At 32.3% G+C, this 72089-nt stretch overlaps 2 protein-coding genes and 2 long non-coding RNA genes across 5 annotated transcripts in view; 1 reads left to right on the forward strand and 3 right to left on the reverse strand.

Moving 5' to 3' along the window:
* Positions 1 to 13874: 13874 nt before the first annotated feature.
* LOC127720190 (uncharacterized) lies at positions 13875 to 24359 on the forward strand. The gene is made up of 5 exons (XM_052226666.1): positions 13875 to 14119; positions 16966 to 17079; positions 17634 to 17724; positions 21242 to 21501; positions 24149 to 24359. The coding sequence occupies exons 1-5, from the start codon at positions 13982 to 13984 to the stop codon at positions 24182 to 24184; spliced, it is 639 nt and encodes a 212-aa protein (XP_052082626.1). The 5' UTR covers positions 13875 to 13981; the 3' UTR covers positions 24185 to 24359.
* A 5333-nt stretch (positions 24360 to 29692) lies between these two features.
* Positions 29693 to 42309, reverse strand: LOC127720183 (tumor necrosis factor receptor superfamily member 5-like). Of its 2 annotated transcripts, none has more exons than XM_052226656.1 (7): positions 42070 to 42309; positions 40487 to 40760; positions 34544 to 34708; positions 34014 to 34200; positions 33611 to 33675; positions 33315 to 33407; positions 29693 to 31403 (listed from the first exon to the last, which is right to left on the reverse strand). In XM_052226656.1, the coding sequence occupies exons 1-7, from the start codon at positions 42223 to 42225 to the stop codon at positions 31198 to 31200; spliced, it is 1146 nt and encodes a 381-aa protein (XP_052082616.1). In that variant the 5' UTR covers positions 42226 to 42309; the 3' UTR covers positions 29693 to 31197. The 2 variants fall into 2 exon arrangements, with proteins under 2 accessions (XP_052082616.1, XP_052082617.1); XM_052226657.1 differs by lacking the exon at positions 42070 to 42309 and adding an exon at positions 41066 to 41143.
* Positions 42310 to 45730: 3421 nt separating this feature from the next.
* On the reverse strand, positions 45731 to 52838 carry LOC127720196 (uncharacterized). Its single transcript, XR_007990661.1, has 4 exons — positions 51283 to 52838; positions 50760 to 50809; positions 49835 to 49930; positions 45731 to 49205 (listed from the first exon to the last, which is right to left on the reverse strand). It is a non-coding gene; the product is annotated as an uncharacterized LOC127720196 (long non-coding RNA).
* Positions 52839 to 69627: 16789 nt separating this feature from the next.
* The window catches only part of LOC127720194 (uncharacterized), a 9037-nt gene continuing 6575 nt past the window's right edge, over positions 69628 to 72089 (reverse strand). Inside the window, exon 4 of the long non-coding RNA XR_007990659.1 lies at positions 69628 to 72089. This exon is cut by the window's right edge and continues 3102 nt beyond it. This is a non-coding gene — a long non-coding RNA (uncharacterized LOC127720194).

Consider the following 72089-nt stretch of genomic DNA (forward strand, 5'->3'; position numbering starts at 1 on the left):
GTCGGGTTGTTGTCTCTTTGACACATTCCCCATTTCCATTCTCAATTTTATTCTACTTAGATGCAGTGAAATCTGAAAAAGGATCAAATCGTAGGCCGCAGCTTAATATTGTTTACAAAGATTCTACCGAGAAAAGGATAAACCAAGATCAACATATTCCGGGTAAGGGACAGGGGCATAGCATATACAGCGGAGATTTTACTGACCAAAACCTCCCACGATGTTTAGTCATAGGCGAAATTAACTAGAGAATCTCAAGAGCCTGTGTCGCTCACCTGATTCAACTTTGGTTTTGGAAATCATGTGAAAATAGATTAAAATCATAACAGATACCCTAATAATGATTGAGTCCAAATTTGGTGTAATATTGGCCTCATAAGGAATATTCATGCCATGTTTGGTTTCATTCCATTCAGTGGTTCTCTAAAAGAAGACATTTGCATGTATTGTCCATAGAGTCCTATGTTAAACGAAGTCCCCGGTTTGCGGCTATCTTGGATGTTGGATCAGCTACAAAGTAACAACACTTGGTCAGCAACTCATAAGGAATATTCATGCAATGTTTGGTTTCATTCCATTTAACGGTTCTCTAGAAGAAGACATGTGTATGTTTTTCTCATAGGGTCCTATGTTAAACTAAGTCCCCTGCTGGAGGCCATCTTCGATATTGGATCGGCTACAATGTAACAACAATTGATAAACATCTCATAAGGAACATTCCTGCTATAGATATAAGAAGATGTGGTATGAGTGCCAATGAGACAACTCTCCATCCAAGTCAAAATTTATAAAAGTAAACCATTATGCTATGTTTGGTTTCATTCCATTCAGTGGTTCTCTAGAAGAAGACATTTGTATGCATTTCCCATAGGGTCCTATGTTAAACTAAGTCCCCTGCTTGCTGCCATCTTGGATGAGAGATTGACTACAAAGTAACAACACTTAGTCACCACCTCATAAGGAACATTCCTGCTATGTTTCGTTTTATTCCATTTAGTGGTTCTCTAGCAGAAAACATTTGTATGAGTTTCCAATAGGGTCTCAGTTAAACTACTAGTAAATCCGGCACTGGTGGCCATCTTGGATGATGGATCGGCTACAAAGTAACAACACTTGGTCAACACATCATTAGAAACATTCATGCCATCTTTGGTTTCATTCCATTCAGTGGATCTCTAGAAGATGACATGTGTATGTATTTCTATAGGGTCCTTTGTTAAACTAAGTTCCCCGCTGGCTGCCATCTTGGATAAGGGATTGACTACAAAGTAACAACACTTAGTCAGCACTTCATAAGGAACATTCCTGCTATGTTTGGTTTCATTCCATTCAGTGGTTCTCTGAGAAGAAGACATTTGTATGTATTTCCCTTTGGGTCCTATGTTAAACTAATTCCCCGTCTGGCTGCCATCTTGGATGAGGGATCGGCTACAAAATAACAACACTTGGTCAGCACCTCATCAGGAGCATTCATGCAATTTTTTGTTTTATTCCATTCAGTAGTTCTCTAGAAGAGTTAAAAGTTAACGACGACAACGGACGACGACGGACGACAGACGCCAAGTGATGAGAAAAGCTCACTTGGCCTTTTAGGACCTGTGAGCTAAAAAGCACATAGTGACACACAGTTAAACTAGATACGAGTAGAAAACTGATACATAGATGAACAGAAAGAAACTCAAGAAACAAAAACAAATCCGGGGACAAGAGAAAAAGAAAATATTTCTAATAGAAAACCAAAGCTATATGAGAAAAAGCTTGATAATTTTAAAACATATGTTTGTCAATGATGACGTCGATATTTTGAAGTCATATTGTCACAATGTAATATCATATACATATTCATTATCTTACTCCTTAAGTTAAGATCTTATTCTAGATAGTGAGCACATTTTTTTTTCAGTTACTACTAGAACACACTCTCGATATCGCGGGACCGGGACTAAATTAAAGTACCTACGCCTTATTTTTAGTATTCGTATTGTCATCTGATAAAGTTATGCTGATTATAAGGTGCACAGTTTTCTCTGCTTTCAAAATCTTTCTGTTTGAACCCGTCGACCCGGAACTTGTTAATTATTGGTAATATAAATTATGTGGAAAACAAAAGGGCTTGGAATGGTGTAATTTTTAATCAACACGACTGTCCTATATAAGTTACAATATATAAAGTTAAATTCTTTAATTTGTCATTTTTACGTCATGCCGGCTAACAAATTGGACCTCGTTATCTTAGTAGTATAGATAGATATATCGCCGTATTTATATTCAATATTTTATGAAGGAGTGTATGTAACCCTTTTTGTTTTTTTAAATAAGTATGGTAAAATTTCAGTATACCCGTTTATTAGGTGAACAAAAAACGGTCTTTAGATTTAGTAGTATAAAGAGTACATGTACAGTGTATAAATATCGGGGCCGGCAGTAGTTTGTTTCAAGTTCGGTACAGGATGATTGGTGTATAATAAGGCAAGTACTTTGTTTCATTATGAATGATGTTATCTATACTATTTGTTCTTTAACATGTTAAACTGCTTACCTTAGACCGGAAATATAATGACATAACTAAAAGGAAATCGCATCGGATAGTTCCGGAACTTATTAATTTGTCTAATTGCTTATTGTTTCAAACAGTAATCGATGTAAAAGGGTAAAATTTTCAGTATACCCTATCAAGTATATATACCCTTATATAAGTTTGACTTGTAGCTTTCTTCGGTTATACGTTTATTAGATGAACAAAAAACGGTCTTTAGATTTAGTAGTATAGATTTGTATTTAATAGGTTATAATTATCTTAATACGTGTTTCAACAGTATTTACTACTTTATGTTTTATATCTTTCAACGTGTTTCGTAGCCCTTTTTCTTTACTACATGCACTTAATAAATAAAGGCGACAGTATCTCATCGATGTTCAAATCTCTTTAATAGGTAGTGACAGATCAGGGTAAAAAACAAAAACTTACGAAATCTCCTGAACTCCAAAAGTAGCAAGCGCTCCGACAGGGTAAATTCTAGCTTATGGTATGACAGTCTACTTGTTTCTCGTAAAGGTGATGCCTGGAAACGGCGAATTCGAAAATGTATGAACAAGTTCTAGGGTCATTCGGGGCGAAGACAACTTGTAACAGTTAATTATATTTATTATGTACAAAAAGTAAAGTGAAGATCTGTCGACAACTGTACATGTGTGTTGAACGTGTTACAGACGGCAGATAATCCCGTTACAATGTTCTCTTCGTAACTTTGTTACTATTAAGAGTCATAAAAAGGCATTCCAAAAGTCCATTCATCAATACTTCTTCTTCCAATTGTTTAGCTTGCAAACTGGATCTTTCGGGTCTCTGGCTGACAACTCTATAAGCTTATCATCGTTTATGATGCCTACGTCTACTGTTATACCTTTACCAGAGTTAGTGCGACTACATTTTAAAATTTTAAGAAGAATATAGACAAGAGCAACCGGGAAGTTTAGAATTTACATCCCTTGGTGTAAATATCTCTAATACCTTTATATTTGGAACCAATGGGTTTGGTGCAGGTATATTAAATTGGTAGGTGTTGTTCTATCTTCTAGATCTCTATCCGACCGTTTGACCAACCAAAATGCAACGACCTATTATTCAAGTGCACGTGTGACTTCGATCGGATCCCGCATTGTAATAATATAACAATACGGATGCAGATACAAAACACATGAATTGTTACCAGTAGACTTTTATGCAGTTTGCGAGTTAATCGTCTAGAGAAAATATGTTTAATCCTATACTGGCCGCTGCTGCAATCAGATCAAGATTTGATGGAGAGCTAACAGAAACCAATCATATATATATATATATTTAATGTTAACCCTCGATACTAGAATAAATGTCATTTTCTTCACGCAGATCGCATCACAGTCACGTATCACTCACTTTTATGATATTATTACGTGCGTATTTCTGAATTGGCCTTGTTATTGGTCCGAGGCTTAAGGCGAAGCCAAAGGCAAATACAGCTGGCCGAGGACCAATAACAAGGCCAATACTGAAATACTCACGTAATGATATTATTAATTAACTACAGCAGCAAGAAATGTTTGGACTCGATGGTATCTAATATCCGGAATGGTGACGGAACATTAATAGACAGAGAAAAGGTAGGTTTCTGTTTATTTATTTGTTATATTAATGATATCGAAGAATATATATACATATATAACTATTTTCTATTGTGAGATGTAATATTTTCTACAACCGTTCTAGATTAACGGAGAAATAAGTAAAAATGCATGTCAAAATGACGAATTGAGTGAACCTTGCCTCGGTTTTGTTTAATATCTCGTTAAATTGTACGGAAAGAAAGGTACGGAAAGAAAGATATTAACATGGAGATTGCAAAACTAGCCACTTTGAGCATCTCAATACGAGTATTTCTGTGTATGGAACGAAAGAAATGGGTCATGTCAAAATGGAAGGAGCCGGTTTTGTCAATGTGTACAACCCGGTTTTGTCCTAGATTTCACAAGGCAGAGCCCGGTTTTGTCAATTTAAAAAAATGCATAATCGCATAACATAATTGAACTTCGGAGTTTAAAATGAGTCTGGTGTCTCGTTGGAAAACGAGTTCTTTCAGAGGACAACTTATTATTTATTTGAATCTGTAAGCACTTGAATTCCTACTTTATTTGAAAAAAAAAAATTATAATTTTGTTTTGCATTTAAAAAAATACTTTAACTGCGAAATAGATAGAAATGAAGGTTGTAACGCAAATTGAGATTTAAGTTCTCTATACGTTTTTTGTAAGAAATGTGTAAATATAAGTGATCAAACTTGAAATTAGAGTTTACGGTCTTAAAAATTGAAACACGCACATTTGATATGTGATTTTCTTGCACAACAAGATGATTATCTTTATAAGTAATCCAATCTACCAAGGGGTGTTATCTTTCCTATGATCGTTTAAAATAAAGCTTTTAAAGCTAAGTGTTTATTATAAGACATGATAAGAAGACAAATGTATATGCATGCAGAATCGCCATAGAAAATGAATGTTTATGGGGAGAAAAGGATTATACTAAGTATAAATTTGTATAATAGTCTCAGGCCATCAAGACAATGCAATAATGGTTATTTTATTAATAGTTCCATAAATAAACGGTTCTGTTATCTCTCCATTGTGTTATGATTAATGTACATTGACGTTGGTCAATATATAATTATTGACAATATATAGGGACAGATTTAGGTTTTTTCAAAGTGGGCATAATTCAAACAACTTACATAACGCCGACCGTAGCGAGGCGAATAATTTTTTGGACGATTTTAAGCTTAAAAAAATTAGTAAAAAACATGAATTAATTTTTTTGGGGCCATCAAAGGTGGGGTGGGGGCGTGCGACCTTTACGCCGCCTGGATTCGTCACTAATGTTATATAACTAAATCGTATACCAACTTAGAATTTTATAAGAAATAAGAAACAGGGACACCCCCGAAATTGGATGTATGTGAGTAGGATTATCATGTTTATTCTAAAAATTCACATTGATATTTTAGAATCGTCGAAATGCGAGACCAAGGGATGCAAATTCGTGGCGGCTTGTACTATTTGTATGAAGCTTCATATGTCAGAAGTTAGAAGGCCTGACTGCAACATACCTCGAACACAGATATTTTATCTTACAATGTTTCTATCTGTAATATGGTCATTGCCCTTGACCTCATTTTCATAGTTCAACAAAATGAATTGCTGTGAATGTCACACTGATAATGGTTGATATCATTGATCAAGGTTAACATTTCGTGTTCAATATAAAAAAAGAAGATGTGGTATGATTGTCAATGAGACAACTCTCCACAACAGACCAAATGACACAGAAATTAACAGCAACAGGTCACCATACGGCCTTCCACAAAGAGCAAATTCCATACCGTATAGTCAGCTATAAATAGCCCCGAAATCACAAATGTAAAACAATTCAAACGAGAAAAATAACAACCTAATTAATGTACAAAAAAAAAAAACGAAAAACAAATTTGTAACATAAGTCAGTATCTCTAATACCATAAGTAATATGTCAACTACATTTGCCCATATGGCCACATGACTATTTATGTGACCTTTAACTTATTTTCTTGAGTAATTGGCAAATGTTAAGTTTTTATTTTTTTGGTCGGTTTTAATGATTGTAATGTGTTCATGTCCGTCTGGCAGGCTTCATTAGACCTTGACACATTATGGTTCCATGAACAATGTTAAGTTTATGTGATACTTTTATTAAATTATTTATCTTACAGATCTTCAAAATAGATTCAATAACGATCATTCAAGCAGTCGCTACATGTCAGTGCGTACACTCTTGTATAAATAATATGTAGTATTTATTTTGTTGAAAAAACGCAAGTGAAGTTGTTTTACAATAACATATATGTTGAATTACTTTCGATGGACAGTGTATTGATCCGTGTTAGCGTTGCTTTTCATAAATTTGTGGTTTCAAAACAAAACAAAATCGGGTGATATACTTAGACAAAACCGGGTGATTGTGTAGTAAACTACATTTTTGTACATTGACAAAACCGGCTCCTTCCATTTTGAAATGACACGTTTCTTTCGTTCCATACACAGAAATACAAGTATTCAGGTGCTCAAAGTGGCTAGTTTTGCAATCTCCATGTCAATATATTTCTTTTCGTACCTTTCTTTCTGTACAATGTGAACAATTTAACGAGATATTAAACAAAACCGAGGCAAGGTTCACTCAATTCGTCATTTTGACGTGCATTTTTACTTATTTCTCCGTTAATCTAGAACGGTTGTTGTAAATATTACATCTCACAATAGAAAATAGTTATATATGTATATATATTCTTCGATATCATAAATATAACAAATAAATAAACAGAAACCTACCTTTTCTCTGTCTATTAATGTTCCGTCACCATTTCGGATATTAGATACCTTCGAGTCCAAAATTTTTTTGCCGGTGTAGTTTAGACACAGTGTACAGTGTTAACATATTTCTAATTTCATTTCATAAGAGATTAATATTTTTTACCTTGTAGTGGAACTATCCAAATCTGAGTACCCTTTTATGAGCTGCAATATCAAATGATATGGTGCTGTTTCCAGGTGTCTTCTAAATTTTCTGATGATTTTCGTTTCCCTTTCCAGTCACTATAAAGTGTTACAACTCATATTTAGAAGCACCACATAAATAGTAATTGGAAAGGTACTGTCATTGCAAGAGTAATGCAGAAACAAAAGGATTATTTGAAAAAAATAAGAGTAGTTGAATATGATAGAAAATAATACAACTATCCATAAATCAAATGACCGAAGAATAAAGACTTGAACAATTGAAGGTCATATGCCTGGTTCAGGTTGAAAAATAAAAGACACTTACTAAACAGGTGAAGCGAAAGTAAACAGTATCGATTTGTACCTGACATCGACAAGAAATGAACTATATGATAATCTACTCGTTGTCCAAACCTGAAATAATTCAATTGTCTGCTTTTTTAAATGAATGTGACCGTCTTCAGCTTGAAATATATGCCACACTGTACGGTTCGGCATGTTTATGGTGAGTAAATAAAACTGCGTCTTCCAATCAACTGTTTACTTTAAGTTTACTAGAAGATGCCCGCCAAATCACGGTATAATTGGACAAGTGTTGAAACAAAGAATGTCAAGGGTGCCTGTGTTTACACATAAAAAGTAGAGGGGTCCGGACGTCGGGTGCCTGTGTTTACACATAAAAAAGGGGGAGGATCACTTCGACACGTTCAACGCCCATTTCATTTTTGGACAGTTCTGCACCTGAGTAAAAAGGGTGGATGTCGTTTAATTTAGCCAAATGATGCACTTACAATACAATACAGGATCCTTATAGGCCTAACTGTCCTATTTTCTATCCTTTTTGGATTTCGCGGGCAGTACGTCGACTGAACATGTGCGAAAGCGTATAAGACACGGATCGATAACGGTCTCCGAATTTGGATATTTTCTCAAAAATTGGCGTTTTCTGTGGAAAAAAGATTGTTTCATAGACAAATTTATGAAGTACAAAACACTAAATTTATACGTCATATCACAAATATTTCCGACTTTGTATGGTTTCAGAGGAATTGCGGCGCAATGAAATCGGTTTCTTAATTTAGTAGTATAGATGTTTATCATGACTTTCGATCTAAAAACTAGAAACGTTCCGAAATCCTGTATTTGTCGGATCAGAACTCGGCCAATACGAAAAAAAATCAATATTGACCGAGTTATTCTGTATTGGCCGAGTTCACACTTTTATATAGGCAGTTCTCATCATATTAAGTCCCATTACTAAGCAGTTAATTAATAATTATAATACTTAGGGCCGACGCCCATAATTTCTTAGGAATGGACATTTTTTTGGACTTTCTCTAAGTCTAGGTTAGTCTATGAAAATTATGCAATATTTATGTAACTTTTTTTTTTCATTGGCTAAAATTTACCATCAAATCCACAATTGACATGTACTGAGCTGACATATCGAATTGTTGGAATCCATAAATGCTCGATTGATATAATATAATCAAAAATAAAACAGCAACTACCTAAAATGCCGCTTTAATGAGTTATTATCCATTTTTGAATCGGACAAGTAAAGAATAAGTAAAGAATAACCTTCGGTTTGAGAGCTTCCATTTGTAGGACGTCATGTTTTCGTCATTTTTTTTTAAAAGCTTTAATGAAATATTTTTTTTGGTGATGTATTAGAATAGGAATAACAGTACTGTCTTTGAAATGTTGCCATGTGATTTGACGGTTGCTTATATCCGTTTCATTGTCTCCGATAAGCGTCGACAGTAAAACATGCATGAACTATTTGTCACTGGACGGTAAGCAACCACCAAGCAATAAAAAACTGCATTTGCGAACGTCAAATCGCCTATTGAAAAATCCATGTTTTGGGAAGGCAAACTCCAGAAATCAGTCAGATCAAAAAAATAAATAGGAGGTGTACAATAGTATGTCATACGAATCCATGAAAGTTTGATTCAAATACATTCCCTAGTTTATATTGTATTAATCTAAGGGGTGTTGCGGATTGGAGATGTTTAACTCTATAATATGAAACGGCAAAATTCATGTTTTTGTATGGGAAACCCTAGCATTCATTTTCAACAAGAGGTAAAATAGGAGGTGCACAATATATTTATTTCATGCGAGATGGGTTATACATTCGTAACAAACTATTGCATCATATATATAAAAAAAGAAGATGTGGTATGATTGCCAATGAGACAACTCTCCACAATAGACCAAATGACACAGAAATTAACAGATATAGGTCACCGTACGGCCTTAAACAATGAGAAAAGCCCATACCGCATAGTCAGCTATAAAAGGCCCCGAAATCACAAATGTAAAACAATTCAAACGAGAAAACTAACGGCCTAACTAATGTACAAACAAATCAACGGAAAACAAAAAAGTAACACAGCAACAAACGGCAACCACTGAACTACAGGCCCCTGACTTGGGACAGGTACATACATTCAGAATGTGGCGAGGTTAAACATGCTAGCGGGATCCCAACCCTCCCCTAACCTGGGACAGTGGTGTAACAGTACAACATAAGAACGAACTATAACAATCAGTTGAAAAAAGCTTAACTCATCAGATGGATACAAATAGAAATACATATAACAAAATTACAGAGTGGACGTGAACGGGTACTTGTACATCCAAATAATAAAAAGACATTAAGACTAAAAGTAGTCTGCTTTTAAGAACAGCGTTAAAGGACGACCTTCTTAAGAAAAAGTAGAATATTGACATATAATATTATATATAGTAATATACTATATCAGGTCAAAACTATAAATTACAGATCTTATACTTCCGATAACTCTCAAGTACTGAGATCAGTATGCAATATTTGATGATAAATTACTTAATTTAACTGGTGTAAGTTGATCATTGTGCATTAGGTACGCTCGATTAAATAATTGGAGAGCCAACATATTGATAACCTTCGTGAATATCCAAACCAAACAGAACTTAACTAACATCATATAAGCAAAATTAGGCTTAATTCAATTATATAGGTTTGGCATTTGTAATTTACAGTGTTTATATATGGATGAGAAATGTAGCTTTATGAGGCTATGTGTAAACATGCGGTAAAAACAATAGCCATAGACATGGGGGTTTGTATATGTGTTTCTCTAATTCTTCGTCAATTTATCCCTTTCTGCACCCATTGTATAAAAAAAAATTTAATCAACGTGTGGTTCGTTTGATCTCAGTTCTTCATTGGTTAAAATCCGATTATGACGTCGAATTTTCTTGCTTTCCTCTGAATCTCCTATTGTGACGGCATGAAAAAAGGCGACCTTGCCTGATGACGTCACATAGAAAGAACACATCTTTTTGCAGATCATTCGAAAAGAAGGAATTAATTTGCCTGCGTATTGTTTGAAAATCATTAGAGAAACAGATTCCACCACCAAATCTCGTGTAATACGATATTTATCCACTCTCTACAGTTAAATTTTAAATATTTAAAACGCTCGGCGAGCCTCGCGTTTTTAAATTTGAAAATTTAACTGTCTCGAGTGGATAAATATCGTATCACACTCGATGCAGCGGTAGAATCTATATATATACAATTCCACCTTCTTTCAACTGAGGAATAGTACAATTTACTTCTCCCTATATTTCGACTTCCACTATAAAGATTTTGTCCTCTAATTAAATATTTCAATGTTTGGTGACTATGTTGAAAGTATCTTTCCCATCAAACTTAAAAATTAGGATTACTACACCAAGACCAAAAAAATTTCATGACCTATATGAAAACTTGAAAAAAGATGATTTCCAATCCCAATTGTGAACTTTTCATTTCTATGTTGCAACACAGCAGCAGCGCCCTCCTATGGAGTATATTTATCAAGTTGATACGAAATGTCAGTGATTGCTTTTCTTTGATTTTGATATGAACGAAGGAAACTTAACATCGAATTCGTACTAACCATGATCAACAAGACATGTTCCACGTGTGAAGCAGGGTAAACTTACCTTGCAGTAGCACCAGCTGATATCACTCCTGGCTTTTGTTGGGGTTCGAGTTGTTCAGTCATTATCTTTTATGTAGTTTTGTGTATACTGCTGTATGTCTTTACGTCGTTTTTCGTTATTTTGTAATGAAATTTTGGCTTTCTCTTTGACCTCTATGTTTAGATTCTTCCTTCGATATGTCCATGCTCTTTTTTAAACAGATATGAGTTCAATGTTAATTAAGCTTCACAGAATTTTTAATAGTTAATAATAAAAATAACAAATAATTAATCTATAAATTTTACATATGGTACTACCAAAGCACTGGGTACATGGCGTACGTCATCCTCTAGGACTAACTTTTATCAAAATATTCGTTCTGTTGATAAATGATAGAAATTTCTTGAAGTCAATTATTAAATGCGAACCGTTGTATGCACAATAAACTTATATATTTACAAGTAGTTATTGCAGTCAATTTTTCAGAGGCCGCATTTCAGTTTTCCATGTTTTGTTTCTATTCCTTTTTCAAGCCCGTACATATATTTTACCGTTTATGTTCCTTAATGTCGTTACATACAAATATATAGCTTGACGTGTTTTTATACCATTTTTCTATCTGTTTCCTGACTTATGACCATAGTAATTATCCTTACTCATAGTTGGAAGAAATAACAGCAAAAGTGCGCACTAACCTTAAAACTAAATAGCCAAGGGCAATTGACGGTCGCGTGTAAATTTTTAGCTCACCTGGCCCAAAGGGCCAAGTGAGCTTTTCTCATCACTTGGCGTCCGTCGTCTGTCGTCCGTCGTCCGTCGTCGTCCGTCGTCGTCGTCCGATAACTTTTACAAAAATCTTCTCCTCTGAAACTACGGGGCCAAATTTAACCGAACTTGGCCACAATCATCACTAGGGTATCTAGTTTAAAAAATGTGTCCGATGACCCCGCTTGCCAACCAAGATGGCCGACATAGCTAAACATAGAACATAAGGGTAAAATGCAGTTTTTGGCTTATATCTCTAAAACTAAAGCATTTAGAGCAAATCTGACATAGATAAAAATGTTCATCAGATTAAGATCTATCTGCCCTGAAATTTTCAGACGAATCAGACAAGCTGTTGTTGGGTTGCTGCCCCTGAATTAGTAATTTTAAGGAAATTTTGCAGTTTTTGTTTATTATCTTGAATATTACTATAAATAGAGATAAACTGTAAACAGCAATAATGTTCAGCAAAGTAAGATCTACAAATAAGTCAAACCATGACCAATATGGTCAATTGACCCCATAAGTAGTTATTGCCCTTTATAGTCAATTTTTAACAATTTTTCGTAAATTTTTGTAATCTTTTACAAAAATCTTCTCTTCTGAAACTACTCGGCCAAATTTAACCAAACTTAGCCACAATCATCACTAGGGTATCTAATTTGAAAAAGGTGTCCGATGACCCCGCCCATCAATCAAGATGGCCGACATGGCTAAAATAGTACATAGGGGTAAAATGCAGTTTTTGGCTTATATCTCTGAAACTAAACCATTTAGATCATATTTGACAATGGGGTAAAAATGTTCATTAGGTTAAAATCTATCAGTCCTGAAATTTTCAGACGAATCAGACAAGCCGTTGTTGGGTTGCTGCCCCTGAATTAGTAATTTTAAGGAAATTTTGCAGTTTTTGGTTATTATCTTGAATATTATTATAGACAGAGATGAACTGTAAACAGCAATTATGTTCAGCAAAGTAGGATCTAAAAATAAGTCAAACCATGACCAATATGGTCAATTGACCCCAGAAGGAGTTATTGCCCTTTAAAGTCAAATTTAACAATTATTCGTAAATTTTTGTAATCTTTTACAAAAATCTTCTCTCCTGAAACAACTGAGACAAATTTAACCAAACTTGGCCACAATCATCACTAGGGTATATGTCCGATGACCCTGCATGCCAACCAACATGTCAGACATGGCTAAAAATAGAACTTAGGGGTAAAATACAGCTTTTGCCTTATATCTCTGAAACTAAAGCAAATGTATAACGGTTGCATTATTTCATGCATCAATTGTAAATAAAAATAGCAGGTGAGCGACACAGGCTCCTTGGAGCCTCTAGTTTAAAATGTCATAGTAGCACGCAGACCATTTCAAGCTAATAAAGGGGCCTGTGCTGAAAGTTTATCTATTGTGATCAAAAGCATTTCAACACTGAGGTTGTGAGTTTGGAAGGCGCTATTCAATGAAAACTGACTGCCAAGATAAAGTCAAGTAATCTGAAAGTGGCGTTAAACGCCAACAACTTATTAGTGGATAAGGAAAGTTTTTAAACCTATTATAACCTATTGTAATCCCCCCCCCCCCCCCCCCCGTTTTCAAAATCCTGAATATGCATCCGAATGTTACCCTGTGCCTGTTAGTATTGCTCTGTTGACAGTGTTTAGATTCCGTCTTTTACCATGTAATTTGAATAAAGTCATTTACATAGTTATAGATGAATGATTAGGACATTTCAATTTCACCATTAAAAGCATTTCATATGTAATTCACATTGAATTCGTATAAATGAAGCTAACACTTGATAAATTTGGTGCGTTCGAAGCGCTTTTCTGGATTAAAAAACGCTAAAATTTAAACGGACAGAATATGCCAAACTGAATACCAGTGAACACTACTGGTGTTTGACTATTGGAATATGTTTCAAATGAACTTTATGTATTATTGCTGTTCTTCACAACATTATTTTAGTACAACGTAAATCATATATATTTCTTTCAAAATGACAATAGTCTCAACCTTGTAAATTACATGATATATCCTTTATCCGTCAACATGTCCGGTTTTTTAATAAAACGCAGTTCAATACATGCACATGTCTATAACCAATGTAATAAGAGCCTGTATCATTACATCACTGTTGGTATATAAGCGTTTGTAGTATTTGGAAGAAATAGCCTCAACACGAAATATGGAGACATATTTACTTGTTTTAAGTCTTGCAATATTTGTTGGGCAAGCCTATTCATGTTGTATGCCACAAAAACTGGAGGGAAAAGTGGGGATGTCAATTGGTTTAAAAAATAATGGAGATCCGTTGGGCATCACGGTAAGTGTTAATTTTCAAATCTTTAAAGTGAATTTCTAGATAATACTTAAATCTTGTTTCTTTTTTAAACTTTTTTCTGTATAGTTTTTTAAAGGCATTACACAAGGTAGTATATCCCTGTACTGTTTATATGAATAAGAAGATGTGGTATGATTGCCAATGAGACAACTCTCCATCCAAGTTACAATGTATAAAAAGTTAACAATTATAGGTAAAGTACGGCCTTCAACACGGAGCCTTGCATTGGCTCACACCGAACAGCAAGCTATAAAAGGCCCCAAAATGACTAGTGTAAAACAATTCAAACAGGAAAACCAACGGTCTAATCTATATAAAAAACGGGAAACACCTATGAACCACGTGCACACCAACAAACCACAACCACTGAACAACAGGCTCCTGACTTAGGACATATGCATAAAAATTCAGCGAGTTTAAACGTTTTAACAGGAGTCAACCTTCACCCTAACCTGAGACAGTAGTGTAACATTACAACATAAAAAGACGCACTATAAAATATCAATTGAAATGGCTTTTCTCGATATCTGAATTACTGCAAACGATCTTGAGTATAAGCGGTATAACTACTTACCAATAGGTTTAAGTGCTTTGAACTTACTTTTAGTAACTGCGTGCATTCTTTGATGCGGTTTAAGATGTAATATTTTTGTTTTGTTTTAATATCTATTTTACACGTTTTTTAAAGTCAATTGATTTTCCTGCACTGCTCTTTTATTGTTTGTTTTGTTATGTTCGTATTGTAACTGTACCAATTTAGATTAAAAAAGGGGGAAGTTTGAAATCTTAATCAAGTGTAACCCCGCCACATTGTCTTGTGTCTGTCTACAGTCAGGAACCTCTTTTAGTAGTTTTCGTATGAAATATCTTAATGGTTTGTTTGGTTTTTTTTTATTTGGAGAATTTACTTTGAACGGCAAGCAGGTCTTCGATTGTTATTGCTAAATTTATTTACAAATTTTATATACTCGGGATGATTAAGTCGTAGCTTGACATAATGTATTGCATACAATAGGAAGACTGTGTGTTTACCTCTAGATGTATTTTGCTTATTTTTTCTTTGGGTTGCTGTCTCATCGACCCGTTATCTCCCTGTATTCTATTTTTAATGTTAATCCTCATGCATCTACAAGACAGTACACTGAAGATAAAATTGAATATAATACAAAATAGACACAATAAGTGAAATCGTTACTGTAGTGTTTCCGAAATAGACTAAGTAAGTAGTTAGTCTGATCAAATATGCATCACTGCCAGTTGCTGGCATGACACGGGTTATGTTCTTCTCATATATTTTATGACGGTATAATACTAAACCCCTAACAGGAGGGAATGTGCCTGATATTCATATGATGAAGACATAATCTTTCAATCAGTTTAATTGAGGTCTGGAGCTGGCATGTCAGTAACTGCTAGTAGTCTGTTGTTATTTATGTATTATTGTCATTTTGTTTATTTTCTTTTGTTTAATTCCTATTCTGACATCGGACTCGGACTTCTCTTATACTGAGTTTTACTGTGCGTACTGTTGTGCGTTTGTTTTTTCTACATTGGCTAGAGGTATAGGGGGAGGGTTGAGATCTCAAAAAACATGTTTAACCCCGCCGCATTTTTGCGCCTGTCCCAAGTCAGGAGCCTCTGGCCTTTGTTAGTTTTGTATCATTTTTAATTTTAGTTTCCTGTGTATAATTTGGAGTTTAGTATGACGTCCATTATCACTGAACTAGTATACATATTTGTTTAGGGGCCAGCTGAAGGACGCCTCCGGGTGCGGGAGTTTCTCGCTGCATTGAAGACCCATTGGTGGCCTTCGGCTGTTGTCTGCTCTATGGTCGAGTTGTTGTCTCTTTGACACATTCCCCATTTCCATTCTCAATTTTATACTAGTGTTTTATTTGTCAAACATAAACATTTTACTTGCATGATCAACTAGACGGTAACCAATAGAGGAACTGAAAATGCTAACCCTTCCGGATCACCTGAGTTCATCCAGATTGTTTGTGTAGTTCTTGTTACTCAATCTTTCATCTACTGTTTCATGTTCATGTTTTATTGTTACTGGTATTTTCGTTGTTTTTTTTTTGTCATGATACTGTCTGCTTAATGTGACTTTTGATTTTTTATTGCCCTTGGTTCGTCTGTCTTTTTCTTTTCAAAATTCAGATAGAAGGCTTACAATGAACTGCGCAAAATGTTTCGGGTTTAATCCCCTGTTAGTACAGTGTAGTAATTTACTAAAACATAAAAAATGATTTCATAAATTATGTATGGCCAATCGTAATGTATCGTATAATAAATGTTGCGGCGCTGATTTCGTGTTTTGCGGAGTCAGTTTTTCTGAGAAAAAGACATATTGAGAAAATATATCAGTAAAAGCCATGTAAATACTGGACATCGTATATACATGTATTTGTACAATGTGAATTCATAAAATCTCAAAGATCTTGTCATAACTTCACATTGTTTCATGACGAATTCCAATCGCCGCTTTCTAGTATAGATGCAATTTCCCACAAATTTCTTGAACACAACAGTCAATTTCTCGCATTGCCCCGGGTTTTTAGCACCAAATATTCTTGTATTGGATCACGATGTGTGCATTCGCATTCATTTTTTATTATTAGTTATTAGGTCGTTTTTCAAAATGTTTTAATGTAAGGCATACACCATTTACTCTAAGAAAAAAAAAACTCGAAATTTAAGGGAGATATGGTGCTTATTGTCTGGGAACACTTAGCAAACATTTCACTTTTCCGTCCACATTCTATCGGAACGCGTTAAAGACGGTAATGAACATAAAACTAATTATTATTTTTTTTTATTTCCAGGCAATGTATGACAAGTGGGCAATGGATACTACTATAGCAAAAGGCTACCTTTCTGGAACACTCTACGTCATGGGTTATGAAGTTCACCAAGAGGTTTTTCAGGATTACAGTCAAGTAAGTCAGTGTGACATTTTCATTTTTCCATGCAACGTGTTCAAGACGGTTTAAGAACATTTTGGATCATTCAAACACTAGAGACAACTGAAATTAGCCGATATTCAAATTTCGTAAATTAATTTAGTATTATATTCAAATCAAAACAAACGCTTATGCAATCGCATAACCTCCATGATTCCTTTGCAGGGAAAGCGTCTGAATAGGAGGATTGTTTATTTCAGAAAAGGAATCTGGTACAAAGATTTTACAAGGTAAACGACCACGATAACCAAATAGTTCACAATGCATGGTAGCAGCTAACCTAGTTCATCAACTATCTAATCCTTACAAACGGCTGAAAGCTACATAACAGTGTTTCTTAGATTTGTTTGGGCTGGATGAAAAATAAAAGTGAGATATGAGTTTTGCTTTGTGCTAAGGGTCTCCCTGTGACTTTGAGACGAAACACAGCAATTTCTGTTCTGAATCCTGGCATTTGGTATTAATAAACTGTACCTGCATTTTTTTATTTTTTTTTTGTCGTGAACCAATCTATGCCTTTTCCATTTCAGGGAATACAATACGAGCTTACAATGGGAAATTGCACTGCAAAATCATTACCATTGGCCTTTAAACCCGTAGGAGGAAAGTTTTGTATGCCACGTAAGTACTACATATAAATATAAATACTCTGACAGAATCCATAAAGATTTGATCATTGGTGAATTACTTATCAATTTTCTTTTTTAATTCCAATTATTACCATCGTAGACTCATGGAAATTTGTCTCGTATATATATCACCTTTCTAAATCATTTTTATATGGTAAAATGTGAGGCTAGGTCAAACATTTCTATTCAGTTTCGAACAGACTACAAATTAAATAAAGGTTTTGTACGGAAGCCCATTTAGGACCTTCCAAAAATATAATTTGAATTCGAAATCACGAATTGTATAATTTGTTATAACAGATTAAATTTGTGATAACGAATTGGTGGAAATCGTTATAACAGATTTTATAATTCGTAATTACGAATTAAATTCGTTATCACCATTTTTTGTAATTTGTGATAACGAATTAAAATCGTTATAACGAATTGTATAATTTGTTATAACGGATTACATTCGTGATAACGAATTTGTGGAATTAGTTATCACAGTTTTTTTGGTAATTTGTGATTTCGGATTAAAATTCATTATCACAGATTTTTAGCTCACCTGACCCGTTTTTAAACTTTTTGGCCAAAGTGAAACAAACTTGGCCACAATCAATTTAGTTTTAACGAATTTTATTTGCAAATTTATAAACAGGCATTGGACACTTAATTAGGGATTTTGTTTGTTTTTTGTTTTTGTAAAGGGCATAACTCAAGAACGGTAAAAATGATGCCACCCAATTTCAAACTTGATCTGTGTTTTGAAGTAATAAACATTGTGTAGTAGATTAATAACATTTGGTTGAGGCAAACTAAATTTAGAGAACGGAAACGACAGATTTATCACTTTGTCTATTTATAAAGGGGCATAACTCAAGAACGGTAGAAGTGACGCCATTCAATTTCAAATTTATCTGCGTTTTGTGGTAATAAGCATAGTGTATAAGTTTTATAACATTTGGTTGAGGCAAACTAATTTAAAGTTAGAGGACGGGAACCAATTTGGGAATGTACGCGACGGACGGACTGGACTGACAGACAAGGACTAGAATTAATGCCCCCATCGCCTAGCGGCGGGGGCATACAAAACGTGTTTAATACTCATAATTCGTAACCGATGCATTTTTATTCATTATTTTTTATTTAAAGTCTTTTTAGACCGGCGATTTCCTTCGTGTGTATCGCCCATGAATATATTTTACACAGAGGCAACAGAAGTAGTTTTGGCAACATGGTTTATCGTAGAGTAAAACCCAGGAAAGAAAATCGAACAGACTAACCATATTCAAGTTTTTGTTGATATGCTAATAATTTAAGAATTATTTGATAATGACGAAAACATTTTAGGAGAGCATGCAATTCAAAAACAAACAACAGATATAAGGAAGAAGAAAATGGAATATAATGTGCAAAAGTATTTATAAGATAAGGTTAGCCTGGAGTGTAGTGAAGTGAGAGAAATAAATAAGGATATCTACTACATGTATAAAGAATGTGTGCGATGAGCCCGCCTGCGGAACAACATGGCCAACATGGCCAAAAATAGAACATAAGGGTAAAAAAGGGTCAATTGCAGCTTTCAATCATGTGGAATTATTTGTAGATCTTTGCTTTCTCAGTGATCATTTTCGCTATAATAATTGATTAAAAGATTCTCTCTATCTATTATAATTTTCAAAATAATAGTCAAAACACAAAATAAAAAAAAAACGTCAATAAAGGAAAATTATTCCTATAAAAAGTAATCTTACAATTTTGATGTAAATAGACAGTACTGAAATCTTGTGATTCCAAACAATTCTCTTTCTATAGCGGTTTTCAAGATAAAAGAAAAAAACTTGCATTTTACCCTTGTGTTCTATTTTTGGTCATGTCGTCCATTTTGTTACGCTTGCGGGCTCATTGCACACATTCTTCAAACTAGAAACCATGATTTATTGCTCTCACTTCACTTCACTCCAGGCTAGCCTTATCTACTTGTGCACTTATATTCTATTTTCTTCCTCTTTATATCTTGTGTTTGTTTTTGAATTACATGCACTCCTATTATGTTTTCGTCATTATTAAATAATTGTTATATTATTATAGCATATCAATAAATGTGATTGGTCTGTTAGATTTTCTTTCCTAGGTTTACACTTCGATAAACCATGTTGGCAAAACTACTTTCGTTGCCTTTGTGTAAAATTTATCCATGCGCGATACACACTAATGATACATGTATTCGCCGGTCTAAAAAGACTTTAAATGAAAAAGAAGAAATAAAACTATATCGGTCAAGAAATATGAGGATTAGACACATTATTTTTCTGGAGATTTTTGGTGTGTAAACTGGGTCGCTGACTAATAAACTTATATATCAGTTTGTAAGTTAACCCGCCCATTTTACACGTGTACAGTGTTTTTGTGTTTATATTTTTACATGGAGAACACGTCATTAATGTTGTTTCAGTTTGTGTCCAATCCCTTTTTCTAATTTTGCAAATAAAATGCGTTAAAACTAAATCGCCCCGGATTGGGGTCAAGTTTGTTTCAGTGAGGAAGATTTTTGTAAAAGTAATGTACAGCGACGGGCGTAAAGTGAGGAGAAAAGCTCGCTTAACCCTGTGGGTCAGGTGAGCTAAAAATCTGTGTTAATCATTTTTAATCCGAAATAACAAATTACTAAAAAAAACTGTGATAACGAATTCCACAAATTCGTTATCACGAATGTAATCTGTTATAACAAATTATACAATTCGTTATAACGATTTCAATTCGTTATCACAAATTACAAAAAATGGTGATAACGAATTTAATTCGGAATTACGAATTATAAAATCTGTTATAATGATTTCCAATAATTCGTTATCACAAATTTAATCTGTTATAACAAATTATACAATTCGTGATATCGATTTAAATTCGTGATTTCGAATTCAAATTATATTTTTGGAAGGTCCTAAATCGGCTTCCGTAGTTTTGTGAGACAATGTATGAATATTTTCTATATACTGCAACTCTTAAAATTGTTCAAAATTCAATATTTTGCAATATCAATACAAATTACTCCACAAAGTTATGTGACACCGCTAGCCATTTATCGGGGTCATTGTACACACTTCGCCACGAATTGGGTTCTATTGCATAATATCGGGCTATTGGAATATGAACTATTTGGCTTCCATCCACGTTCCCCTCCCCGTGACCATATAAGTTGAAACAATAAAGATACCAAAGGATACACTAAAGTTATCAGTTAAAGAAAAGGGCTGGAAATACCATGAACGAAAGAAAAGAGGATGAAAAGGAAACATAATGATGATCATAAGATACTCTATCATAAACTAAATTAAAAGTCAAATGTGCTCCGGATGAGTAAACATTTCCTGTTGTTGTATTTTTGCTACCGTAGTTGTTTTCTGTTTTCACGTTATTTGTTTATTTTTTATTCATGCAATCATGGTGTCTTTCTTTACCCAGTAATTGATAAAGATTTTCAAAATATTTTAAATGGATATATTAATATTATTTCTATTTTTCAGCTTCCTCAAAAATAATGACGAGCTATAACGGTTTAGCTGATGACACACTTGATTTTGACATGTATCTGATTCATGTCCGTGGTTGCCAAATTACCATGTCAATGACGACAAAAGAATGCGCACCATTATCCGAAAGTTTCCTAACACAAGAAGGTATCTTCAATATCGGTTTCATGGGCCTAACCGAAGGCATTACAGACCCTTCTGTTTTCGAAATGCCCGAGATCTGTAAGGTTCTCCAGCGATCGATGAGAAAGAGAGTACGTATTATTTAAACAACAATCTGGATTGGTTTATGTTAAAATAAGAAGAAGTGGTATGATTGCAAATGAGACCATGAACATATCGCGTTATAAATTATAATTTCGTGCGGCCGCAGCGCTTTTCTGGATTTACCTTCATCGGACAACTATATCCGCCAGAGACCAAGACTTATATAAGATGTAAGGCAACTATAGGTCACCGTAAGGCCTTCAAACATGAGAAAAGCTCATAACTTTTTTGGTTTGCATTTTGAATTTTTCATTATTCTCCTTGCATGAATACTCATTTGCACGAACTTTTGAAGTTCGGCCATTTTTTGGTAATATCCGAACTCCTCATAGTGATCATGATCTACAGAATGTATACTCACACCAAGTTTGTCACATTACATTGTCGGATCAAGAATGAGATGAGGGGGATTGGTTATAAATCATGTAAATAAAATTTAGCTAGAAAACTATAGGCAACAGAAACTCGCTTTAAAATCTATCCAATTAAATAACATCTTTTATTTCGCTTTGCATAGAACTTCGACGAGAAAACGAGTCAATATAGATCTGCCTTTAAATCAGATTGAATCAGTGATGTCGTCATGAATTGGTTGGTGGTGGATAGAGCAAGAGAATATAATGATGTTAATGGACGAATAACAATTGAATGTTTTTCGTTTGCGTGACATCTAGATTGCAAACATTTCATGCCTATTAAGGCGAAGTATACGTAATTGCACGCTTCTAGCGGAATTTGGGATAAAAAAACGTGCGTCGTTAGTTACGCGAGTTATCTTCCCTACTCCAAGAAAGGAAAAATGGGCACATTAAAGAGAAATTACTTCGTAGGGCCTAATATCACGAATCCAAACAAGTTTTCCTGTGCTATCTTAAAACTTCAAAGAAATTATAAGAATGACTCCAATCAGAAATCTGAGTATCCTATTGTGAGTTAGTCTGACTCTATTACCACTGTTTTTGTTTTAGACACGCAAAAGCACTGAGGTACACAATACATAAAATTGAGAATGGAAATGGGGAATGTGTCAAAGAGACAACAACCCGACCAAAGAGTAAAAACCCACCAATGAGTCTTCAACACAGCGAGAAAATCCCGAACCCGAAGGCGTGCTTCAGCTGGCCCCTAAAAAAAAATGTGTATTAGTTCAGTGATAATGGAGACCATACTAAACTACAAAACATATAGATGAACTAAAATTAAAAATCATACAAGACTAACAAAGGCCAGAGGCTCTTGACTTGGGACAGGCGCAAAAAATGCGGCGGGGTTTAACATGTTTTATGAGATCTCAACCCTCCCCTATACCTCTATGCCAATGTAGAAAAAACAAACACACAGCAATACGCACAGTAAAACTCAGTTTAAAAGAAGTCCGAGTCCGATGTCAGAATAGGTAACAAATGAAACTAAGCAAAATAACAATGATACATAAATTAACAAAGGACTACTAGCAGTTACTGACATGCCAGCTCCGGACCTCAATTAAACTGATTGAAAGATTATGTCTTCATCATATGAAAATCAAGCACAATCCCTCCCGTTAGGGGTTTAGCTTAAATTAAATGATAGAATTGGCTAAAATTCGATGAGAGAATTGCTTTTCATTAATACTTTTGAAATATCAAATAAAAATAGGGGGTCACGGGCCTTATTTTCATAAAAAAAAATCCCCAAAATTTTTAAATAGTATTATACGTTACGACACTTATTTTTTTGATGACTAAGTTCAATCTTTTAATTTCAAGTTTTAGGTATTTTGTTGTATAATGAATGATACGTGGTAAATATTTAAAAAAAAAAAAAAGTATTTTTGCAACATGACGCTCAGAAAAAGACACCCGATCTACCTTAAACTGTGGCAGATAGTTGTCTCATTTTTAAACACACCACATCTCCTTATTTTTATATCATATTAACAAAACAGCAATTCATTTGCATTATATACAGGCACAACCTGTATGGCACTACACTAGGTAAACTCGTATAGCATAACATTTATCTATGAACAGTCTCCTTGCATTACACTAGGTTCTGCAATGTGGATCTACGGCGTTAAAGTACAAGAATTTTTTACTGCCATTAAAATACATGTATAAAGGTATCTTGGATAGGGGACATACACTTTACCTTGTTATGGGTTCAATGGGTTGAATCCCGGGTTCTCTTTACGTGCCGGTAGCGTGGAATCGGGTTGAGTTTTATGTTACCATATGGACATAGGTTCTTCTGTCTGCTGTAAGAAATCCAAGGAATGATAATATTTCTATAGCCAAGTCAACCCTGGGAGGAAATATATTAGAAGATTGGTACAAATGTTATACAATAATAATAAAAAAAAAGATTAAAACCCTTGTAGATGTAGTTTATCATTAGACAGATGGACATCAAGACCAATTTGGGGTACCATACTAAGATGCCTTACCGAAGGTTGAAGCAAACGTGAAACAACAATTCATGTTTCGATTGTGGAAACACAATCTCTTGTTGATCTTGTAAAACACCTAGCATGTTTTACAAGTAACCCCTAGCGCTTTAGACAACTACACTAATGCAAGGTATAGACTATTAAACACATACACAGTAAGTTTATAATGCGCCTCAACTGAAATGTAACTGTGCTTTCTTTTTCAGGATGTAAGAGAGTCACCATTCATTCCTTCTATCTAATGTCAAAAGAAGAGGACTGATAATACTTCTCGGAAATCTTGCATCTGTTCAAGTGTACCAAACAAACTCTCTATCCTTTCAAGTATAATCAAAATGAAAACTAGACTCTTTACGAGTACCAAATACACTTTTTACCGTTGTTCTTTACTGTAATTAATAGTAACCAATACAAGAAGTAGTAGTTAATATACTTTAATATTAAAATAGACTCATGAAGGTATCGAACATTCAATAGACCCCCCCCCCCCCCCCAAAAAAAAAAAAAAACAACAAAAAACAAAGACAAAAATAATAATTATAATAAAAATAAAAATACATGCATGAAACATTCGTGTTGATTTGTAATGATTTCAAATTACTAAAAAAAAAACACATCATATATGCACCAAATAAGAAGGAAGAGAAAGGTACCAGTCTTGTATTACAACTCCAGTTTTCAAAACATGGAGTTAAATAAAATAGTCCATTTTTTTTCTCAATTTTTTTCTGGACTCATTTTTTTCTGTTTGATGAAAAGTTTATGCTGTATCAAAACATCTATTTTGATTAAAACAAATATTAAATCTTTTTGGGGATATCAAACCAGGAAAGTGGAAGGATATCGTGTTTACTGAAAATGGTGCGGCCTAGTAAAAACAGCTAACAGAAAGTAGAAAAAAAGTAGTTTTGACTTCAGGGTTTCGTAACTTTTCATTCTTCGTGGCATGGCCCACTTTTTTCCCATTAAATCACAATTTCACATTACAACATACATGATATGTACATGAAAAACATTTTCTATGTAGCATTTTATTTTAATTTTTTTTTAAAGAACAGCTGTTTTGCACTGATGTACATGTAAGCCTATGGAGTAGTCCATTACAAGACTGCAACCGAGAATGAGTCAGTTGTATAAAGAGGAATAACTCTAGTTATATTCATCAGAACACAAATCACTGTTGAGCTACATGTAATAAAAATATGCTAATCATAGTCACATATATACAGCAACAGATCGTATATATATTTGATTAGATTCTCTCCTTACTTGAATTTTTTGTTTTATAAATAGTTAAAAATGAAATAATGAAATCTAATTGTTCGTTAGTCATCGTTCAAATTAGTTTATATTGGACAAAATGGGAAAACTATGGAAAAATTGTTCAAGAAATTTAAATTTGCTGTAGCATAAAGAGGACACGTGAACATAAAATGGATTTCATCTCCTACCATATTTAATGTGCAATGTTGACAGATCGATTCTTTCATATCTTGCGACTTTACAACGGATGGTTTGGTCATGCATGCATGTTAAACAGATGATACATAACTAAACTCTTTTACTTTCTGTCCCATTTATCCATCATCGAATATGAAACAATCGAGAAAAGGCTCGCTAACAAACTACGGCTGGAAATATCAACGTGCAACACAGCCGTTTAAAATCGAACATGACGGAAAAGATTACAATCTTTTATATTTCAATTACCATATAAATCATGACGAAACTATAAAATTTCCGATGGGCGTATCAAATGACACATTATGACGTTATGATGGAAAATGGAAAGGTTACGACGAATCATGAGGTTAGATTGCGATGGAACACGATGCTATATGTAACAATGAAATATGACTTATGTACGAGTGTATATGACTGGATTGAGATTTATCATATTTTCACGAAGGAAAAAAGGTCGCCGCTCTACCGAAGTGTCTCATATTCCCTTTTAGCCCGTATACATTAAATTTAAAAAAAAAACTATAATATGCAAATTTTTTAAAGACCTCTCTTTTTAAATATGAAAATAAGGAGATGTGGTGTGATAGCCAATAAGACAACTCTCAGTATCCACCAAAGTTCAAATGAAGTGAATGTTAGCAATTATAGGCAACTGTACGGCCTTCAACAATGAGATAAACCCATACCGTATAGTCGGCTATGAAAGACCCCGACATGAAAAATATGAAACAATTCAATTGAGAAAACTAACGGCCTTATTCCTAACAAAAACAATTTACGAAAAACAAATATGACCGACATGAACCAACTACAACCACGGAACTACAGGCTTCTGACTTTGGACAGGCACATAAAGAATTTGGCGGGGTTAAACATGTTTGTGAACGCAACCCCCCTAACCTGGGACAGTGGTGTAACAGTACAACACAATAACAAACTATAAAAATCAGTTGAAAAAGGCTTAACTCATCAGATCGATACAAAGCAGAAAAACATAAAACAAAAACACAGACCCGAAAATTTTGCTATTCTATATAATGTTTTAGAATGAGATGTGTATCTGAAATCGACATTGTGACATCTCTTTTTATATACTTCTTTGTGTGTATTTTTTTCTACAGATCATTAAAAAAGTTCAGCCAATTATTCTATAGTTACGCTTTTGCTAATGATGTGACTCTGCTGGTATACCGTTATTTTATCAAAAATGAAAAAGGAGTAGTGGCAATAAGGCCCATATTTGGCCCAAGTATTAGTGCAAATCAAAAAGTTACATTCATATTCTTAAATTTGTCCTAACTACACTAAGGTACAAGAAGTTCAGAAAATAGAAACAAATTTCACATTTCACGAGTTAACATTGCAACAACATGAATAAAATATGACAAAATTTGTTTATTTTGTAAAATTTGTTGATACTATTTGTTTTACTTAAAGCTTATTGATAGAGGAATAAACTGAGTATAAACGATATGTGCCGCAATGACCATTAGAGGGGTTACGGAGGACCTAAATGCCAAAATACGCGTGAAAATTAAGAAATAGCCAATTTTGAATAATGAAATGGATATTTTGAATAATGGAATGGACTGCTGCGACCCTTTAGCCCCTAATTATAGATATACCTTATACCTCATTCGAAAGCTTATTAAGAGAGAAACAAAAGTTATATAGTCAATATGTTCCACAACGCATATTAGAGGAGTAACGAAGGACCTAAATATCAAAATACGCGTGAACATTAAGAAATAGCTTATTTTGAATAATGGAATGGACTGCTGCAACCCGTCAGCCCCTAATCAAGGAAACATTTATACACCAAATTAAAGCCTATTGATAGAGGAATAAACTGAGTATAAACGATATGTGTCGCAATGACCATTAGAGGGGTTACGGAGGACCTAAATGACAAAATACGCGTGAAAATTAAGAAATTATACAGCCAATTTTGAATAATGAAATGGATATTTTGAATAATGGAATGGACTGCTGCGACCCTTTAGCCCCTAATTATAGATATACCTTATACCTCATTCGAAAGCTTATTAAGAGAGAAACAAAAGTTATATAGTCAATATGTTCCGCAACGCATATTAAAACATATTTAACCCCTCCACATTATTTATGTGCTGGTCCCCAAGTCAGGAGCCTGTAGTTTAGTGTTTGTCGTTGGTTCATGTCTGTCATATTTGTGTTTCGTAAATTGTTTTGTTATTAATTAGGCCGTTAGTTTTCTCAATTGAATTGTTTCATATTTTGCAAGTTGGCGCCTTTTATAGCCAACTAATAGCCGAATACACGGTATGGGTTTTTTTCTTTATTGAAGGCCATACGGTTGCCTATGCTTGCTTACATCAACTTTATTTGAACTTTGGTGGATAGTTGTCTTATTGGCAATCATACCACATCTTCTTATTTTTAAATTGGTATATGTTCATGTTAATATGATTTATTGTTCTACAAAGTGTGAAAAACCGTGAAAAAAGAAAGCAGGTATTCCTATTAGACAGTCAGGCTTGGGTACAATGTACTAGTGTGGATATTTAAACTAGGGAAAATGCTTAAAGGTAAATTATCACTTGAACATACTTGATAGACAAGACATCATATACCCGCAACAGGCAAAATAACAGCGAGGGACCATTGGTATACAATTACTCTCCTTTTAGCTTAGATAGAAGTAGGTTTGACAAAACACATTTCGACTTTTAGAGTAGCCTTTATTTTAAAAGAGAGGCGAAGGATACCAAAGGAAAATTCCAACTCATTAGTCGACAATAAACTGACAACGTCATAGCTCAAAAAGAAAAAGACCAAAAGACAAACAACAGTATACAAAACACAACATTGAAAACTAAAGACTGAGCAACACGAACCCCTTCAGAAACCAGGATTGATATTAGGTGCTTCGGAAGGGTAAGCAGATCCTGCTCCACATATGGCACCCGTCGCGTTGCTCATGTAAGTACAAACCCAGTGATAAGTCTAATTTGGTAGGTCACATTCGGGAAAAAGGAGGATGGGGTGGTGGTTACGACGATCCGTCGTCATCTGTGAAACAGATATTTCGTAACGGTGAACCAACTTGTGATGGCGTCCGCAAAATTTCGAAGGGATGATTTAAACTTCATCACTTTGTTTAATAGCTTCTTTGTGAGCAGAAACCCTCTACCAAGGAAATCATGATAGGAAAGGCAAGCCCTGAAATATGTCGTATCAACAAGGAGATATATACTCCATATGCATGTGCTGCTGTAATGTTGCTATATAGAAATGGAAAGTTCACAATTCGGAAACTGAAATCATCTCTTTTGTCGTAAAATTAAGTTTCCAGCCGACCCTCATGGTCAATTTCTAGATGTAAGTCAAGATATGAGGCTAAATTTGAATTTTAATGAGTGATATTTCTGATTTCTAAAGGTAAACCAAGTAATACATTTAATTTAAGAAATATGTTTGCATTTCCGTCAATGGGAGATTCTTTACTGAATTTATCTCAGCCTATAGTATTTCTTCATGAATGGAACTACAACCAGTTACTAGATTGTGGCTGATTTAATATCGCTTAAACATGCAATTTAATTCATGGTATACACAAGTAGCAACTACGTACAACTATTGGGTCACAAATATGATATTCTATAAACACGGACCGACAGAGATAAATGTAGTGGTATAACTGACATTAGACACAACTTAAATAATATTTAGCACTGTAAATGGCGCTTAATCATAGAAGAAAAAAAAAACTAGATAATTAAATAATCAACGGAGATTATTAAGCAACACTATATGAAAGGCAATGCATGATAAAGGACACAAATTAAAAAAATCACCATTTTTTGTAAACTCAGAGTGATTGTAAAGCAGTGCTGTACGGAGACGTGTCTATTGTTCAAGACTAGTATGTTGTTGTTTTGTTTCGTTGCTGTCGCATTAATGTATATACTTCATATTTATTTTTTAATCCAGAATTCTTTAATAACAAACTTTACAACATTTTCTTATGCATATGTCAAAACGATTCCTGGAATTTCATATTATTTCACCGACGAATAGATTGTTAAATGCTGTATAAGTTGCTGTCGTTATTAATTAACTGTCAAAGTACCAGTTACGTTACTATATTAGTTGCAATTTTTTGGTCACAAATATAATACTCGCTGTGTTGAAGACTCATTGGTGGCCTTGGGCTGTTTTCTGCATTTTGGTCGGGTTGTTGTTTCTTTGACACATTTCCCGTTTCCATTCTCAATTTAATCACAAATAATATTAACCATTGTAAATCTTGCATTTTTCATATAAACAATTTTACTTTACTTTATTATGATCAATGGAAATAATTTATCAACAATACATGAAAGACAAGGTATGATAGAAAACTAAAAATAAATAAAACATCTAATGACAAAAATAAAAGACAAATTACGAAACAGTTAAATAATTAACGCCACAAAAGCTTACGGATAGAAACTATCGTAGTCGTGTATTCAGATTTAATAAAAATATGTTAACGATCATGCCGTATAAATAATTGTGAAGTGCATATTAATAATAAATAAAACATCTAATGACAAAAATAAAAGACAAATTACGAAACAATTAAATGTTTAACGCCACAAAAGCTTGCGGATAGAAACTATCGTAGTCGTGTATACAAATTTAATAAAAATATGTAAACGATCATGCCGGATAAATAATTGTGAAGTGCATATTTATAATAAATAAAACATCTAATGACAAAAATGACAAAAATAAAAGACAACTCACGAAACAATTAAATGTTTAACGCCACAAAAGCTTGCGGATAGAAACTATCGTAGTCGTGTATTTAGAATTAATAAAAATATGTAAACGATCATGTCGTATAAATATTTGTGAAATGCATATTAATAATAAATAAAGCATCTAATGACAAAAATAAAAGACAAATCACGAACCAATTAAATGTTTAACGCCACAAAAGCTTGCGGATAGAAACTATCGTAGTCGTGTATTCAGATTTAATGAAAATATGTAAACGATCATTCCGTATAAATATTTGTGAAGTGCATATTAATAATAAAAAAAACATCTAATGACAAACATAAAAGACAAATCACGAAACAATTAAATGTTTAACGCCACAAAAGCTTGCGGATAGAAACTATCGTGGTCGTGTATTCAGATGTAATAAAAATATGTAAACGATCATGCCGTATAAATATTTGTGAAGTGCATAATAGACTTATATCAACACTCGATCATGAATATTCAAAGTTAAAATTAAAACAGAAGGCACGCTTAGGTCACCTTTTTGATCTTTGAATTCGATTAATAAAAAATATCTTATCTTACACGCTTTATGATATTCACAAGACTTTAGTCCCTCATATATCAGTAATTTATAATTTTTAATTTTGTCTAACAAATTTGTGTAAGTGGTTAAATAAATTCTTCTCTCATTTGACGAAAAACTGAAAAAAACCCAGATATTAGATAGCGAGTTCTTATGATTGCGATACTCACCCAGTCGCATTACTCGCGTTAATGAAAAACCTCGCAATAATTTCTGAAGTTACAGTTTATTCAATTTTGCAAAAACAACTATGTGTAACATGCTTATTGTTGGTCAGTTATATCACTGAATCTCAGCACTAAATTGTCAAAATTTTATCCTCTTATTCCTTTATCAATATAATAAACAATTGACGACATGTATTTTCAAATATTAATACCTAATGTTGACTGTTAATTTCAAATCTTCATGTTAAAATATCACAACGCTTTATAATCAACACACTTGCACGTATCACGAACGTGTTTGATTATATTCTTCTTGGTGTTTATAGAAGCTGTCAGTAAATACTGTAACCATATATTCATCACCAACTGAATAACATTTTCCCTTCCATAAGCATAGTGCGTTGTATATTCTGTCCTTTACTCTTTTCTGCTCATATCCACTGGTTATTTCTGCTATGATTTGATCTGCCTTGGAGCTTTGCCTAGATTTAACTAAATAATAAAAAGCCGTTGTCGACATATGTGAATACTCTTTTTTGTGGTGGTTTACAAAACATTATAACATAGAAAACGTAAATAACAACCACACGCCACACTAAGTGAGGAAGCTCGTATAATTATACCGCAAATCATTGAAAGTATACAGGTCATCCAACAAAACAAGCTTTTTTTCTGTTTTCTTAAAAAAATTAATATATTCAAAGTTTTGATGAGTGTAGGCCTTATTTTTTGATTCAAGGTAGCTGACAAGAAACAAAGCGTCACCAACCGACATGACTGATCAATATTTAGACGTATCTTTTCAAAAATGTGTACTTGTTTATGTCTTTGTTGTTTGATGTAAAGTGGCTATATTATACCGACTGACTCCAAACAAGTTTATACTTTTGAGCGGTTGCATTTGCATCACTGATTCTTATTTAAGTTGTTTAGGAAGATATTGGGTTTGTAGAATTCGTTCAGATGACAAGACAAATATATTTGATGTTTATCCATCTTTCATAAGGATTTTGGTCCTTCTTTCTGTCGCACAAATTTTGCATTATATATGTAGGACTCAAATCTATAGCGGGTTCAAAAACTATGGCAGATTCCTAATCTATGGCAATTGTGACGTTACAAACGTCAAACAAATCAAATCTATGGCAGATTTTTGTTTTCTCCAAATCTATGGCAGATCTTGAAATTGCGTAATTTTCCGGGAAAAAAGTAACATATAACGCCACAATTAAATAGCCTTATTTGAATTTTCAGTTCAGTATTTTTGTGATTTTACTTTTTACATCGTCGCCGCCGCAAACAATGGCGAAACCCATAAACTTGAACACCAATCCAGATGAAGGTATTTCCCTCTACAACAATTTGCGGATTGTTAAAAAGAAGATGTGACCTATTATCCGGAAGAGAGTGCTGTACCGGCCGAATCCCGATATGAATTAGCGCACCGCTGTTTTCACTACCGGATATTTTAGGAAAAGAGTTACATGCATAGTAAATATTTTACCGTCTACGGCTGAAAAAGTTTATAAGGTGAAAGATAAAACTACTGGATACCAATTTGATTTAAATCGTCATCAAATAAAAAAGATGTACTAAGGATGAAATAAATATTATGTATACCGGTACACTTACATAATGGAGAAGACTTCATAAGTATGATTTACTTGTGTCTAATCAATTTTGCTTTAATTCAGCAAATAAAATATGTTTAAACTTTAAATTAAATATTGTGTGAAAACTCAAACTGTTCATTTTTTTTTATTTAAAAAAAAACTGCCTTCTTGTTTGTTAAGGAACTCACTTGTTGGTTTAATGAATGGGTTAAAAACAGGTACCGTGCACAGATTAGAAAATGCTTATTTTACGTGGCACATCATTTCAACTTTGAAGTCTGTTTTATGTATTTGAAGTCTGTATTAAGGTATATGAATTCATCATTTACGAAATTTTTTGGTTGCCATCAGGATTTGGTTGATTATTATGGAATGTTTATTTCACATATGTTTATAGACATTTCCACTTCTTTAAGACAAGTCATTGATCGTATATGTTCTGCATTGTTTTCCATTTGCACAAATCTGCCATAGATTTGGAAACAACAAAAATCCGCCATAGATTAGGAAATGACAAAACTAGCCATAGATTAGGATTAAAGAAACTGCCATAGAATTGTGATGGCATGTCGTCATATTTACCATAGATTTGGAAACTGCTATAGATCTGGAACCCACCATAGATTTGAGTCCTACATATACAAAATGTACAAGCGTGAAATACTACCAGTATTTTTTTATAACTGAATACCACCATATTAAATCTTTTATAGACACTGTTCATTGAAATGTTTTAAACTAACATATTTAAAGTATTAATAACAACTTAATGTGTACGATTCATACTCACTGCATAATATCCTAATAAAGTGTTCCCAATGGTAAATTATCTCAGGTTTTGATGTGCACTCATGAAAAAGTCCTGTCCAATTATATTCACCTTCTGTTGAATTAAAGAACAATTGATTCGTTTAATGCATTTATACCATGCATACATTGAAATATTTATACGAATCTAATTGTATTAAGTAATAATACAATATATCCAATATGATATAATAGAACTATATATAATCGAAGCTTTGCCTTCCCTTGTACATTTAGAAACAAACAAATAAATGAAAATATATAGGAAAATGTATTTACCTTCAGTTGATCTGTAGGCTTGTATCCAGTCATTTTCATTCAATGTAATATCGTCGTCTATAGGTCTTCAATTACAAGATACAAACGTGTTATTTTCTAATATTTTACGTTTTACAATTTGGAAAATTGAAGTGATTGTTGATTTATTCAACAATGACGTCTGTACAAAAATTTATCATAACCGTTAAACTCTGCTCAAGTGTCTCTACCGATGACGAATTTCCAATATCATTAATAACTTTTTAACGTTGAAAATCTAAACGTCATATTACTGGTATCACAACCCCTATCTCCCACCCCCCCCCAAAAAAAAAAACACGAACATAAAAAAAAACACTCAACAAAAATTAAAAATGTTCTGGACCTTATGTTGATAAGTGTGTGTGTTTGTGACAATGCTTACCCATCGACGTAAGTCGAACTAGTACGCTCTGGATTTGTTTCTTTTTTAATTCTTCTTTTCCGAAAAATCCGTACAAACCAGAGGACAGTTAAAACAACGCATATTCCACCAATAATTGAACATGTTGTCAAAATGACGATTTCAGCGTCATTGTCTGTATTTATAAAAACTCCGTCATTTGCACTTTCTGAAAACAAAAGTAACACATTATGTAGCCTATTTTGTGAAAGATATAATTCGAAGCACCTGTTTGCAACTCCTTGTAAATTGTGTTCCGCTCTAATCTATAGAGACGAATAATCGAGATTAACACTCCCTACTAATTTCAAAATTTTTGTTTGCTTTAAAATCAGTACAATGTATTGTATAATTAAAATGTGTTATTCTACCTAGTAATCGTGATTGGTTGGTGGGTTTTTATCCATCCCCTCGGAAACACACACACAAACACACTTGGTATCTCAAACGTTTGTTTGGTGTTCTGCTTCTCACCTTAGATTGCTAAACCAACAGACTGCATTCATATTTACCTTCTATTTTGGAGCATACTGCGTCATGAGTTGTATTACAAGGGGAGATAAGATGGGTGCCATTCCGACAATCAACTGAGCACAATCTACAAGCTACGGTAGACGACGATTCTTTGAAATAACCTCTCCGACATTCCTGACAAACGGTGTCTGTAAAATGGGAAGCTGAAAGGGAATTTCCAAAAATGTGTTACTATGATAACATCAATATTTACAACTTAATTGAAAACTCGATTCATCAGAATCGTGACAAAGAAGCTTGGCTTTTTTGTATTTACATCTGAAATATCATACCTTTCTTTAGTACGAAAACACATTTCGCCCCTAATTGAATTATTATTACTGACGATTAAAAGTTCTAAGTATTATCCTTTACAGTTAGAAGTTTAGAAACCACAATTGTAATGAACAAGTCGTGTAAAGAAATAAGGCAAACGATGTGTAATATATCATGACACAAATTTCCTACTCCTTACACACAATTTACAATATGTAATCATGTGATTCCCTTTTTTTAGTCAGTTTCAACTTTACCTTGTTAAAAGCATGAATGTTTGTTTCATCGTTACTCACTTTAGTGATATGTTGCACTGGTAACATTATTTAGGTAAAATATTTGCAGTTGAAATGGATTCTTTCTTTACATTTGAAGGTGAGATGTTCTCTTTATTTTGATTCCCGAGGTAAAACATACATTTAGTAATTATTCTAAAAAGTTCAGCCTTAAACGAAAGAGGTGTTATGTCATTACGAAAGAAGACGATTAGTCAAAAGGACAAAATTGGATATATATTTATAGTTCGCGCTCAAAGCAAAGACGGGCGTGTCTGGGTATCACTGTCAACTTTAGAAGTACAATACGAAAAATGCTTGTTGTCATTTTGATTAATACTCCTGTATTTTCATGAGGATAAGTTTAAGGTCGAAATACATGCAAAACTCCTTAATATTTTGGCTGAGGAAAAACGACACACACGAGTTTTTATAAAGGGGTGAACATTAATCTATCATTTTAAAGTACATTCTTCTCCAGAGAAGTCACTTCATAAAAATTTTGTTACCCCTCACTATGGAAAAAACTGGATCCGCAACTAAGTAATTCTATATACACACAGACATAAAGTCAGGACAACATTAACTGATATGCTTCAATTTATTTGTAATTTCACAGCAAACTTCTGTAGGCCGCCTTAGTTACCTGCATTGGTTTGTGTCGAGCATGCATGTGGTTGATTTAGACCCAAGGTTGTATCGATATAAATATATATTTCATAAATAAACACTGATGTCAATGCGGTACTTGTATAAGCAACAAGCGACCACATGATATTTTTTGTTCCTAAATATTTATCCAATTGTAATTTTGTACGTGCGGGTCGCTTTAATCTATAGTGGATTAATGATAAATATTTTATCATTGTTGCAATTTATGTTATACCAAAGTGTGATAATCTAACATATCAATCGAACATGTCATAAAAATTGAAATTAATCCTAAAATGTATGTTTATATTATATTTTGGAGAAAGATAAATCAGACCAATATTAAGTTTTAATGATATTAGTGAAAACGGTCCGTATTCCTCCGACATAATAAAATGACCGATACTGTTCAAACACTGGTTGATAACTAACTGTGTACTGTTATTAATACAAAAACTTGTTTTAACAGATATGTAAACTGAATAATGCCTTTCAAAGGTGTTGTCTAGAAAATGTCAATTACTTTAAACATCTTGAAATCGATATGAATCGATTTATTTGTCATATCAATTGTGTACAAAGACGAGTGACATTAACACTTTACTTGTTATTACTGATCGTTGCTCCCTATTTTTGGTATTTGGCGAATTAGTAACTGTTACAGTTTAGTTGCTTTGTTGATAAATCAAAATATATTGAATTGTTCAAGATGTAAGGAGATGACACCGTTGAAATGGTTCCTTTTATTAGTTATAATCTAACTACTGTATTTTTATTACCAAATTATCACTTTTTGTGTTTGTGTACCATTTTAATATATTTACAATCGTAAAATAACAGTAAAATTTCTAATCAAATAGTTAAATACACTATCTTTATAAGCATAACATTAGCAGCTAGTCCCAAGCCCTTGTGAAGCACAAGATCAATACAATTGAAAAAGTCAAAATAACGTTAGTTCAGGCATATCCATGATTCATTCCTTATACGTTAATAACTGATTTGATTAAAAAAACTGATAATACAGTTAGCACGTTAGCCTAATATGTCGGTAAACTCAATTATTTGCATAAGCTACTCCAGATAAGTTTCCTAATTATGATAAAAAAATAATTGCTTTCCGTGTGTTATTCTGATGGTCCTGGTAGAAATAGAGAATATTTGTTCATCGTTATACATATAATCATGAACTTTGGATAGTTGCCTCCCTTTTCTATAATCTACATGACTTGTTTTATGTTATTGCAATGAAACCCTGCCTTTAATTAAAACACGGATAGTCTCACCTTACATACACGTATATTAGTCTCAATATAGGATATTTTGAATATAAAATTAACGATGGGCTGCATAGTTATGAAATATAATTTATGAAGTTTATTGATAAATATGTAATATTGAATTTTCTCAGAGTTTAAGTCCTATATGATATCAAGTTGTTATCGTACAGAAATCACAATCTGAACCTTAAATTGATAAAGAAGAACGTGATGATGGAAAATGTGTGTTTGATTAATTTGCTAATAAATTTAAAGTTTTGGATATTCTTTCACCATAACATTTTATCATTATAAATAAGGCCTCTGGATTTACATTGTTTATCACATGTAATGGACTTTACGGACGGCCATCAGGTTTCTTGACCCAAATTGTTTTAAAATTAATTTTCTACACTACATTTACCTAAACCTTTATAAGAAATTATACTTACCTCATGATTTCGCTGCAGCAAGAGATATGAGTTTTAATTTATTGCAAAGCAGTAAAACGAGTGAAGTTAATATGCCATTCTAATGACTATTTAGAAAATTACGACATTGCTGCTTCTATTGTTCCGATTGTAACATCTCATCTTTAACTGTATTACTTATTATTTATTTACAGTCGAAAGTCTAAATACATTTATCTTATAAGCTGTCAGTATGTGATTTCCATTTTAGAAATAAAGGACTAATGTATGAACAGCGTGATACTACAGCATGTTCACACAGGAACGTTGAACAAGCGTATAATGTTCACATAGTGTAGTCCTTGATGTTTTGGTTTTACACTTTTTCTTTAATATTGCACGAGTTATACACAATATTTTCTGCCATACTACTTAAGACTTGCTATAATACATGAAAAAAATTGTAAAAAAAAAATTACACTCGACGCCGCAAGATCATTGCATAGTTAATGACAGGTGTTTTCAAGATGACGTCAGGGAACAACGTTCACATCCAAGTCATAAGAAAAACAAATAGATTCTACACATACAGTTTTCCTTCCGTTATGTCCTTGTGTAGCGTTGTGATCTTGTGTATATGCTAATTTTTACAACAGTAAATCACCGATGTTCAAATCTAATAAATCAATTAAGAAAAAAAATCGAGGTAAAAAATAATACCTGATGAAATCGCATGAACTCTAAAGGGAGCGAGACAATGTAATCGTATATTGCTTTGTATGCATCCACGATATGCGTATCCACACCCAATCAAAATGTCACAATCGGAAAAAGTACACATTTTAAATTATACGACTTTCCGGGTTTCTTAAGCTGTGGTCACACCTTTCCAGATAGCTCGAACGGACGCCGAACGGATGAAAAAAAGTTTTCCGTTGACAAAATTTTTATCCGTTGGGATTCCGTTGGTGTACTGACCAAATAAAACAGGACGCGTAACGAATGACCAACGGACACACACAGGATATGCAACGTACGAGAAACGGAAACGTACCGGAAAGAACGAATGTCGAACGTACATCCAACGGACGAGTACCGCATAAAACGGACACCTAACGGAAGCGTACCGGATAAAACGGATGAACAAGATAAGCGGAAAATTAAAGGCGGCAATAATAATACTCGGTCATGAGTTGGTCATATACACCAAAAATGCGTCGTCTTTCAGGACTAAGCCATGATCTTGTCCACAATCTCCTTTGTCTTCTCCTTTCGACAGGTAGTAGGTTTATATTTGCCATATTGTTTAAGTTCAGTCTAGCCTGAATAAGACCTGCTTGATAGTGAAGACGTGCTCTTACTCCAAGATCCATCACGAATAATAAACATATATGACACTCAAGAAATCTGACATACCAATAATTGGCATTTCTGACGCGACATTTTCAATTGGCATTTATCCGTTTTACATTCGGTACGTATCCGTTTTATCAGTTATCCTTCTGTTTATGTCCGTTTCACATCCGTTCATCATCCGTTTTATCCGTTATACGTCCGGTAGAAGTCCGTTGGTGAATTGGTCTACCGGACCTCCAACGGATGTATAACGGACAAGTAACGGATACAAAACGGAAACGGAACGCGAGTACCGTAAAAAACGGACACCTACCGGACGTTCAACGGACACTTCATCCGTTGGACGTCCGTTCAAAGTTTTGAACATGCTCAAAATTTTCCATCGAACAGAACGGACGTCGACGGATAAAACGGACGCTGAACGGACATGAAACGGATATGGACAGACGTCTAACGGATAAGAACGGACGTCTAACAGACATGAACGGATTGAAAAAAAGTTATCCGTTCGACGTCCGTTCGCGCTATCCGGAAAGATGTGACCGGAACTTTAAGATCTAAGACTGCGAAAAAGGGTCCCGAATCAGTTGAGACACAGACATATCGTACCGGCCAATCAATTCGTAATGGTTACAATTAAATTTATGTAGTACCAATTTTAGTCGTTCTTCCTTATAACTCTGTTGGAACATTTTTATTGCGAGAAGCACACTCCTGCTAATCAAATCCGTATAGTGCTTTTTATAAATAGCCGTGTCCATCCCAGCAAAATAAACAATATTTATTCAGATAAATATCGTTAGGTGATGATTTATCTGAATAAGTATTATTTAAACTAACTAAACTAAATAGCTGTCCATAAACCAATCCCAGCTAAACATACTAATAACTTTGTCCATAGGTGAACCATATTTTGTGTTCGTAAATAATTTCTCTTTACAGACTTGTAAAGCCTAGCTGTGTATACTATATACATATATTTTGTAATTATTTCTACATATTCTATTGGTACTTGATTTGACTTTTCATAAGTAATATAGTTAGAAAGTTTTGTATGGATGACAACTGAAAATAAATTTGTTTACTGCTCTGCATTTGAAGGTCAATAAGCATATATTAGGTGCTACACACTCGGAGGATTTAAAGATTTTCGTTTGGTACATGTATATTGAGTCAAAATGAGGTTTAACTTGAAGTAAATCAAGTTAAATCACAGATTCAATCTTTAACCTTAAAGTTGAATTTGATTTCAATTTGCATTGAGTGACAGTGTATTATGACAGAAATGTGTAACTAAGAGTTAAATATAAATTAAAATCACAGTAAACAGCTTAATGTGTGGAATAACGTTGACTTTAATTTGTAGTAAATCATGGTTTACAGATATTGTTAAATTTAAAAAATACTGGACAGTAAATTAGGTTTCGATTCATGAACTTTCTGTGTCCAGTAAACTATTCATACACTACTTTTAAACATTCAGTTTACGTAAACTATACACTACAAGTAAAGACATACACCCGGAAATTACGAGTAATTTTCAAGTAGTTTAATGATACCTTAAATAAGTACTTTCATGCAGTGTTGTAAACCTGTTATCGAAGACTATCGATGAAAACATAGTACAATCAAAGGATCGCATTGTTTATTCACCGCAACCTTAACAATAAAATAGTGAAAAGAAACACATATTTTGTTCTATAAAGTATATATACCTGGATGAATTACTTCATAACCTGGATCACAAACAGAAATGGTCTTGCACATCCACTCGTTGGCACTACCATACACCTTTTTTAAATAATATCCGTCTTGGCATGCGCATTTTGTATTTGTGACAGCTGTACAGTCCATTAACGTTCTGGCTAACTGATAATTTTTCACTATATTCTCACATACAGAACACTGTTCACATCGGTGGGCTATGTTCAAAGTCGATTGAAATGATCCTGACGAGCACGGTAAACATTTTGCATCTGACAAATTATCCTAAAAATATATCAAACTTTTCTCTACTTTAAATACAAAGATTTGGAATTGCATTGGAAATGAAAGTATATACCCATAAAATGAGTAAATTTTAAGATTAACTTTCTTGTTTTCCGAGTTCTTTTTTTCTTCTTCCCAAACGGGGAAATTCCCATTAAAAGTTATTGATACAAATCTATTCCGACTTATAAAAATAAATCTTGTTATTATTAAGTTAATATTGAATAACTGAATTCCAAAAATCTTTACATATAATGATCTCATCACAAGATACATTGTTTTGCCGTTCACGGTCAAAATATCACCTTCAGGAACAGGACACAGTTGGTAAAATTACAGAATAGACGACTATCATGGTATCCAAACATCTAAAATTGCGAAAACATGGCGATAGTGAGTTTAAACACAGACATATCGTATTGGTCAACTGATGGTGACCGTAAAACGTATGTATGTGGATTTCAGTCGTTTTACTCGTAACTCTGTTTGAGCAGATTTTGCGTATGGAGCTAATCCCTGCTCATGATGTCTGTATAGTGTGAGCGTTACGTTTGAAATGAGACATGTAAACGCCGTAAGGTGAAACAGATGCTGTGTCACTGCTTAGAAATGGGAAAAGGTATACGACAAGGTTTATCTATGCCTGATTGTAAAAACTTAATTGTTCCGACTAATTCAAAATTGTATAAACAGACAATTCCCAAAACAGAATGGTTCATTGATACCTGATGTCAATACAGAAAAATGCTTACCGACGCCATTGAACCCTTGTCATAGAATACTAATGTTATACTGCAGATAAACAAATTAATTCATTTCATATTGATATGACTATAATTCAAAAGCAACAAAAATGAGAAGAAATGTCCAGTCATCTTACTGAATTAAGAAATTTAATTCAAGAACGACCTAATATAAAATACTCGTTCATATCATTTAAATGAGTGTCATATATTTTTAGTTAAATATAAAACATGTATTTAAATTACGCAGATAATATGTGTTTTGATATATTCCGTAAAATACTGAAATGTCATGAATTAGAAGTTGCTTCTTTCGTTACATTGATTAAAAATACATTGAAGAATGTATTTTTAGTGATAAAATAAATGAGTTATCATATAAACATTTTTGTTGTACCTATGGAAATCTACCTTCAATGACATAATAATATGAAACGAATATAAAATAACAAATGGATAATTACAATGTGCTATGAAATACCCAAAATGTCCTACATGCACAACGTTATTATTGTTTTTCTATCCCAATGGTGTCTAGCTTACTTGTCTTACATGTACTAACTTACTTTACAATCAGCAATCCAGTATGTTCCTGGGCTACACCTATTGCAGAATTTGTTGTCCGCTGAATAATAATATTCTGTTACTAAATGTCTAGCTTCAGTTGAAACAAAATGGACAATGAACCATGTCAACTTGAAGACTACATGTAGTGTTAACATGTTATATCAGACAAACATTGGTTAATGCAAATAAATTAATAAGCATGTTCTCTCAAACACAATCATCATGGAAATAACCCTTTCTTAAAATAGATGCAGGACTGTGCATGCGCATTTGAAACGGGTGCGGTAAATATTGATTGTAAACATAGATACGTCTATATATATATATATACATATATATAAACGTAGTGCATGCAGTACACATATGTGAATTGTATGGAATTTATATTTCAGTATCACGTGTTCCCAGAGACGTGTGCAGGGCATGTCGTATTCATAATCTGTCAATGCAAACAATTATCCCTTCATTTGATTTAAAGAAAGTTACAAACAATTTAGATAATGTATTAAATACCTATCACTTGAATAAGGATTGATCATCTCAACACAATAACCTCTGCGATTTACCAAGGTTTGAGATATTTAATTTACGTAGTATGTTATCTGATTATCGAGATAAGTGTCATCAATTCTTTAACGTTTAACAGGTGGTTAGATATGTTTAAATATTTTTCGTTAAATGAATTCTATAAGTTCACACTGACAAAGCATTTTTTGTATATACAATTTTTCTTTTTTGTTATATCATTATGTACAAACACACTTGTTTAAACAGATTTCTATTATTGAATTATCAAGCGAGTCCTGAACATACTGAAGCAATTAACGGGATAGGTGTGACTCTATATTCAATTTCAATGTTACCTGACTGATCTATCTATTAATAAAATAACATTATATGTATATACAAGTGGAATATTAATGCAGTTTATGTAGATACATTTTACGGCAAAACGTTATCACTTACGTTCGTCCTAGACGGGATATCAACAACCCAGTAGCCATCACGTGAACGTAGGTGCTGACATAAGATATCAGTAATGCAATCATTTTCTATAAACTCTCATAGTTTATTAAATGTTACAATAATTAAAAACAGTGAAGTTTTTCTACCGTAGACATAGCAACATTTTGCTCATATGTGTTTATTTTTGTTTCGTTTAAACGCCGTTCAGCGTCGTTAACGATTGGCCGTTAAACAGTTTTGATTCAACGCTACAGCTTATTGTCATGTAGAAGAACAAACGTTGCAGGTCTGGTATCGTGGGTGAAATTTAGAACCTATGGGCCGATTCCACTGCTGAAAAATGCTTCGTCCCTGAGGGTATCACTAGTCCATGAGTCCTCACTTCTCTACTGACATGAAATATCATTGTTCCGATCAATCTGTTAATATATATTTTTCAATCGTTCAAAACAATAAGGTTTTGTACCACATGCATAGACAGTCTTAGAAAGATTTGAACAATTGGTTTGGAATTTTTGGTTTTCAGAGCTCTTCATAGTCGTTTTTTTTAATTTATCTTTGAAGAGTTTTTGTCGATGCGCCACTGATGACTTTTATGAACACACATGTGATATCCTTGATGAATTATACTACATTGGCGCGAACATTCAACGGTTGTGTTATAGGTATTGGAAATCAGGTTATACTAGGTATTTCTAGTATAAGAATTAAAAAAATACTGTCCTCATTTTTCATAACTTTAACTTTTTAAAGTCATATGCAACTTTCAATTTAAAAAAAAAATTGAATATGTTTTATATACTTGAATTGTTTTACGAGAAAACAAGTGTACGCGAACTTTATTGTGAATATCCTTTACAATATTGAAAACTTCATAAATGTACTGCTATTGAATTATTGTCTTTCTGAACACATATTCGCCGATATTTTTCCCGTATGCAGTGACCTTAACCACGAGACCTCTCGTTAGAACTTCGGCCGCCTCACAGCACAAGTGTGCGGGGGAAAACTGTACTTGAAGAATGTAAACCAACGTGCACTGGAAGGTAAATAGTAATAACTGGTTCTAAAAGAACACATTTAATACAACACATCATTTAACAACTGGTGAGGAAAGGTTTAATTAACAAATGGGAACGCATGGAAAATATGCAACATATATATCATAGCTGTATCACTTTACTTAGTTGTCGCGAGCTCCACGTGCTCTGTGTTGATTATTTTTCAATGTCACCAACCGGTAAAACTTTGCAAAAACTCAAAAGTTAACTAGCTTGCGATCAACAATGACTGAATGAAATATTATTTGTTGATAATACTTTATAGACGCGTAATGAATATAAAAAAAAACGTGCATGTAGGACTTAGTTTAGTGTTTATGCATGCATTGGTTAAATATTTCGATAACATTAAGATACTAAGAAATTCGTTTCAAATGACTTTAACTGGTAAAAGTACATAGCATACTAAATTATATATTTTATTTCACAAAAAGGAATAAGTAAACAACAAACAGCCTTGGAAACATACAGATTTGATAGAATACAATAATTATAAGAATTGGAAACTAATATACAAGATTTTTCTATTAAATTTCACCAATATAGTAAAACGCAGGTAACTTGTCTGATGGTAACCACGGGAATATATATTTCACAAGCAGAAATAATTAAACAGTGGTAGTAAATAACGAGCAAATAATTTCCGTGTGGATAACGGTTAATGGTAACCATCATTTGGTATGATCGTGACTATATCGTTAGAGAACAAACTTAAACGTTTTCCAGAGTAAAAATAAAATGCCTAAGGAAGCTGCAACATAGTTACACGTGTCGTTGTGGGTACTGTTGCATTGAAAGATGCCCCGATCTACTTTTGTTGAAGATTTCCTAATTAAAAAATTCATCCAATACACAAGGCTTTGATGTATACTTTTTATACACTGGAGTCTACATACGTGGAAACAAGGGGGTAAACACACCAAAACAATACATTATCACCTTCCGTTTAACTTTTTTGTTTCGAGTGTCTTTTGTAGACGAAACGCTCGGCTGGCATACGATTTTTAAGTCTGGTATCTATGAGTTTATTTATATGGCTCCACTGAAATATATATATTTTTAACTGCTATTTAAAAGAGAAAGACATTTCTCGAATATATAATTTATGTTAATGTTTTTCCATACTCACATTATTTAGAATTTATTTAGAGTAATTAACAGTAAAGTAGCTAAAACATTTTATTGTCGAAAAGAATTCTAAACTATGACGAAGTTGATACATTTATGTCAAATACAAAAACTTAAATAATATACACGAATATATATATATCATATTTCTTACAAATTTATCATATCCGAAATAAAAAGTCTAATTCAAATTTATCTATAGTTGAATACCATTCAAAAGCTTCGTGAATGTAACAACGGTAAAAGTATCTGAATAAAAGCTTACAATTCCAAAAAGAATCAAACTAGTAAATAAAGGCAACAGTAGAATACCGCTGTTCGAAATTCATAAATCGATTGAGAAAAAAAAACGAATCCGGGTTACAAAAAAAAAACTAAGGGAAACACATTAAATGTAAGAGGAGAACTACGACACAACAGAAACACAACATTAAAATGTAACACACACAGAAACGAACTATAATATAACAATGGCCATTTTCCTGACTTGGTAAGGACATTTTAAGAAAAAATGGTGGGTTGAACCTGGTTTAAAATTGTTAAGAATCAAACTAGTTTAAATATTTGATAAAACAGTATTGTTATGAGATTGTAATTATTATGATTATTTATCTTGGGCCTATTTTGTTTTATGTGTCCTTATAATATGTTTACATAATTGGGTTGTGACCTATTTATAGTTGTTTACAAAATTATGTTATAATTATGCAGTTTAGAAATCACTGGAGCAATCGTAGATACTGATGGAATGATTAGAACTTTCTATTTGACTTGCATAATATTTCCAGAATGATCATAGTCTACGATGCGTGATTTAAACTTCACAATGTTCTGAAAGTTTCTCTTCTACAGTTTTCTAGAAGTTTCCGTGGTATATATACAGACACCAAAGTTAGATATATACAGACATATACAGAAACATACAAGTATTCTAAGAAGATATCTGGAGTTGTTGGATTGACACTTTTATGTACGTCAACAACATCATACTAGTTTGTGAACTTATTGGACAAATAAATATTTCGTTGGTTTCCGTTACAGTTAAGAGAAGAAATCCGGCAAAAAAAGACTATAGTATAGGAAATTCAGATATTTAACAGTTTAGTTGACATTTCTATTTGTATTTGGTTTCCTGTAAAATTTTATTATTGATTTTTGTCTTTTGTTGGCTACAATTTAAAGGTGATTTCTGGCCGTAAATGTATAACAAAATAGGGGGAGGGTTGCGATCTCTAAAAACTAAGTCAGGAATTTCGTCAGTAGTCATCGGTGTCATGTCTTTTTTATATTTAAAGAAGTGGACATTTATGGCCGATGTTTGATTGTTTCTGTTAAATTATAAGGTTTTATAGATGATGGACGATTAGGAGCTCGAATTTTTGTGTGGATACGTGTTTTTTATTACTTTTGTTCATAATGATTGTATATTTTGCAATGACTAACATTTGATTGATGTCTAACAAGTATGCGTAATGAGTCGAATTTCATATTTATTATTGTCCATTGCTTATGAGCAATAATTGCATCAACAACATGTTCCATTTGATTGAGTATGAAAACAACTCATGTGGAATATACTTTATTTTGGGTTTTTATCCGAATGAAACAAATAACAACATACATCATTAAGGTAACATGCAGTTTTCAACACAGTATCTATAATACTTGTACATTTTGGCAAGTTCTACATAGACCAAAGTCTAAAAGGTTGTAAATAAATTAAACAGAAACTAATGAAATATCTGTCAGAAACTCCAAATTTTCAATAAAACAAAAATAGCAACTAAACATAAAGATATGTCTTCAGACAACCACTGACAAAGTTCTGGTTTTGGACAGTCATATAAATATGTGGACGTTTTTGTTTTAGATCACTCGAAAAAAGAACATGGACTATAAATCAGTACAGGAAAATCATATAACGCATAAAATAATGGTATAATAGATACAAAACAAAAATGTTTAAAAAAAATCAGCACTATATATTGTATCATTGACTGATTGCAGTTTCTAAGGCAATAACAACGTACTGAACCTGCTCATATAAAATCGTGTCGTCCTCTTATATCGGCTGATGTACTAATATCGTACAACAACGTCATGAATAGTAATAAATACATGATTTTGTGGAATGCTCAGAACAAAATGTAAACAATTTGATTGCAGAAAATCATCAGACAACCATTAATACTGCAGTCATAGTACCCACTTCTTGTTTTTGAAAACTAACTAATTTAACAAACTAAAAATTAATTCTGAAAATTAAAACAAACATATCAACTTAACAAATAAACAAACAACCAAACACCAAATTAGCAACAAAAAACATCTCGTTAGAATAACAAAATCGTACATTTATATCTGTTACGGCTTATAAATGATGTATATATTGAAATAACATAATTATTCAATGTTATTTAAAAATTGCTTACGTTTTCGTCATTGTCTGTTTTCATTCTAGTTTGTTGATGCCACAACTATTAAATATATAATAAAACAGCAGACATCTGAAAAAAATTGCGTCAATATCCGTTTAAAATGATTTTTTTAAAAGGAGCAAAATCGACAGAAAAGGGATGAAAAACTTTATCATACATTATTGGGTATCAAATGACAACTGAAGCTTACATGTGCATTTACTTTAAGTGTATATATTTTCAGAATTGCAAAAACATAATTCTAATACCTGTAGATGTACGCTGTTTTTTTTTTTAATTTACATACAATATGCAAAACAAATAACGATTTGGAGTCTATATAGATAATTTCTCTAACAAGTAAAATGGGACACATTTTTATCCAGTTAAGTATAAAAAAATCTCCTTCTAAGAACTTAAACTCTGCTTCTTTTGATTTTAATTTCCTCTTACCGTTTACTTCTAAAAGTGATGACAATTGTGAATTAATTACAAGCTATTTGACGATGAAATATCCTATAAATACATGCTAGTGGTTATTTAGTGAAATCATTATGGATACCAGGCTTTAAGTCTAACGTAAATGTTGATTGAAATAATTTATTCATTGAATTGTCTTTTCATGAAATATAATCATAATGTAGCTGGGTCGCCATGTTTAACTGTATTAATATTTAGGAAAAGATCAAAAACAGTAAGAAAATACCAAGATGCCAAAAAAAAAATATATAAAAGGTAAAGAAAGACAAACAACACCATGGTAAATAAAGGCAAACACCTGTTATATAATACAATACATTCCAACCACGAGCGAGAAAATATACCAGGATGGTCTCAGGGTATCTTGATTGGTGAGGTACATCGATTAGTGCTATTAATTTTGAAATTTTATATGTTTTGTATAACAATAGAGTCACCATTAAAAATCACAATAACGTTGGATTATACCAAACTATAAATTATTTCCTTTACTGAAAGTGTCCAAATTTGCATTTCTGAATTAATTGCATACCATCGAAAGATTGGGTTATAAAAACGAAGTAAAATAAATTCGAACTTTTAATCATCACGAAACTGGTGTCTGTCTTTCTTCGAATTGACGTTTTTGAATGACCTTTGACACATGTGTTTTATACATAAGTCATCATTGAATATATTGTACGTAAACATTAAAGATTGACTTGATAAAAACGTTTTTTATAATTCATTTATACAGCGCATTCAGTTAAGTTAGTCTGTTCGACAATTAGCTATATACATCAATAATCCATTTATAATGGAGACGAACATATCCTATCGATGCCTTTGAATACAATTCAACTTTTGAAGCTTAATATGTTACAGGAATACACTTTTTGCTTCATTAAATTGCCACTGGACACATTTTATGCTTATTTACTGCATCACATAGAATGTTAAACATTTCCACATCGTTGTCGTTGCTGAAGCAGTGTGTCCATTTTATAAGTGCGTAATAAAGTCGTGAATGATATTGATCCTGCTCGTGTGAAACTTTGGCTTCATTTACAGCTTGCTGTCCGTTTTCCGCCTTTTCTGAAAGAGCTGTTGGAAGACATTTACAAAAATATTATAACATGTATAACATCATAAAAAGATAATAAATATGATATGGTTTTACTCGTCCAACGGTCGAATTTTGGTAATTGATTGAAATGAAAACAAGTATCGATGTAACGTAATACAAGAAGGTGTGGTATGATTTTTAATCAGACAACTTTCCATAAAAGACAAAATGTCGTAGAAGTTAACACGTATAGGTCACCGCATGACCTTGAGCACTCACGGTTTGCTTTATGTACAAAGAATAAACAAAACAAAAAACATTTATATACAGCAACACACGTTCGTTGATTACCTTTAGATCGGATACGCATAATAATGTTTTTATTTTCATATTTATTTGTGACTTGTTATATGATAGATCACTATTTTTTATATGAATAAAAGGAATGTGAAAAATTCATCAATGAGACAGGAACCCAACAAAAAACAATAATATACAGTATCTCACAAATGCAATCTCTAAGTCTGAAATAGTTTACAGTATCAATATTACACAAATGACAGTGCCGATTCATTGCAAAATAGGACTTTTTTCTATTTAAATTTTCTATATTCTAAAATGTTGTCTTATCTTTGCTATAAATATTCTTGTGTTAATCTCTACTTACTAAACAAAGTTCTAATGAAATCTTCCCAGTCAGGAAGAACGTCAATTTTATGCTGGAACAAATTGAGGAATTTCTGCCAATTTATCCTGACGTCATCTAAAGATAAATTGAATTTCAAATATTCGAAACTTGCAGGATTTTGGTTTGTAAACCATACATTCTTTAAAACAGGCAAAAGCAACGAGTCATTCCTAAGTGTTGTAAATTCAATAAATGAAAGACCAGATAATTTAGAATTGAAAAATACCTGAGCTTGCACAAATTGGATTTATCTATCTTTATTCATAAATCCAAATTGAACAAAAGTTATTATGTATGTCGATAAATTGCAAATTCAATAAGCCGTTATCACAAAGCGATCATGTGAAAATCGTTGTTTTATTTATAGTTATAGCACAGGCAAATAATTCAATTATAATCGATTATAATATATGTTTATAATTTCAATACAAATTATTTCGTAAGTGTTAACTTTCATTTCTGGGTGACCTCTATTGGCGAAAATACATAATAATATCCATTAAAATGATTGTAGCATTTTGATCGCTATACAAATGCGTAACATAAATAACGTGTTTGTGTCGTCCCTATTTACAATGATATATTCAAATCATAAATGAGATTAGTAAGAAGCAAAACTTACACGAATATTGGAAAATAACAATGTATCAACAATATGGCTTGTATACGTTTTCACTGGATGAACCAAATAATGTCACGTGTATTCCTAAACTGAAGATAGATTTGAAAAGACCGCTGGTTACTAGTGAGTTTTGTTAGATACGAATAAATATGTTCTATTTCAGGCCTTCTATAGTGTATAATAATCATGATAATAGATTGGGATTTTTTTACTTTAATTTTTTCAAGTTTTAGCCTTGCATTTCTGCAACTTATTAGGTTTTCGTCTTCTTTAAATCGTTACCTTGTAAACTATCTCTCATCAATTCATTTAACAACGGTGTCAAATTTGTCCTGAAGAAAAAAGGGAATACAGATTAGTTGAATTGATGGTATATATTTCATGTAGTGTTTTCTAAACTTGTCTTTGTATTCATACTTTCGATTTTTTGCCTTGGCGTTGTAAGTTTACCTTCAACATCTGAGTTTATATCAGTTTTGAATACCCACTTGGAATCTTTCACCTCTTTTTATACAATATAATTTCGTAGCAAAAACTAAAAAAAAAAAAATGAATGTCTTATTTCTTATTTTGCCTGTTGAATGCATAATCATCCTATCAATGTCTTTCATAAGAGTTCGAAGTACAGTCAAATTTGTATGTTATAGGATTTTTCTTTATTTTTCGATGTATCAAAAAGCAATACAAATGAACATATTTATGTTCTGTTCTAATATTAAAGAAAGAAACGATCGCAATCAAATGTAGATTTTTACCGTGTTATGTATACTAGATTTATAAGGAAGAATTAAGGATGTACACTTACCTAATCGAAACACTTCTATGACTGGCACTGTTAAAGGAGAAGAAAAAAACAACACAGTATTTTATTTCCTAATGTGAACGTAATATGATATACCATTTTCTGTCAGACTGTTGTTGTTCATAATAAATATGGAAGTACGAATAAACGAAGATGCAGAATATGGAAAATAATTCACTTAATCAATTTGGATCGTTCGCAGCCCTCTTCTGAATTTAATTTCAGCATCGGGTGCGCTCAGAATCAAATATTTAATATTGATGCTTAAGTACCTTAAAACGTGAAGAGCTGAATGACATAAAGTATGTAAAAAATTGATTATCCATTTTTGCCTGAACCTTAGGTTAAAAAAATAGTAAATGTATTAACGAAGAACATAAAAATGATTTGTTGAAAATCAGTACAGAGTCTATGACTACCGAACTGATGATATTATTGGGGACTCACATGAAGGCAATAAATGAAAGGAAATGAATCGCAGAGGTATAAGGATATACATATAACAGAAACTATCTGGTATAAAAGGGTTTTGATCTCCATTACTAACTTATTCGTAAATGATATGGTCAGAAATGGATATTGACCAAAGGCAACTTCTGACGAAGTCTTTGCTATAAGACCGTTTATTGACCTCTAAAGTACTATTTATCTTTTTACAGTTTGATTGCTGTCTCATTGACGTAATTCGCCTATCAAAAATATGTCTAAAAATTTCACTTTAAGAAATTCATAATTGTTTTGGACATAACAACTAAAATGTTACAAAGAACATGTTGTATCTACTTTATATAATAGAATGAGATGCTGACTTTAAATAATGATTTTCTGGAAACAAAATATATATATATTATGGCATTACTTTATTCTAGATATGTTAAATACATGAAAAACTGTATTTGTGTGTCCGACCGTACAAATACTTATATGATGTATCCTTAATCATAACACCTATTACAAATTTCTCTGATAAAACATATTTTCCACAAAAAATCTCTTTGCTCAAGTACTACTATTCCATACAGAATAAAACAGGTGTTTTTGGAATGTGAATAAAAGGTGTCACGGGATACACATTACTAAGACAAAGTAACAAAACAAAATAATGAAACCAAAACATACAGCAGTGATACACAAAAAATATTTAGACCAACAAACTGAAAAATGATAAGAGGATGAGGGTCATTTGACCGATCAATAAATTGTAGTACAAATCAAAATCTGAATATCTCCTACTAAGAGTTTGCCTCAAACTACACCGTGTTACGTTCATAGAGTAGCCTTATTTGTTCGTTTCTGTCTACTAACGAATTTTGTGGAATGAAATATTAGTTTTCATTTTGGTCATATTATGCTAGGTCATTCTTAAGCTAACTTATTTGTACTGCGTCCATGGTATTATTTTAAGGATACATACAGTAACATATTAGTATTTGTTCTTCTTTTCACACACATATATATACATGTAATGATGAGCATAGCAAATAGTGCTCCTCCACATCCCACAGCAATGATGCCAGTCGTACTAAATGTTATATTTATATTCACTTTAACAGGAACGCCTGAATCTGAAAAAAAAACCGATAATAAGTATAATAGGTATGCATGAGACCAGCATTAAAATTGTGTGTCTTCAATTTTCAATTTTTATGTTACAACATGGAAGTAGCATTTTCATATCGAGTACGTTCCTTATAATTGATATAATATTCAAGGTTTGAAATTCCTGTTAAATGGAAGAATTCTTGGGGACACCTTGCTACATGATTACGGCTTACATGCATTGCAGCCTTTGAAGAGTTTTCACATGCTTAGCTGAAGTTATCTCTTTTCCGTTTTACCGACGCCATCTGTCGTGTGGTTTTTTTTTTTATTTCTGTTATGATTTATTTCGGCAAACATCTTTCGTCATAAATGGATTTGGTTAACTTTGAATTTTATTTGGAACTTTCAAATTTGGAGAGGTGTTTAAATGAAAGAAGGTCCATTTTTTGTAATTGGGCAATATTTTACGGCGAGAAAAGATACATATACAAATGTATATGGTATGTTACTTAATCAACAAAGATCACTTTTCGATTTTTTTGTGTTGTTTTATGAACTAGTGTTTGACTTTTAGTCTCCATTTGATAGGCAATGATGGTCCGACTTACTAAACTCGAATTGTATTTATTTGATTGACCCATTTGGTATCGTTTTTTTTTCCATCAATCTATAAGTATTTGCCGTATGATGCTGTTTACTTATCAACAATCTTGGCTATTGAATGTTTCAAATAATACTACTGGATATTCCATTTTGGTCGTATATTCCGAACAAAAATAATTAATCTATGATCGCCTAGTTGAAGTTGTGACAATTGCCGTAATAATTGAATCGTTGTAACACATGTGATTGTTGTTTGTAAGCATGCCTTACTTTATAGAAATTAAAATAAAATAAATATTAATAAAATGTAAAAAAAGAAGCCACAAACAAACAATCCTTAATTATGAGGCCAACACAAAACCCACAGAAATTAATCTTACGTTTATTTGGCTCACATTCAATATTGTGTGTCGAGTTACATGGGTGACGAATATGAGTATGATTTGGGCATGTTCTTCCACAATCCAAACACGGATCTAAAGACTCTAATGAGCTATAGGTATAACCTTCTGTGCATTCTCTACACGTTGTGTCTTTAAAGTTTGTTCCTAAGAAAAACATTACCTTTACTGATTTTTCATACTATTTTATGTAATAGACATCGAAAAAACAAAAGTATAGTGATGATTATAATGTCAATATGAACATTGACCTTCTAGTGTTTTTTTTTCTATTCTTCTAGAACCATATTGTCGCGCTCCTTCTGGAATTCATGCGATGCCTCCAGTTTTTATTTGTTGCCCTGATTGTCTCTACCAAATAGATTTATGAGATTTGAACATCGGTAAACTGCTGTCGCAATAAGCTTAAGTTATGAATGTATATTGAATAGGAAAAAAACTATATAGCGAAATGTTTACTATTCTTACAATGCCAAAAGAAGAGAAAAAAAAAAAATCCATGCATCTTCTTCTACCATTCAATTGCCATTACTTGACTATAATTAAATCTAGTTAGTCGGACATATACAGATGCACAAACCTTATAAATCAGTTCAATTTTAACCACCAAAATTGTTAACATAAAAATGAAAATCTTCAACATTGTCAAATAAATTAAACATTGACAAATAGAAGAATCATCATCTTCATGTTATTACAAATTCTTCGCCGAGGTCATTCTTAACTCAAGTTTGCAAATTCGTTGAGTTATTGTATGTATTTAAATTATATTCTATTTTTCCAAAAGTCAACTAAAATCCAATTTTTTAAACCGCACTGAAATAAATGTTACTAAAGAAAAAGCAGTTATTCTTTATACTTTGTTCTTTCTTTTATCTTTTTTTACTAATTTTTCTCTATTCCTTAATTTGTTTGGCAATATTGTCTGTTCTGTAAAGCCTGTCCAGAAATTCTCATATTATACATTGGTATATGTTGAAATAAAATTTACATCATTACATAACAGAAAATTAGGAAGACAAAGACAGAGAAAAAGGCATTTAATAAATGTGTGCACGATTGTATTGTTGTTATTTGTTCATTCTAGGGTAGTTGAAATGTGGGTACTTAGAAAATTCCACAGATCTGTTTGAGTACATTCAATCTATGTCTCTTTCCTCTTGAAATTGTAATAACAGATGACTTATTTTTACATTGAAATAAGTATTCGCCAAAACCTGAAGACAGATTGGAAGAATTGTTCGGAATTATTTTACTAGTATAAAAAAAACAATGTAGAAAAAAAAATCTTGTTTTAGGAAGGGACAAATCATACTATTTGCAATTTTTTTTATCTGAAACGGTCATGCTTTGATTTTGTGATTGACACCATATTTGGTACGTTTGGAGGACGTATTTCTTTATACACAATACGCATTCACATAAGAACCAACTGTGGTTCTCTACTTGCTGATTTGTTATTTTATTGATTATAATGCAGAAATCATATATTAGCTTCTAAGGAAGAATGAAAAGAAGCTAGCATGATCATTTTAACTGCATTTTCCGCTATAATGATGATGTCCTCTCACTTATCTAACTGAGAGGAAGTTCAATAGACATTGTTAAATGGCACCCAACTTGCTATTTTGACTTCTGTTCTACTTATGATTCTATGATTAATTTCTAGCAAAGACAAAAAAGCATAAACATTTTGTACAAACACTATTCCACTGAATACAAGCTCAAACTGAACTAGTAGTAACAAATGCGTTATACAAAGAGAAGTGCATATTGACAATAATAGTTACAAATATGAGAATCTTTCATTATTAATCAGTTCATTTTTTTAGTATTCTCCTACCAAATAACAATGTTCTTGCCTATATGTCTAATTTTCATCAGAGATTGTTCATTCATTATATTTATAGGATTCCAAATTATATAATATAACTTAAATTTTGTCTCCCTCTTTTTCTCCGTAAATTGGAAAAGGAGTGTTTTTGGTAAATAACCATACTTATATGTAAAAATATCAATCAACAAGAGCAATTGGCGTATCTCCAAGCATGACAACCTGCTAAATTAGTTGAAAATTGAATTTAAAGTGAGATTTAAGAATTCCTATATTTTTATATACCGAAGGTCATGATACAACAAGAAACCCAATCAGATATTAAAAGTCACAAAATAATTTTACCAAAAGCTATTTTTGTAACTATAAACCAGTCATGAAATGCATGTTTCATTGAAATCAGTCTTAATTAATGCAAAATTGAAAATTTGAAAAATGAACAAAAAGGCTGAAATACCTTACTGTGGCAATTTGAGGGCTGTAATTTGACATAAACACAATTTTTATTAAAACAATGATGTTAAATGATTATTAACAACAAATTTGACGACATTTCATTGTAACGGGTATAATTTCTTAAATTTGAAATTCACATCCGTTTTAGGAATAAAAACACTCATTGATAGCCCCATTGGTTTCTATGATAAATAGTGCAAATTCAAGCACTCATAGCTATTTTTTGATTTCATGTCAAAACTTTTACTTATTCTGAATTGTGGGAAATATTCAACATACTTTTGATTGCATATCAGAGCACACTGGTTCCCTGATATTTGGTAGTACAGAAACCGGTTATTCTGATCTGAGGATTCAAGTAAACCTTCCTATTTCAATTACATATATGTTTGAAAAGAAACTTTTAAAACGGATTCTACAGAGATCCTAAGTCATTCAGATTTTATTTGATACCAAGAGTACTTTTTTGACTTATCAACTAAGCTATGGTCTTGCTACCCGGGCCCAAATTATTCGTTAAAGATTCAGTGAAGATCTTTTCAATGAAAACGCCGTCATGAGAGATGATAATTATTTACAATAAATTCCAGCATTTTTGCATCGGAAAAAAAGGACCAATGTACATTTATTGATTTGTCCATTTTCGTCAATATTGTTTTAACGTTTTTGCCTATCATAAAAGTTGAATTTAAATAATATTTATCATTTAAATTGTTTTCTGACCAAATTATACCAGTTATATTTTTATATTTTACTGTGTTACTAAAAGTAAAAATCTTGCTGGAAAATGATGAATAATCCATAAAGTATCTTTATAAATAACTCTTTCCAAACATTATGTTAGAAGTGCTACTTGATTCACCTTTATTCGGAACGGAGCAAACGTAAACTTGAAAAGCCAATGATGTCTGAATACATTTTTGCATCCTTTTTGATAATAAAAGGACACACAAGCATAGCAAAATGAACACAGTGTTAACTTTGCCCGAAGGAGCTGGAGCTTTAATATCGTAATGTGGATTAAGATTAATTCTTCATGTCTTCCATTGAATCGTTTGTAAATATTCTATTCTTTTGAACCCTTATTTATCTTTATGAAGACCGTTTGTTACCTTCTAGTTACCATTTGATGTATTTGTAAAGCGGATGTCTTATTATCCTATGTCGAACATCGTGTTCGTTCCTGTCAATACTATGGACAAAAAATCAATACATCTGCCAAAAGGAGCATACTGAGACTTTGAATTTCAATGTTTGCCGTCAGATAGTAATTTTTTAAAACATAAGCGAAAACCTACAATAGTTGCAATAATATTCAAAATAAGTAAAATGTGATAATCCTTATCAGTCGAATCCCTTCCAACAAGAAAAAATGACATTGCATCATAAAAAATTAATTAAATCAAATTATCACCGTTCGTATGTTACAAACATGTCTGACATTCATAATCTATAGACTTTGTAAGTATAAGCTAGAAACATAAACGTATTCTGCAGACGCGATAAAGCTAAGTTTTACATAATAAGCATGCAAATTATTTGCATTTTTACAAAATTAACTACCCGTTAGTCTAAGCATTTAAAATTTATACTTTACCCATATCCTTTGAGATGCAATAAATAATTGAAATATTTGACAGGTAAAAAAAAGCATTAGTACATTTAGAAAATTACGTTAAACATATGGAACGCCACAGCTGTCTTATGTGGAACTCTGATATTACGTTATGTTGTTCTATTATTACTTACTGATAGTTTGTCTTTACATAATATGGTTTTGACATTACGTAATGATGTTTTGATATAACTCAATATGGAATAGTCATTACATAATGATATTTCGATATTACATGATATGGTTTCGTATTGACTTGATATAGTTTTGTCATTACTTAATATGGTTCTGTCATTACTCGATGTGGTTTCACCATTATTTGATGTGGTTATGTCATTAGGCAATGTGGTTTTAACATAACTTGATGTGTATGTGACATAAAGTGATGTAGTTGTTTCATTACATGATGTGGTTTTGTTTTTTCGTAATAATGATTTGTCAATTCTTTATATGGCTTTAACATTACGTAATGATGTTTCAAAATTTGACGATTTTACACTACATAATGTGTTTGTTTCAGTATTTGATGTGGTCATGTCATTCTTTGATGTGGTTATCCCATTACTACTACGAGGTAAAGCCACGTGACCATTTTGGAAAAAAATATGTTCTATTTTTAGACCGATTTCCATATGTCGTATTTGTAATGCGCTTTGGATGAGTACCGCTATTCATTAAGTTAAACTTCAAATTAAAGTTCAAGTTGTTGTTCATAGTTATTTGTTATGAAAAAGGGGAACGACAGACAAAATTAAGAAAAAAAGTACTAAAACATTTACAGTAATTCGGACATAAGGGGGATATCCCAAAACCACTTGCAGGTTTTTCCTTAGTTCTCAAATGGAACCAGTATTATAATAAATTCGTAAATGATTCCAAGGAACACTGCTTAATCTTGGTCCTGAAGAATAACTCCTTTACAAGTTTTATAACAATTCATGGAGGTTTACAAATTTATCATGTCAAAATAGTTTAATTCGGTAATATTCAATGCCAAAAAAAACCTTACATAGAAATAAAAAAAAATGTGGTATGATTGCCAATGAGACAACTCTCAACCACATACCAAATGACGTAGAAGTAAACATATATGTGTGACTTTATGGTCTTTAAGGATGAGCAAAATTCATAGCACATAGTACGTTTAAAAAGGTCTCGAAGTGAAAAATATAAAAACCGTTCAAACTAGAAACCTAACAACCTAAATGATGAAGACGCCGACGACGGCATATAGGTTTGTTGTATCTCACTGTCGCTACATTATTGTCGCAGGTATAACACAAATCAAAAGACTTGTACTGTATTGTCAACAAATGAGACACTTTAAATCAACTCGCTCTAAAGTTAAAGGGAAATCTCCAGGTTTTTTTTAGCGTGTATGTTCATTTGAACATATGAATATTAAACTTTTTTTTATTAATTGCAGTTTCTGATATACCACGCACTAATTGAAAAAAAACCTTTTTGAAATATCTGTTTAACAGGTGACGACGAATAGGTTCTAGTTGTCGTAACCACAATCCCGTCATCTTTTCCTCGAATGTAAACTACCAAAAAAAAAAAACAAATCACTGGGTTTGTACTTTCACGAATAACACGACGGGTGCCACAAGTTAAGCAGAATCCGCTTACCCTTCCAAAGCACCCGAGATCACGCTGATGGATTTATGTTACCCAGTCATACTGATCTATTTAGTTGAGCCAATCAAAACTGTCTTTACATTCTCTTCTTATGATACACTAGGTTAGGATAGGGATTAGCGCTTACATACATGTTAAACTCCGCCGCGTGCACTTTCCTTAAATGCCTGTCCCAAGTCAGGAACCTGTAGTTCAATGGTTGTCGATGTTTCATGTGTGTCATATTTGTTTTTATACGCCCGTCAAAATTTTGACGGGACGTATTATGGTATACAAATATCGTCTGTCCGTCTGTCCGTCTGTCTGTTCGGCGTAAACATGTCGCACCGTAACTTGAAAACGACTTATCCAAATTTCATGAAACTTAATATAGTTGTTTCTTATGATAATCAAACGATCTGTATACTTTTTGGTGAAAATAAGATTAAAACTTTTTGAGTTACGGGACTTAGTAACTAAAGCAGGTGTGTGTATTTTTTTCACATGTCGCGCGGTATCTCAAAAACAATTTATGATTATTGCTTAAAATTTTACACACTTCTTAGTTATATTAATCTCAAGATCTGTATACTTTTACTTTTTGGTTTTGATTCAAACTTTTATTTTAGAGATATTGAGTTTTTTTTTAAAAAAAGGGGGAGGAGGGTTTCGCATGTCGCGCTGTATGTCAGAAACTATTTATGATTATTGCATAAAAATTCACACACAAGACGACGGGCGTATCATGCGCTCATGATGCAGCTGTTTATTCGTAGATTGTTTAGCTATAAACTAGACCATTAGTTTTCTCGTTAGAATTTTTTCACATGGTGGTCTTTTGTAGCCGACTATACGGTGTGTTGAAGGCTGTACGGTTGCCTGTGATTGCTTGCATCCACTGCATTTAAACTATGGTTTGTACTTTTCTCATTGGCAATCACACCACATCTTACTTTATTTCAATTTATATGTTGTGTTTTGTATGCTGTAAAATTGTTTATCTTTTGTACGCATACCTACTCCTGAACCCTTTTTTCGGAAGCTTGAGCAAAAGCTCTTGATCCACGATAAAAAAAAAAGAACTCATATTAGATAACTCGAATTTCAACTCTTAATCTTAATCTAAATGAGACTCAAATAAGGGTTTACCTAGAACTCTACGCCAAAAGGTGACTCAAATTTAAAGTTGAAGTCCAATTGTAATTCGGAACTCTATCTTTAATTGTGACTCAAACTCGAAGTTCAACTCGAAATTTGGTATGTGGTTGAGAGTTGTCTCATTGGCAATCATACCAAATTTCTTTTTTTTTCAATATTAGGTTTTTTTAATGCTTTTAATATTACCGAATCAAACTGTTTTGACATGATAAATTTGTAAACCTCCATGAATTGTTATAAAACTTGTAAAGGAGTTATTCTTCAACATCAAGATAAAAGCATCTACAGAATAACATGTTTTCCTCCGTTAAATGTACCGGTTAATGTACAGTCAGTCAACATTTAATTTACGCTTTTACACTGACAGCAGAATTATCCGGCGAGACACAGGGTTAATAAGAAATCTCTACTTTATTTATTAATTTACAGCTTCCATTTGAGAACTAAGGAAAAAACGACAGGACCAAATGGTTTGGGATATGTCCGAATTACTGTTAATTTTTTAGTACTTTTTTTCTTATTTTGTCTGTCGTTCCTTTTTTTTCATACCAAATAACTCTGTACAACAACTTGAACTTTAATTTAAACTTTAACTTAATGGATAGCGGTACTCATCCAAAGCGCATTACACAAACGACATATGGAAATCGGTCTAAAATAGAACATTTTTTTTTCCAAAATGGTCACGTGGTTTTACCTCGTTGTAGTAATGGGATAACCACATCAAAGAATGACATGACCACATCAAATACTGAAACAAACACATCATGTAGTGTAAAATCGTCAAATTTTGAAACATCATTACGTAATGTTAAAACCATATAAAGAATTGGCAAATCATCATTACGAAATAACAAAACCACATAATAATGAAACAACTACATAACGTCAAGTCACATACACATCAAGTAATGTCAAAACCACATTGCCTAATGACACAACCACAATTATGAATGGTGAAACCACATCGAGTAATGACAAAACCATATTAAGTAATGACAAAACTATATCAAGTCAATACGAAACCATATCATGTAATATCGGAATATCATTAAGTAATGACTTTTCCATATTGAGTTATATCAAAACATCATTACGTAATGTCAAAATCATATTATGTAAAGACAAACTATCATCAAGTAATAACAGAACAACATAACGTAATATCAGAGTTCCACATAAGACAGCTGTGGCGTTCCATATAAACATGTTAAACTATATATGTAAATGATGGTAATCTTGTGTTAATTGAAATTATTCAAAGTAATTTTTGAAGATGTCAAGTAGTCAAATTTTTCAATAAATAACGTTAACTGATATAACTTAAATATAAATAACACATGCCAATTGTCAAGGACATAATGCGTTCAAGTGTTTGTTGTTTGTATATGTTATTCTACGATAGCAAATTAACACGAGAAAAACAATTCATAATTGGATAGGTTTGTAGACTCATTCAAGATTGCTTCGTACGAGACATGATTTGACTTCCATGTCCAAAACTTTGAACATGTTAAAATAAACTTGGTGTAGCATATGACGTTGTTTCAAACTATCCATACTGACGGAATGGTATTTAAGAAAAGGAGTTTGTATGGTGAAGTATTTGTCAATGGCCAGGCTTAAAATACTCTTTCAATGCGAATCCGTCTGTGTGACACTAGAAACGATCGTTTTGACTGAAACGTCTGAATATGATATAATAGACGACTTTCGAGTTCGTTGCATTTCCGTCAAAAACTTTGGTTTTACTGAACACCATTCCTGCGTTTAGGGGCATCGTCACTTCCTTCCCATATTGAGCGAGTGGTTGAAAAAATATAATGCTATAGTGCACGAATCATTCGGCAAATTAAATTCTTATAATTGATAATCAGCACTGCTGTCATTAGGGAATTATGATTAAGTACTTACGGAACAAATATTATTTCTAGTTTGTCCTGCATAATGACGATCACAAAGACGCTTGATGAACTTTAATTGGGTAGGGATACAGGCGATCCCATCTATCTGGTAAATGACGTCATAAAGGAGCACAAAATTGATGAACTTTTCCGGTGAAGGACATAACTCGAAAGTTGTCTATTAACGTTAAATATTGTTATTATGCCATTTTGTCTGATTGTTAGGACATACTCAAGGAAACACAATATAGTAGAGATAAATTTAAAATTCAAAAGAATTCACACTCTGGAAAAGGGTTGATCAAATATTAATTGGCTGCAAACTAACAGAATCTAATCAATAAAATTGCTGCAGTTATTGTTTCTAACAAACTGAACATTGATTAAACTATTCTTGTTCAGTCATTTTAGATTTGTTAAGGCCAAACATGGACGTCAAGTTACACAAATTATTTTTTTGGCATATTCGTTGGGTTTTGTGTATTTTAGTAAACTTGCTATTCAATAAATATTACGAATTTTTTAGCCATGGCGTTGTCAGTTTATTTTTGAATTATGAGTTGCAATGTCCCTTTGGTATCTTTCGTATATCTTTTACTTTAATGTCATTTTTGTTTCCCTTTCCTTTATTAAGATCTGACATGCACGAAATATCAAAATATAAAAATTACAGTTTGTAATTCATAAAAACATTAATAAAAACAAAAACAAGACAAGATAACAACAGACATTTAAATCATTGTATTGCACACAAAGGTATTTTTAAGTAAATCCGCATTTGACATTTTAAGTAAAAAAGGTTTGACTATAAAAAGATATTCCCGAAAATATATGAGTGAAATACTAAAATGTTTTTAAATACTATGCTTGCATTTTTAACCAAGTGTCTCATTTGTTTTATACTAAACATACTTTAGATAATATCAAGGCAAAAATAGGAGGAATTGTGAGCTTTTGGAAAAAAAACCTTTTTTTATCGAAAACATAGGAATTTGTTAAGATTCGATAGGATTTTCGATTTACCTAATTTTCTTATAATTGTACCACCCAAATCTGAATATGCGAAATATGCAGACTTTAAATTCATCATTATTATTTTCCTTATCTGCCATGTCTGTTTGATTGTTTTTACTTTGTTACGTTTTTGTTTTTTTGTAGTTTGTTGTATCTATTTTATTTTAATGTACTTTTTGTCATTCAAATCTGCCAAGTGTCTTTTTTGTTTTTATATACTGTTTTATTGAAATATACCTCAAACAGTATTTGGAAACTTACGCATTATGTTTAAATAATAAGCACCAGACTTTCATAAATAATGGGGATATTTTTGTTTAACATAACGAAAATAAAACAAATGATTCATTAACATATGTATTGTAAGTAAAAATGTCGTGTACCAAGTCAAGAATATGTCAGATGTTATCAAATAATTCGTTTCTATGTATGTTGGCGTTTGTTTTTGTTGCACTTAAGTGGTTCTGTTGTTCCGTTGTTTTCCTCTTATAGTTGATGTGTTTTCCTTGGTTTTAGTTTGTAACTTGGATTTGTTTTCTCTCAATCGATTTATGACTTTTTAACAGCGGTATACTACTGTTGCCTTTATATATCTACAAATAAGACTTTACCATTTTCTACAAGCCCATAGCCGATTGAACACATTTTGTTCTGTTGACAAAACCCCATCCCATTTCCTCCATGGTCTGTAATAAAATGGTATCCAGGTTGACATCCACATTTGGTATTAGACTTCGATGTACACGAAAAAAGTACTTTTGCCAAATAAAAGTTGCGTACCACTTCCTGACAGTTTTTACATTTTGCACAATAGTGTGCAATATTTGAAGTTGTCTGGAAGAATCCATCGGTACATGGCTGACATTGGGCTTGAGTGTGACTTTTCTAGTAAACAGATATGATAAATTGGATGTTATTCACAGCCTTATATCATTATCTCGATCGAAGATAGCAATGGAATTTAAATTTTATCCCAAATGTTTGTGACAAGAAGATTTTAAAGATTACTTTACACGATATTTTCATCATAACATGCAAGCGAAGAAACCATAGGAAATGTAAGATTTTGTGCAATGATCAAAGTACGTTTAGGTTTATAAAAAAAGAAAACAATATATCATTGAATTGAGATATACCATACCTAATGATTTAACGGTTTAATAATAATCTCAGATTTCAAGTACTCAAAGTCAAACATTAACATTTGAAGATGATTCATAATTGTTTTTTGATAAACAAACGAACTGTTATCCTTTTCATGAAGGTAAATCATATTTGTTATTCATTTGACTCAATATAAAACACTCTTTGAAATGACAAAATCATACTCATACCATTATAAAAGTAGGAATATGTGGTATGATTGCTAATGAGAAAACTATCAACCATATATCTACTGACATAGATGTAAGCATCCATATTTCACATTACTGCATTTCACATTTAGCAAAATCCATTCCGAACAGTAAGGGATAAAAGGCCCCAACATAACAAAATGTATAACAATTCAACCGAGAAAAACAACGGCCTGACTTAAATAAAAAACATCAAACGAAAAACAAATATCACATAAAGCGAATTACAGACTTGGGACAGACACATATTGAATGTGATGTGGTTAAACATGTTTGCGGGACTCAACGCTTCCGAAATAAAATGCTTACTTGTTCTATAACTTGTCATGGTGTAAACAAAAAGTAAATATCATGTCAATATCTTCATGCATGACTAAAAACAGTGTGGAAAACTGATTGTATGGGTGAATTTTTCAAGTCCAAGGCCTATAACTCTGCACAAAATCATTAGACCGAAACAAAAATTTGAACTTGATCTGTAACTTGTCATGATAAAACTATATACCAATTATAAATCAATATCTTTTAAGCATGATGAAAAAAACATTAGATATGATTAATAGTTCTCTAAAATTAGATATGATGAAATACAGTGTTTATCTATTATCAAATTATAATCAAAAATAATTAATAGTTCAAAATATTTTTTCTTTCATTTGTCACAAACTAATATAGATTTGTAATTTATCTATAAAATGTCAACAACTTTTATCTACACAATGTAATGTGTTGAAATATATACATTAATAAAAATAGATTATTATCTAATTGAAGGATTTCTCTTCATAATTTTTTTTAATATAATATATAGCATTCAGAAAATTAGTTTATACTAAATAACAAACATGACAAACAAACCTGCCAAAAAATTCTTCAAATAATTTAACAGAGACTGTCTTTTAAAAAATGAGTTATCTCCCTTTGTACAGAGATATGGTTTAACATAGTACTCTAACATTAGAAATGGTCCACAGTTATGGTCGTAACTCTGGACTGAATCATCTGACCGGAACAAAATTCGAACTTGATCTATAACTTGTCATGATGAAACTATATACCAAATATGAAATCAATATCTACGAAGAAAAAAAGTGTGGAAAGCTGATTTGCCGGACTAACGGATGGACAGACGGACAGACGGACAGACGGATGGAGTGCAAACCTAAAGTCCCCTTCGACTTCGTCGGTAGGGGACTAAAAGCTGAAAGAAGTACGAGAAAAAACTGATGCCAAATGGATAGACCTCAAAGTTTAATTTCGTTTTAAATTGGAGGTAATTTCTCGAAATTTGATGGAATAAAAACGTGTTTTCCTGTTTTATTGTGGAATGATATAAAACTGATTATTTCGTCATGGATATCATTGCAGCATTTTAAACTACAGAATCAGAAAAAAGTTAGAAAGGTTTCTTGGTCTTTGGTAGGTACCAAACTTAAAAAATTGGAAAATTCTGTTACACATTATGATTACCTGCATATTCCATTCGGGCTTTACAGTGCGTATAGTAAACATGCGTCCTGCAACTACTTTTGTTATCATAAATATGTCATACAAAAATCTGTGCTACCAAGGAGTGAAGTTTATGAATATGTGATGAGTGATTGTACATAAAAATCCCAGCAGGAACGAATATGTAAATGTTTTTTGGATGATTACACGTTCTTATTTGTATGTATAATGTAATTGAAATTTGGTGCGCAAAAAATAGTGGAGCCGAACTCGTGTAAATTATTTAAATTTTCAATCTATCCTATCGTGTTAAAAATAAAAATAAAGGGGCTGCAGAAATACACTACAGGTACTAGTATGGATAAGAGCAAATACACATAACATAAAGGACAATAAATTGAAATATTAAAGAAACTTTAATAAATATCTTAACTAACCCAAAGACGTCTTTTGCATGGACTCCTTCTTCATTTTCCCCCCATTTTAGAGTTTGTGTCAATACGCAATACGGTGGTTAGGGAAATAACCAGTTTAACTAAAATTAAATAAATAGTATCACCATTTAAGTTACTTTCTTTATATTTGAAGGAATCTATTTAAAGCAAAACATGTTTAGCTATATCATATCAACACTACAAATGTTTTCCCAGCACAAAAGTTAACTTCTTACCCATGGTACTTGTAAACACATATCTTATACAATTCTTTGACCTAGTTCTACAATGTTAACCTGATTCAATATATGCAGTGAGTTTATTTTAAATAGTAAATTAACGACTTCGTATGTGTTTCAAGAAACAGTAATGCACATTCGAACATTTACAAATAAAGAATTCTTCACAAATCTTGTGTTTGCAAAAGAAAGCAAGGTTTCACTTATCAATATGAATTAATCAACAAAAGCATAACACAATTTTTAATGTATAAAATTTGTTATATTTTTGATTTTTTTAGTGTATTTGGTATTAAAACTGTTAATAAACTGAACAGTTAAAAAAGAGGGACGAAAGATACCAGAGGGACAGTCAAACTCATAGATCGAAAACAAACTGACAACATCATGGCCAAAAATAAAAAGACAAACAGACAAATAATAGTACAGATGACACAACATAGAAAACTAAAGACTAAGCAACACGAACCCCACCAAAAACTGGGGGTGATTAAAAAATATGTTTCTACTCTTTGTTTTAACTAGGTATTATTTACTCACGAAATATAAAATTGATATAAAATGAACGGATAAACTATGTATTAATGTATTTTTTATCGCACAATTGAATATTACCTGCATGTATTTTTATACTTCCTATTTTACGTTACCATGATTTGTCAGAAAGTAAGCATTTTTTTTTAATTTTACAATCGAATAATGGAATTTGTTGCAAAATAAAAAGAACCTGTTTTTCATTTTAATCATTTTATCCATAATGTACTTCTGCAGCATGGACTATAATTTATTATGCAAAAAAAAAGAATACGATCAGTTTGTCAATTTTGCTTCAACTAAAGATGCCAGTCCAACGAGAAAATTTGACCACAAAATGGCTTTCGATTGTCATTTTTGGATGGATTTGATTACAGAACTGCCAATAACACAGTACTTTGAAATAAACATAATCTATTGTTAAATGACATTTTTTTATATAAAGTTAGACAATCATTTTAAACAACAAAATTATGTTTAGAAAGATACGGACATTTTGTTGCCAGATATTTCTTAAAAGTTACAAGTAGCGGTCAAGACAAAAAAATAATGTCTTAAAAGGTTTACCCCAATATGTCATTAGATCATAATAACAAATTTGATTTTGGTCAGGGGTAAAATCTTGCTGCCGACCACATGACTACTCTCATATAGTAATTGAATAATGCCACTTACCCAACAATTACCAACCCAGTAGAATCCAGGCGAGCCATAGTAGCACACTTTTCCGTCCCGCTCGTATGAAGGCGAGGAAACGATTTTACAGAAATTGTAGTCTAGTAGAGAAAGAAAGACAAGTCCTCCAAATACATATTTCTGTGGCGAGAATTCATAATTTTGAATTGATTTAGAACATATTATGTTCATTTTTTCGATCGCAGGAAAAGTTTGAAAACGAAACAAAAGCTATTTAGAATTTCATTAGGATTAAAAATATAAAAATGACTCTACTGGATAATTGCCATCATGTATGTTATATAGATAGATATACGCCATTTTATCACTGGGCGTGAACACGTATTCATGATTTAAAATAAAACTAGTTTTTTTGCTACAAGATATAGGTATGTTTGTAGCTCAACCTTTGTCGATTTGAATACAAATTCTACATTTTTATTCTGATACTCTACATTCGGAAATATACACGCTTATTTCGAGTTGAAATCGTTGTAAGGGGAAAAGGGAGGTTGCTCTGTTATACATAGTGTTGGATCATTTTGATTTTACAGTTCTCTCTGAAAAAAATCGACTTATGAAACTTGTAAAATTATTTAGCTTAAAAAATGAAATTCAAACAAGTCATCCATCAGTTTAAATTTTTGTGCATTATTCGAAACACTAAGACTTGCCTATCAAGAGGCATAATGGCATAACTATTCGAAATTTTGGCTTGGAATGGTCTTCAACTTCATCTTTGATTTGACGATCAAAATGTTTAACATGTCACTGGCGGGTCTTGTGTAGACGAAAATACGATCTCAAACATTGAATTGATTGAAAATTCGTCTTAAAATATATACCACCAAAACTAACTGACAAAAATGATAATGACGACAAACGCGTTTTAGAAGCCATTTCAAATTCTGGACTTCATACAAATGAACATCACCAAAGGTTTCAAAGTTATGAAATACAAGCTCACTTTCGTGTTCTGAAATTTTCAACATATTTAAAGGACAACCAAAAACAAGAAGTTAAAGATCTGCAGTAATACATTTGATCCCAATGTGCTGTAATGATCTTACAATGTACTTTCAATCTGTGACGAGAGATTGTATCTTCCAATGAAAATGCCATGTTTCACTCAGTTGGATAAAATCTGCCTAAATATAGCAGTGGATCTAAATGCCAAAACCTAGGGCATTCTGTTGCACTTACTTCGATGGACAATACATGGTTCTTCCTGCTAACAAACATATTGCATTCCGATTGAACATTGTAAATATTACTCAAGTTGAATATACTTTCTTTCGCTTCTTTTTGGTCATCTAGAGTAAGCAGACATCTATGGATTTTAATATGTGTAATACAGGCTCGACAATTTTTTTTTAAAACACTTACACCTCTTAGCACAATATTTGTAAGAATATATTTTTGATGGTCTACATTAAACTACCCGATCCCTCTATCAATACATATTTTGGAATGTGTTTTGAAAAGTTTGTAAGGCATAATTACGTATGCAAATGATTAGAAGATAATACGTTTATATAAAACCAATCAGTGTCATTCAAACATGATACAACTACTGTTCTTAACAATATTTCGTGCAAAGACAATTAAGGGCGGTCTTCAATCAATGCATATTAATTCATTACTGTCGTACCAAAAGCTACTCCAACAATTAAAATTTTACAATTCATACTTTTTTCTCTCTTTTGTCGGTTTCTGAACTTTGAACAGTAAATCAAAAATACCTCAAACATGATCTAAGATATTAAAGGATTCAACCCAATATTTTAAACAGTTTCGTATTACTGTGGAATAGAAATAAAAATTATGTCTATCGTACTAACACGTGTTTCGGGAATAACTGTCACCAAATATGCACGTCATTAAAGTTGGAATAACACAAAATTTAAAAAGTTTGAGAGCCTTGGAGAGCAATAAAATAGAAACGAGAGCTTTACAGAACAAAAAAAAAAAAAAAAAAACAGTCAACGGCAGTTTTTTTCTGGGTGAGTTTCAACGGCAGTTAAGTATAATATAAAGCAAAACAGGGGAGGATCCAGCCATTTATAAAAGGGGGGGGGTTCCTAACCCTGGATAAAAGGGGGAGGGTTCCAACTATATGTCCCCATTCAAATGCATTGATCGTCAAAAAAGGGGGGTTTTAAACCCCCGTAAACCCTCCCCCCTGGATCCGCCACTACAAAACAAAAATATCATTTAAATCTTATCTTCCATACTGAAGCATGGTTTTATGTACTAAATGTTTTTGATATTTTATTTGTTTCGATTATTTTGACCAGTCTTCTGCATGTCCCATCATTGGGTTATGTTTGGTTAGCATTTAATTCAGATGCAGGACTAGGCTACCTTGATGTTTAAAAAATTTAATCGATTTTTCTATGCAATGGTAATTGTGGAATTTGCTATGTTTCGGATATGTTGATGTGTTTCCCTCGGTTTTAGTTTGTAACCAGGATTTGTTTTCTCTGAATCGATTTAGGACCTGTATACTACTGTTGCCTGTATTGGATTTAACTCTAGTGCTATGCAAGCCTTTCACTTAGAGACAATGAATTACAGATAATTTTCTATTTAGACAATTCAGAAATAACTTATGTCACCATACAAATAATAACATTGTGAAAATATACATAATAGATCTTAATTCACTGTAAGCGAGGTGTATTTATAGTACTGAATTGAATTTAATTATACTGAAATTTTGATTATCACTCACAAATTTATTGTTTAGTGTGTTTTAGGTCGGCTTCTATCACATGTTAGTTTTAACGAAAGGTATATTTGATTATGTTTAAAATAGCAATGGACAAACAAAGGTAGACCAACACTTTTAAAAACCAAAGGGCAACTATACAATGACGGTTAATGACAGACGTTGTTCAATCAGTAAAGCTACTGTGTTGCGACAGGATAAGTTACATATATATTTGAATATATTTTTTTCATCAATAAACAATGTTATACAAATACTCTCAACATCAATAGAATATTATTTCAATATCTAAGTTAATACAGTATTATAATACAAATGTAGTGATATTGTTAATTATGTAAATAAACTTTCAATAGACGTAACATGCGTATATGTTTTACCAATATGGATAATGAATATATGATTGCAATAAAAATCTACAAAATAAATGTAAAACCTTGGATAATAATAGTACATAAATAGAAAGGCATATATATAATGAGATCTTGTATTGTATGAATATATATTTATACAAATAACTCAAACGATCACAAATAAGACTAATAAAAAACAATAATTATAATATTGATATAATAACCATAGTTTAAAAAAAACAACATTCTTCTATTAAATATTTGTTTAACATAGATATCAAAATTTTAAATACGTATGCATTTTTGATATTTAAAATATAGAATTAATTTTATGTGGTTAAGATGCAAGAACCAAATAGGCCAAAATTTGAAAGACCTGCAATTTAGTGTGATTTTTTTACTGTAGATATTCTATGTTTCAGATAAAAAGTAGACACTATTATTACTCTTCTGCATTCAAATAGCAAATCTAAATCATCACGACAGGTATACAGACAAGTATAGATCGAAAACGTGTTGCGTTATGTCCAATTGCAAATTTTTCGTAAATATTCGGAAATTATTCCTGTCATCAATGGACGCTTCACTAAACAAATAAACATTTGATGATACGAATCTTGCAACAATACGTATTTCATAATTTAGGAAAATTAGAGACTTCACTTAGCAAAAATTACTAAGAATATAGATATCAGAGAAAAATAAACAAAACAACAATAAATATTATAACAGATAATAACTATATAATTAACGGGACATCATATAAAAATATAAAATCCTAACCCTGGATAAAAGGGGGAGGGTTCCAACTATATGTCCCCATTCAAATGCATTGATCGTCAAAAAAGGGGGGTTTTAAACCCCCGTAAACCCTCCCCCCCCCTGGATCCGCC

The sequence above is a fragment of the Mytilus californianus genome, unplaced genomic scaffold (assembly GCF_021869535.1).
Source record: "Mytilus californianus isolate M0D057914Y unplaced genomic scaffold, xbMytCali1.0.p SCAF_11, whole genome shotgun sequence".
Lineage (NCBI taxonomy): Eukaryota > Metazoa > Mollusca > Bivalvia > Mytilida > Mytilidae > Mytilus > Mytilus californianus.

Excerpts from the sequence above, each read along its gene's own strand:
- LOC127720183 (XM_052226656.1), bottom strand. The coding sequence starts at position 42,225 with ATGTTAACACTACATGTAGTCTTCAAGTTGACATGGTTCATTGTCCAT. Across the intron at positions 40,761-42,069 it reads ACTGGATTGCTGATTGTAAA|GATAATTTGTCAGATGCAAA; the intron begins GTAAGTTAGTAC and ends ATATATTTTTAG. Across the intron at positions 34,201-34,543 it reads AGTATGCTCCAAAATAGAAG|AAAGTGCAAATGACGGAGTT; the intron begins GTAAATATGAAT and ends TTTTGTTTTCAG.
- LOC127720190 (XM_052226666.1), top strand. The coding sequence starts at position 13,982 with ATGGAGACATATTTACTTGTTTTAAGTCTTGCAATATTTGTTGGGCAA. Across the intron at positions 14,120-16,965 it reads GAGATCCGTTGGGCATCACG|GCAATGTATGACAAGTGGGC; the intron begins GTAAGTGTTAAT and ends TTTTATTTCCAG. Across the intron at positions 17,080-17,633 it reads TTTTTCAGGATTACAGTCAA|GGAATACAATACGAGCTTAC; the intron begins GTAAGTCAGTGT and ends TTTCCATTTCAG.